This window comes from Rhodamnia argentea, chromosome 11 (genome assembly GCF_020921035.1).
Source record: "Rhodamnia argentea isolate NSW1041297 chromosome 11, ASM2092103v1, whole genome shotgun sequence".
In the NCBI taxonomy this organism is placed as follows: Eukaryota; Viridiplantae; Streptophyta; class Magnoliopsida; order Myrtales; family Myrtaceae; genus Rhodamnia; species Rhodamnia argentea.
Genome location: NC_063160.1, coordinates 6250039 through 6321377, shown reverse-complemented (window position 1 = coordinate 6321377; position 71339 = coordinate 6250039). Strand labels below are relative to the sequence as shown.

Below are 71339 nucleotides of genomic sequence, written 5' to 3'. Positions count from 1 at the left end.
TCATTTTAGTCGATCACATCCATCGTTATGTCATATCTTGATGTCAAAGGACTTGAAAGCAATGGTTGGAAGCTAGTTTAGCTTTAGTGAGTCACATTGATCCAAAGATCTGTAACCTCAATATCGGATCTTTGCCATCTAGTATCGTAATATATTTTAATGAGTCGAGTGGCCGTTCATATCTTTAAGATTGAACTTTCTGTTTTTAAGACTTCGATTGTTTCACGAAAAATAACTTTTAAATTTTTTTTTAGTATTTAATTAATAAAAAATAAACTAATCAAGAAAAATATTTTTAATCAACGGAGAAAATACTTTTTAAAGCAGAGAAAATATTTCCTTTCCAAAAGAGGAAATCATTTTCCCACGTTATAAAGACCATTCTCTATATCTCCTTTCTTCTCTCTCTATCTCCATGCTTCTAGCTTGGATCGCACCGTGGTCTTCGTCTTCTCTCCCTGCCGCCTCTGCATCCGTGGTTCCAACTGCTTCACCTCTCTCTTCCCCGTGTTGCTCTCTGCCGCCCCCACGAAGCTCCCTCCGGCGTTCGATTGCTGCCTCTTTGGATATGACTCCCTCACCTCGCCTTCTCTTCATCTTCGCGGCAGTCTCCAGCGAGGTACATCTTGCCTGACGCCGACGAGCGCGGCCTCTCTCAATGCCGGCGAGACTCGAGCTTGTGAAACCTTCGGTCCTTGCGAGGAAATCACAATTCTCCTTGACTCGTTCACGAACTGCAGGATCCTTGGCAGCGTGTTTGCACGTTCCCCGGCGCTGCATGCCGTGATGGCGTGGTCATGGGAGGGCGGCAAGTCTGAAGGCGGGGCGGCGATGCCGGCCTAGCGGGTGCCGCGGCGGAGCTAGGCCACATTGGGACGAAGTGTAGAAGTGCGAGGTCGGGGACGAAGGATAAAAAAAGAAGAGCAAAAAAGACATAAAAAATAAAAAAAATTAAAAATCTGGATTTATTCTTTTGCGAATTTTTTAAGAAAATCAAATTTTAACCCAAAAAAGAGAAGAAAATCAAATCATATTTTTCATATCAGATGGAGAAAAATATTTTGTAATTCATTTTCAGATTTTAATCTAATACATAAAAATATTATTTAATTATTTTTGCAGCGATGCAAACATTTATTTCTAGAAAAATATTTTAAATCAGTCTTTTTTTTTGGCAAAACACACGAGGAATAATGAGTGGTTTAATATTTAATTATCCTATCACTACACCTCACGCATAGTTTCATTTTTTTTTATCTAGTACTAAGCGTGTAAATATTTAATCGAAAATAAATCTAAAAATTTTAATCAGATTTGTTCTTTATTTTCTTTAAAAATAATGAGAGTTTTCCTCTTTTTTTTTTCCACCTTTTTTGGGAGAACGTAGGCCGGAGCCCCATTCATAATAAGAGAGAGAGAGAGAGAGAGAGAGAGAGAGAGAGATTGATGATCGATTAAGGACGGGCGAAGAAGATTGTGGACACTGAAAATGGCGAAGTCGCTGCAACGCTTCTCGAGCCAAGCTCTCGCGCTCCGCTCGTCGCTGTTGGCGGCGTCGCGGCCTTTCTCCGCCTCCGCCGACGCCGACGCACTGGTGGAAATCAAACCAGGCGAGGTTGGCATGGTCTCCGGCATACCCGACGATCATCTTCGCAGGCGGGTACGTGCTTCTTTCCCTAAAATTAAATCCTTGTTTTAGTGCTTTTCGCCCTCACTGCAAGCGTGTAGGTTGTGTTCGTAGCAACACGATCGAATCTGGTTCTTCGGGATTGTCTCGATTTTATGTACCTGTGAGTTGCTGCTTTGCGGGCGTCTCCACTTCGGATTTTGAGAACCAGAGTCGCAATTAGGGTTTGGTTCGCGGCGTTTCTCGCTGTGCTTCGGTTTTGGCAATATTTTTTTATTTTATTTTTTCCGGTAGAGGTAGATAGCTACTGCGAAGATGGGGTATTTGTGGCATTGAAATTCAAGTTTACCGATCACAGCGCATTGGATGTTAATACAGTTAGCAGTGACACGGTGAAGCCACTTAGTTGTTTCTTTTACGTTTTTCCTGTGTTCTGCAGTTATCACTTTCATGTTCTTGTTCATCTAGGTAGTCAACTTGCGCGATTTTGAACGTCCTACAGCTATCAGAAAGATTTCGCAAAGTCTAAAGAACTCTTTTCAGCATTTCAAATTTGCAATGAAGAAATTTTGTTAGCTACTATACCGTGCTTTAATTTTGCATCAGTACAGTTGTTAAATCATATTTAATAGTGGAATTGGAGCTCTTCTTTCATTCAGGATCATTTTAATATTCTTTACTAGAGCTATCTTTTTTCCTTGCGACTGATATTGAGGGATGTGTATCGTAATACTGGCTTTTTAGCTGGTTTAGTTTGCTTCTCCACATTTAATCTAAGTATGCGAGGCCTTGCTCCTTGTGAGTGATTACTTAATTTAACGAACTGTTCGCCTTATGCATTGGAAAGAGTGATATCTTCAGGAGATAACTATTTGCATTAGATTGATACCTCACAAAATCTACTCTGTCCCATCTTTCCACAAAAGCCATCACATTGGAGTTATAGCTGTCCCTGTTCTTAATATTCCACTTCTTTTGCAGGTGGTAATATATTCACCTGCAAGGACAGCAACTCAACAAGGATCAGGAAAATTGGGAAAGTGGAAAATTAACTTTTTGTCAACACAAAAGTATGTATTCACGATCTATGTTGGTCTCCATTAATAAGCTATTTTCCAATCTTTGGATTAGTGGATCTAAATATATAGTTTTAGCTGAATGCAGCACAGCGCATCTTTCCTCTATTCAACATATTGTGTGTCGGCTTGTTGCCCCCATCTACATGTGAAGATGTTTAGTTACTTTAATAGATCATGAGCAAGCATGCGGTGATTCCAGTAACCTTTTTTTTTGGAATTATGAGCATATGTTCCTTTCTCCCCCCATATAATGTCCTCGAGACACTCGTCTTTGTGCACAAAGAATGAATGCATGTATCTCTTATAAATTAGGTACCTAGAAGTTCATCACATCTGATAAATCTGCATCTTCATAAAAATTTTAGGTTAGATTGTTGATCGGTTGCTGTTTTACAATCTACTTGCATTTTCACAATTCTCTTCTCATGTAATCATGGCAAGTATTGGTTTCCCATTCTGAAATTACAGCTTTTATTTATTGTTCTCAAAGTTAATAATGATGATAACTAGACTCTCACCAATAAATTAGGGTGACCTTATAATGTTTATGTATCTATATTTGGAGATGGATTTGGAACCGCTTTAAGTTGCCTGGAAGATCTTATACCCCAACTATTCTTTATACTTGTGTAGTGTTGTGTGTTTTCTCATTGAGTTTGCTAGTTATATGATTTCTTGTGTGATTGCATTTATTCAAAACATCCTTTTCAACCCTATGAACCCTTCTTGTGTTGCGACCCTTATGCTAGTCAACTACTGAATAGTCATGTTTTGAGTGTGCTATCTCTGTTTCTAATTGAAATATTCTGCAGGTGGGAAAATCCATTGATGGGTTGGACATCCACCGGAGACCCATATGCTAATGTTGGTGATGCTGGACTGGGTTTTGATAGTGAAGAAGCTGCAAGGTCATTTGCTGAGAGACATGGTTGGCAGTACGCGGTATGTGTTGAACGCTGAATTTGTCTTTGAATTCTCTTATATCCACTTTCTGCAGATGCTTTCAGTTGCATTTTTGCTTGGTCCTCTGGTAATCCCTTTGGAGAGTTGAGTGTGCATTTTTGTCCTTATGCTAATATATACATATAGAGTGGAATGGATTGGGTTTCTGCATGTTGATGTGCACACCTTCTGTGGCTAAACAAGTCTTCCTACATATGTCTAAGCACTTAAATGAGGATAACAGTTTGCTTTTTATGCATTCCTCGTCATTTAGGATTTCAGGTCATGCACATTCTTGTTGGTTTAGTGAGAACTGGAGGGCAGCTGCATGATTACCCCATCATTACCTGGAAGTCATTGGCTGCAGTGTCTAAACAGATAAATCCCTGTAGTAGATGCTTTTTAGGCCTTGGAATTGCATGACCCTTCTGCATTCTGGACGTCTTCTCTTCCTATTGATGGAAGCCTGAATGAGGAGGAAAGTAGTTTGAGACTTTCTGTTTCCTTCTCACTTATCTGAGTACAACCTTGTATATATTTTCCCACTTTCGTGTTTGTTGGTTTGTTGTTACCATTTCAAGCTCATGATAATTGTGGCCCAAATACTTGCTGTTACTGTTGCGTGAACTTTTCTGGTTTATTGTTGACGCCAAAGCATCTATGATTAATGCTCATGATGCTGTGCCAAAGATTTTCGAGATATTAACATTTGGGTATTTTGAAGGGACTTATACTTGTAGGCAATGGACTTCAATGAGCTCGAAATTCCAAGTCATTGTTGAGCTGCGTATGATTTGTATTTATCTGAAATCATAAGGGCCTTTTTGTTTCTGTATATTTTGGGGCATTTTGTGGGATTTGGAAGAGTGGTTGAAAATCTTGTACCTTTTCCAAACTTGGCCTCGCCAACTTTTTCCCAAAATGAAATATTTATGAATATTTGTCTCATATGAGTCGGGAAGACGACGTTCCAATTTTTAGTTGGAGTAGCTTGTTTCTAAGTAGTTATTTCTTTTGTGGTTCTTTTCTTCTTACTTTCAGATTGCAAGAGATTTATTCATGGACGTTTCAAACATATTTGTCTATATAGTGAGGATGTACATCATGTGAGTTGTGTTAGAGAATTACCATGTTAAAAAATTGATGTGGTGTGTAGCAGATCATCTATCTTTGTTGGTCCTTAATCTGTTTCTGTGTTTGGTGAATACTTTAAGGAATGAATCTGGTGACCAATGCGGTTTCCAGGTGGTGGGCGCTGTGGTGTGTAGCAATGTGGGCCCATTGCCAAGACTTCATGGTTTGGACTAGGGATGAAGTTGGGCGTTGAATATTCAATTTGAGATTTGTTGGTGTAGAAAGATACATAAATTAAGGGGGAGTAGACATAACACTAAGCTCACATGTGAGGGGGAGATTGCTAGGATGCACGTGTGAATTGTGTTAGCGATGTTTCATATCGGAAAATCGATGTGGTGTGGAGCACTTAATATATATTAGTGGGCCCATAACTAATTGACTTAAGCTTTTGAGTGAAGATAAGTCCAACTGGATATATTGACGGGCTTAAACTTGGGCTCCCTCTTGGCGATTTTCCAGGGTGAGGATATCGGGTTTCTGCTGTGCTCTTCAACATATATGTGTGTGGGGGCCAAATGCGCTTGCACTTGTGTTCCAAAATGAAAATTCAGAATGGCAAGCTGGGTGAATATCAAATTGCCACATGAAAGTTATATTGCTGTACTTATTGCAAGTATACAGACAGATGAGATGAAAAGGCTCTCTTTTGTGACCTTTTCGTATTATTAGGGCTGCATGAGTTGGTTGGGTCAAAGGGTAGTGTTCTTTCTATTGATAGGATTGCGTATAGAATATCATCCCACGTAGGAGTCACTTGGATGCTCGACCTCTCAGTTTGTATTGGCAAATATCAAACAAGCTAGAATGGGGCAAAATTAATTTTCTGTCTATTTCTTTCTTTGCTTGTTCCTGCCGAATACCTAGATGGACATCGACACCATATTCAGCTCAGTGTGCTTCAGCTTATTGATGTACTAATTTTGCAAATTATCAAGAGTACATGCAATAGCAACTCGTTTGTTTCCTTGAAGTTTCTGTCGTGATCCATGATCTCAGTTGTATCTCCAAAAAGCCACAATTGAACGTGCTTATTTTATTTCTGCAGGTTAAGAAGCCTCAAACCCCTTTATTGAAGGTATGGGTTCTTCTCATGGGTGCTGTATTTTTTGCTTGGCCTTGTCATAACATGTCATTCTACGGTATTTGCATGTGTGAGTGCCAATATAGAATATGTTGATTTGGTGGGAAAGATGTAGCGTTGGCTGTACATATCATTTGTTTCCTCCTTATCTTGACAAAGATTGATGTTATGTTGTCATGTTGCTTGGTAGTATTTTTTAGGCTATTGATTGTACTAGTGGTCTCAATAGCCTTTGGGGATCTGATACTCCATTACATTAGGGCAAGACTTATTGTGGATAGTCTTTTATTAAAGCTTATATACTTTTAGAATAAAACTTCGGCCAGTGTTGGATTTTACTTCCCTTTTTCTTTCTTTCTCATTTGTTCTCGTCAACTTGCATCATCGTTACCTTGGGGAGTCTTTATGACTTGTTTCCTTGCCTTTCCTCATGGTCAATCTTCTACCCCTTAATTTATCTTTTGATTACTGGGATTTTTCCGGCCAATTTGCTTTAAAGGCGCTATGCTACTACTAGTACAATGGTGGCCAATAACAATGATCATGATGATCATAGCTCACATTTCTTTGTACTATTATCATAATAGATTTTCATACTTACGAAAATCAAAAGCACAACTGCAGCAGCATCAACGGCAACAACTCTACAGTCATATCTTCTTTGTAGATGTCTTTAGTTGTCAACAAAAAGATATGGCTATACTGCACTATCTAAGAAGAGAACTGGCAGCAAATAGTCTTATGGCAAATTGCAGAACCAATAGCAATGTGATGGCTTCTTTTATTACAGTTCTGTCTCTTCCCTTATGGTACATTGCTCATTTTCTAGGGTGTCATCCGGCTAAGCGCATGAGACATGGGCTTGGTTCCCATGAAAAGCGTTTGGATCAATTTTTCAATCCTCATTTAGCCTTTTTAGTGTTTTGCAAAGGTGTGGATGACAACTACGTTAGGTCTCTGATGGTAGTTTGCACTGAAGAAGAGATTGGATCTTGTGTGTTCCATTCATGAGGGATTATGAGTATAAATCTTTATCCATGTTATAGAGCAATGGAAGAAGCCATTTTCCACTGGCCTAGGAAATTTCCATTGCTGGTTTTTAATAGTTTCTTTTCCTGGTTTCTGCAGCCAAAGGCATATGCTGACAACTTCAAGTGGAAGGGCCCTCCGCAAAACTGAGGAACATTGATCGTTTGGCTTGCCCTTATTTTGGTTCATTTCGAAGAGAGGTTCCATCACAAGCTGTTATCTTCTTTGTCTTGGACGTAGTCCAGACTCCAAACCTCGTTATTCTTTGTTGTGTGTCAAACGGATTGCTGCTTCATGATAGCTTTGTGGTTATAATAATTGGCTAGAGAATGGTTCTTTTTTGCCTCTAACCTTTCCAATGATGAGTGCATGTATTGTTCACGACTTTAATCGAGGTGGCACTCTATGTTTCAGTTCATAAAGCTGTAGAAAAGCTGCAAAATTCATGTAATAAGTGAAACCATTCTCGATGTATGTCCGTGCGACTGCTATAGACATATATGACACTCGATGCTTGAAGAGCATGAAGTGACGGTTGGTGCTTGGAGATTGCAGAGGCCACCATGAAAAGAAGTTTTCTTTGCATAACTGACGCAACTTCAGAAGCTACAGTATTTGTCTGTTTGATGAAGGAATTGGCTTTGCTGTGAATCTGAAGTGGAACGAAATCCCAAATTGCAGAGGAAGGCACATTTCATTCCTTTGGGAGACCACAGCGTTATGGGTTTGTGGTTGACTTTTGTTCTTGTTTGAATAACGTGAACAGTTCTGATTTGTTCTGATCGAAGTTTTTTTTTTGCCTCCTTCATTCTTGAACTTCGCTTTGCATCTTATAACAAATTTGCATGAGCGGAACGACTGATTTAAACTTAATTTAAAAGGGGCACCCATGAAAACTTCATGCTCAAACCACTCACAGAGCTTGATTCAAAACCCATTCCTAGTGCGACCACCATTCCCAGAGCTAGCACGAAATCGCCATCACCTCCTTGCTCCCCTCCCTCTTTAATGTCTCGATTGAGGTCTGTGACAGATGTCCAGATTGATGTTGCTTGTCTTCAATTATGGCAAGGTTCTAATCATCACTGAGCTCTGACCGAATGTCTACATTGCTTAATGGCCTCCTCATTTTTGGGGACGAAGAGGTCTGTAGAAAGGGAATAGAGAGAGTTGATAGATATCTGGTGGTTGAGGGAGGCCGTCCGAGTCTTCGCCATTGCCAGAGACTAGGACGAGACTTGAGAAAAAGAATTGCTCATGCTGATTTAAAAAGAGATGATTTCTGCGAAGACAAAGAACGTCGATCACAACTGATGATGTCTAGACCTAAGCAAAGTATTGATGCTTTGTCACTAGAAGATAAATTTAGTTGTATTGACTATCAAATTTCTTTTGTTAGTCTTGTACAACATTTCAAATTGGCATTACTTAGAATTTTTGACCAAGTAATTCATTTTTAGTGAATCATGGGGAGATTTGCCCCGTGGCCACTCTTTTCATTTGTAAAGAGGGAGGTGGAAGGTTCGAATCCCTACCTTCGGGAGAGTGGGACGGGGACGCGTGAGAAAGAGCTAGGCACATGACATAACGCATACAATGTGACTCCTATAGTAGAATATGATAGGATAGAATTAGACCAAAAAAAAAAAATTCATTTTTGGTAAAAAAAAAAACATTAGCTGAATATGTTGCCCTTGATCATGCTCCGTATACTACTAGTAAAAATTTTAATTTGAAATATTTGATAAATACTGCGTTAGTTCCGCAAGCACTAACTATTTCGAAAAATACTATTAAACGCAAACTTTTGCATCTTTATAAAAAAAAATCTTTGGCAAAATTTTTTGCGGAATTTAATGGACGTGTGCATTTAGGTAGCGATATTTGGAGTGATCCTTGGCAAATTCATTCTTATATGGGTGTCACATGTTATTGGATAGGTGACGACCGAACCATTCAAAAAAGACTTATTGCATTTCGAGTTTTTGATGAAAAACATTTGGCTCATAATATTTATAGAATAATTAGGCAAGTTTTAGAAGAATAAAATTTGATAAATAAAGTATTTTCAATTGGTTTTGATAATGCCGCTGCAAATACCGCTTCCATTCACGAATTAGAAAATATTTGTAAACCCTCTTTTGGTAGACAATTTTTTTTTACATTAAATGTGCTTGTCATATTTTAAATTTATGTGTACAAGATGGTTTACAAACTCTTGAGACTTCTCTCGCCCCAATAAAGTGTGCAATTAAATTTTTATGGAGTCGTGTCCATTTTATGAAAGCATGAGAAAAATTTTGTAAATAACATGGGAAGAAGGACAAAAAGGTTTTCAAAAGATATTCCGACTCGTTGGAATTCTACCTACGAGTTGCTTCGTCAAACTTTTGATTACAAAAATTTATTATGTATGTTTATTTCGCAAAATATTCTCGAAATTACTTTCCTTTCGCAACATTGGGACGTTTGCAAAAAAAATTTAGAATTTTTGAAAATTTTTAATGATGCTACTAATACTTTATCTAGTATTTATTATCCTGCTACGCATTTATTTTTAATATAGTGTGTTAATATTAGTGGCGTTTTTAGTGAATATGAAAAAGATACTGAATTATCTCGGACTATTTTAGTAATGTGAGAAAAATGGTTGCATTATTATTGCAAAATTCCTCGTCTATCTAGTTGGTATTATTTTTAATCTACGTATTAAATTAGGTGGTTTACTAGAGTATCCGAATGTGTATTATTATGATTGTTTACATTTGGAAGATGCAATAGATATTTCAAATATACAATGAGAGGTTAAAGAATCTATAGCAGTCTTATATGGAGAATTTTGTAGTAGATGTGGTTTAAGTGATTATGGATCTTTATAATTTATTGCCTCACGAAGCGAAGTTGGTGGTTCACTTAGTAGAGGGTACAATACGTTCAAGAGTAGACAAAAAAATAAATAAATAAAAATTGGCAACATATAGTATTTCTGAATTAGAAAAATATTTAACTACTCAATTTGAGTTTCGTGATACCGAACACAATATAGATTTTCAAATCCTAGAGTGGTGAAAGAGTCACTCAATTGATTACTCAGTTCTCACCCTTATCGCTCGCTAGATATTAACAACTCTTTATTTAACGGTTGCGGTTGAACAAGCATTTAGCGCTGGAGGATTATTTTTGGACTCTCGCCGTTCAAGATTAAGTCCGGAGTCTGTGAAAGCTCATGCTTGTGTCGACGATTGAATGAAAGCTAGATTTCGACACCAAAAGCTGGATCGAGAACACGAATTCTTTAGTAAGGATTGTGGAGATACCACCGCCACAGGTACCACAACGGGTGGCAACGATTGACGATGAGGTAAGTTGAGGTTATCAAAGGTAAAAGAACTATATGAACTTTGATTTTTCTATCCCCAAGAAGATATGTAGGCGCTTAATGATAATTCATTAAGTTCAAACCCATTCCTCCTCTCTTTTTTTTCTCCCGAATTTTATTACAATGTACAATTTGATTATAATTTATAATTTATTATGTTTATTTCATAATTTATTATTTTAAAAATTAAATTTAAAAAAAGGAACCAAAATCGGCCCCTTCAAGGGCCGGTTCCGATTCCACCTTTTTAAGGAACTGGAACTGCCGGTTCTTGAACCGGAACCAACGATTCCAAATAACCGGCCACGTCTACAATACACCATTACCTCCTATAGCAAGGGACACTTGCTACGAATATTCCGTTTAAACCATACCCACTCCTTTCGTTAGTAGATGTATAAGCCCGTCACCGCAACTCAACTGGTGTGCCGAAAGTTAGGAAGTCTCTCCATCCGAGATGGCAAATGTGAGAAAAATATCAAAAAAGTAATTTATTGTATGAATGTCAACTCAGTCATAAACTTATCAATTTGATCAATTTAACCATAAATCTTTTGACCATTATCAATGTTGTACTTCCAGCCAATTTTGGTGATGTGGATGCTAGATATCCTACATGACACGATTAGCGTTAACGTGTATAGTCTTTGTAATTTTTTTAAACTGTAAAATATATCCACGTCAAGGTCGATAATGTCACATTGGATAACCGGCATTAACGTTGATAATTTTTCATTTTGTTTAAGTTTCCTTTTTAAAAAGAAGAAAGGAGAGAGAAAAATAGAAAAAAAATACAAATTATCCACATTAGTACTAGCCGTGCCATGTTAGATAGCCCGCGCTAACGTGAACAATATTTTTAATTTCTTTAAAAAAAGAAAATATGAAAAAAAATTAGAATTCTTTTTAAAATGAAAAAAGTTATCCACGTCAACACCGGTCATATCGCATTTGATGGCCGACATCCAAGTCAGTGATTTCCGATTAAAATTGATCGGATTGGCCACATTGACAAATCGGTTCAAAAGCAAATTGGACAAATTAAAAAGTTTAGGAAATAAATTTTCGGCTTTTTTTTTATAATTATCCCAAGCAAATGTTCAAGATACAAACTAACGAGAGGTTCGCTGATACCATAGCTCGAATTCTCTAATCTCATGAAGTTCAGTGTGACCTCTGGGCTACAACGCTCAATGGTGACGTAGTCACACAGTAAAACTTAGAACCGACAATAACAAGGTTAAACAATCTTATGCATAATTCCACAAAAAACTATAAAAGCTCGCTCTAAGTCCATCTAATTGATAATCGATTTGTATTTACCTTTAGCGTGTAAACCGGAATTCACTAGCGTCCTGTGTTGTGTCAGCCATATGTTTGCTAAGTCCTGGAACATATTTACAAAGCAAAAATCACCTATCAATTCTTCACTATCGTTTTTCCTTTTTTACCCTTTCCAGTGATTTAAATGGCTACTACAATGCAAATGAACTCCGACCACAAACAAAAACAAAAAACAAAAAAACACTGGTGGACGTATTGCTTTCACTATAGCGCTGAATGCAGGGTTAATCGCTAGTAGTGATCACTGGACCCGAATTCGAAGTAAAACATTAATTGATTATATATAATTAATAGGCAACTAAGTTGTGCAATTGTTAATTGCATCTCCTGCCTAAGGCGCTTCATTACAAGTGGGAAAAAAATAGCAACAGGCGGGGAAGGACTCTGGTTTGGCATCACAGCCAAAACAATTTGGCAATGGGGGAAACACAGCGATTTGAAAAGCTACATACCTATTGCTACAGCAAACCTCCAGCAGAGACGATATTCAGTTGAGAACTCTAATTCCGCTTGTGTTGGGCGCCAGCTTCTTTGTGTAATACTTGGAGTTGCGGGACTGATTGATCCTTTTCCTTCTCTTCTCCGGTATCAGATCAATGGAGCACTGCGAGAAGCCACGCCTCACAAACCTACGCATTGAAGGGAGCAAGAAGTAGCTGTGTTAAAACGAGTACTCAAAATGCATAGTGGCTGGGACGTGCGGTTGACTTATGTACCCAAGTGGTTCCACTGCAAGACGCGAACATATTCGTGTATATGAGAACCAGGATTAGAAAATGTACCAATCTGCAGTGCGTGTTGTGAGCAAGAAAAGCATCTCCAACCCTAGAGAGGATGCTTTCTTTTCAATATAATCTGCAAATGACGAACCATATTCAGTTGTATAGCAATCACCAATTAAATGCAGCAACAAAAGGTATCACCACTGGACCAGTAGCACTTTCTTTTTATGCAATTGACTCATTAAGAACAGAGTTGAACACTATCAGCGATGTCTACAGGCCAAAGAAAGGGCAATAGCGCTGTCTAAAGTCTATTTTTGCAGGACCCGGATGTTAACACCAAGATGCATGAATCTATCATTGAATGCCATATATGCAAGACTTCAATAGTATAATTAGAGAAGGATTCCAGAGTCTCAAACTCCAACAAGTGGAATAGTGAGAAGGTTTCTGGCATATTTAAGATAAAAAGCCCGTAACTGACAAATTTCCTCCCACGTATCAATTTATACTTGAGGATGAGTAACGATTGAAATATAGCAACTCAAGTTACGTAATAACTTCTGTATCTCTTTTTGCTTACAAGTTCCACAAATTCCTGGGAAGAAACAAGGGTAGTATTGATCTTGGTATTCAGTCTAGTTTAGTCCACCCTAATGTTTGGAACTTTGGCTTCAGATTGCATTTATCCCCATGTTCTGCACCTGCTTTGCTGATTGTACTAATTAACAACTCAAGAATTGCTCCATATATCATTGCCAACTCAAAATTATTCTTTCTGTAGATAAATTAATAACTATATACTAAATTTACAAGGAGAAAGATCCCAAATGAACACTCTTATTAGTAAGGCAAGTAACTGTCAGTTCCAACCGATAGATTGCATGCTTAGTTCAAAATTCTAAAGTTATTAACACCCAGGGACTTGCAGATATGCAACTAAAATCAACTTACAGACCACAATCAAAGATATGGGACAACAAAATAATGCTGGAGCCATAAGCCAGACTCGACTAGATTACCGAGTAATTTATCTCCCTGTCCTTGTCCACGGCAGTCAGGAGAAACTGCAATTGCGGCAACCTCCCCACACTTATCCTCAAAGAAAGGGAAAAGAGCAGCGCAGGCTATGATCTGACCTTCTCTCTCGACCACAATGAATAAGTCCAATGCTTCAAGTAGCTATCCAAAATGTAAAGGCCAGAAGGATATACTGTCAACTTCAGATTGAAAAGTTAATGACTGAAGCATGTAGCAATAAATCTCAATAGGCAGCATGGAGGAAAATTTGCAAGAACTAGTGACCACAAGCCCAAAAAGGCAGGAGGCATAACCTCTTGTTCTGTCCTCCTGACCAATATGCCAGATTCTTCTAGAGGTTTTATTATCTGTCTAATTCCAGAAAGGTCCGTCTCCCTCGCCATTCTGGTCCCCTCGTACAGATCACTAGGAAATAGATTAACAAAAAATTAACAAACTAGGCAGCGTCAAGTATAAATCAGTTCCCTTATCAATGATAGAAGAAAATGTTTCAATTTTCTATCTCAGTAGAATTAAGGAAGCACTCAGCTCTATCATCCCAAAAGTATCTGCTAAAAGGCTAACCAATGACACATTCTCTTGTACCAAGATAGTACATGAGGAAAGAAGAATGTGCGACACTGGAGGAACGAATAATATCTGACAGTACAAGACCTAAACATCAACAAAAGAACTTTTTAATGATCAAACAGATACCAATTGAGTAATTTTATTATGCAATGCACGTGAGAAAAGTCATGTCAATAACTCAGCAACACGGATGACCACGTGCCCATGTAGCACTAACTTATTGACGGCACAACCAAAGCCTTTCCTATAAGGGTGAGATCAAGGATTGTAACTTTCACCTCAAGTAGGTGGTAGAATAAAAGGTTTGACACTGAAAAAAATACATATGCAGGGATGAAGAGTAAGAGCATAGTGTCATCATATGGACCATGTTTAAGAATGATAAGCAGAAGTAAGACACTGCTTAAACCTGTTGGAAAGAATACATGCATCGACCATTCGGACGGTCATCTCACACCTACCTTCTACTGTTTTGCTTCTAGACATGGCACTTTGTATACTCCAAAAACTGTGTTTTTTATACTCCAAAGCCTTTACATTAGCAAAGAAAAAGAGTTCAATAAAAGCTAGGATGGATGGGGGAGCGCGAGAGTGGGGAAGAGACACACTCTACCTTTCTTGTCATCAGTGATAGAGCACCTTTAACATAACAAGGAGACAAGCTAAGTTTTATTTCAGGCAGGTTCAACTTTTAAATTACAAAAACACCAATCACATAGAACTGTTGTAAAGAAATTCATGTTTTTTTAGAACAGCAGTAATAATATCCAGTTTCCTCAATGGTACTTGAAGATTAGGGATCCAACAGATCCCATTGGTTCTTTCGAAGGCTAGGAAGCAAATGAGGAGAAAGAAGATTGGCAGAATTAATTCAGTGTAGAACTGTATGGTTTCACCACTCTGCTCTTTTTAATACAACAGTGGAAGTTTCCATCATTGACTATTGCACTCAAATTTTCTAGCCATTGCATAACCAAAATTTCACGTCATTTGAAAAGTTGAATGGTTAATCATTCTACAAAGCAACCTTACCCATCTCTTGATCAGAGTTTTAAATAACTATGACATATCAAGATTTCACAAAGCCAATGTATTTGTGGTAAAATTCTCTCCTCACAAAGCTATTGTTAAATTGATAAGCAGCTAAATTCTGGAGCTTACAGGACCAAAGAACTATCAGAGGAGAGAATCCATACCTAGCCACCATAGTACCAATTCCATCTCTCTGAAAGAGTTCCAGCAACAAAGCCCCACCTAAGGTGCCATCTACCAAATGGACCCTCTGAACTCCACGCTGATTGAAAAGCAGGAAAAAGAATCAATAGCAATAATCAGGAACCTACTGATACAGTGCTCATATTTTTACAAACAGTTGCATGAGCTTGCAGGAAGAAGCAGTTCCAGGATCTGACAGTTCGAAGATTAATTGCTGAGACAAGTGCTGAAAGTGCCCTGGTCTATAATATCCAATGAATTCCACTGAACTATGCTAACGGAAATGGATAATATATGTGGAAGCAGCAACTGATGGTTAAGTTGCGATATGACCTCTCTCTTTTCCTTCTACTGAACAGAAATTTCTAACGATAGCATAATACATTCTACAATTGATCTTGAGTGACGTCCAATAAGGAAGATTCAATATGTTAAGAATGCAACAACTACTATTATCTTGAAAGTCAGTGCACAAGATCAAAACATCTTGCAGCCAACAAAAGCTTTGACTGTACTCTAAAACAATGATCTGTATAATATCACATTGAACCATTCATCTAAAGATCAATTGCTTGATGAAGTCTCTGAAAGATTCAACATTGTTATGTTGGTCTTCACAAGATTCTCCTAGCAGAACTGAATACGAACCAAATGTACTGTAAAACCCCTAGACAAAAAGTCACGATGACAGACACTATTGGTCTGTTAGTCATCACAATTTCCAAGTTCAAAGATTCCTGCATTACTACTCCCTTTTTTGTAGAACTAGCGTACAGCCCCTTCAGCCAATATACAGTAGGTGAAAGTGTGTCCTATATTAGGCCCCAAGGCTGCGAACCCTAGTTGACAACTCAACTGAGCTGGCACCAAAAGTGAGCAAAACCTGCCAACAGAAGCTGCAGGGGGACATGTCCCAAACATCATAGTATTGTGCAGTTGGCACCTATTTAATAGAATTGTGCCAATGATGTAGGATGGGACATGTCCAAACATGATTTTCAAGTTCCAACAGTAAATAGGTTAAGTACTTAATAGAAATAGTAAGAAGTTACCCTGCAAACCAAGGCAGCAACAATCAACTCTGACAGGTAACCGTTTGAACGACTTTGACGTTCCAAACCTCCAATAGCAAAACCTTGTTCACTTTCCCAAAGTCCATTTCCGTTGTCAAAACCGACACCATTTTGAAAGGTAGCATTCCCTTTCTCCAGGAAACCCTTTCCATTATGTGAAGGTGTGAAACTACTTCCATTATACGGCGGAGCAGCTCCATTACAGTTATTGTCTCCAAGGCAGGTGCCAAATGCATCACCTTGACTAACTGCTTCCACATAGTTAGCTGCTGTTTCACTTTGCTTGACTTGTTTTCTTATCATCGTGTCTGCTTCATCAAGGGTTAAAAATCTGATAAGGTGTCCATTTTCATCAAGGATTGGACCATCTATAATGCAAATAAGTTTCTCTGCACCAATAGCTGGAGCACAAGCTGTAGCGACTTCATAAGTGCTGCATCGATTCAACAGGAATCCGTCAAACGACATTCGCCAATAAAACTATTAGAGATATGGACTACATATTCAGCAACTTATCCATCAGTCCCCTTGTATGTGATCTAAAGCAACATTTATGAGATATTACAATGAATGTTCAGTCAGTATATGCATAAAAGATTCAGCAGATACACTTAGAATCTGTAGAAAGCTCCCTTTTTATCTTTGCTACACCATGAAACAGGAAGAAGGTAAGGACATGCAAAAGAACTCAACTTTCCTTTATTAGTTGCCAATCAGTTCAAAAATTTCTGCACGTTTTCTATCAACCAGTTGACTAAATGCTTGACTCTATGAAATTAGCATTTCCATTCTCCAAAATCATCCCAGTGATAAAGGTTTAATTAGTTTATCAACTGTACAGAAGAAGAAACACATGGGTGTTGAAGACAACCAAGGCTGTGAACAAAAGAAAAAACTAAACAGAGCAAATGGAATAGAAAGTTATGTCCACAACTGTTCATCTTAAACATCACCTTGGTTTTGACGACAACTGAAAAGCAGAAGATATGGTATGGCAAGATGATTCATAAGCAAAACCAAGCTTTTAAAATTGGATAGGCATCAAAATCAACAATCCGTACTTGCAATTCAGAACTTCTCCAGAGCTGGAATAGCCCAGGTTGCTTAATATAACTATACATCCACCATCAAGCCTCTCGCGAATGCGAGAAACATCCACTTTCTTTACTTCACCCGTTGCCTCATAATCAACACCTTCAACAACTCCTCTTCGCTATAAAAAGAATAATCAACATTACTATAGCTACCAAAGAAGACCAATGACAGGAGAAATGCGAACTGTTTGTTCAACTAATTCGAGAGGTCGACGACCAAGAGAATAAGCAAGTAAACCCTTACCTTGGCTGCAAGAAAGTTGCCACTTGCGACACTTACACCAACTTCATGCAAACGGCTACTATCCCCATGACGGCGTATACCACAAATTGGGGGTCCAGGAGATAGTTTAGCCTCTATCATGAAACGAGTCCCTCCAGCTGCTTCCATAGCTGCTTCCAGAGCTTCAGCGTCTGTTATTCTGTATCTTCCAACATATTTAGGCGCATGTCCTACAAAGATATGCTTGGATTCAGCAATTCCAGGTCCATTGCTGAAAGTTGATTTCATAGAAACAAAAAGGGGCCACATAAACAAGACTTAGTCACTTTTGAAATTAAGATACAGATCACTGCAACAGACATAAAAACAAATGTCCAGTTGCAGCTCAAGCAAAAGTTAGCAGAACAAATTCTTTCTTTGAGTTTTTTTTCGATAAATAAAAGTAAGTCAACTACAAGGCAACTCTGAACCTCCCCCCCCCCAAAAAAAAAAAAAAGGCTACAGGGCACCAGGGTGTGCAAACCGTTCACAAAAAAGAGCTCAATTTGAAGACAAAGCATCCATACTATCAACCAATGAGTTTACATCCACATGCATGTTTCCACCATAGCAAAAGTGTAGAACTTTGAGCCAATTTTTGGTACAAAGGATATCCTTTAAAGTTGATATTCCTGCACATGCATTTCAATACAGGATGGCTGCAGGAACCACCTTAAAGAGAAAGAAAAAAAAATAACCTCAGGGAGTCACTAATAACTTCACAAGCATGCGATGCACAATCACGGGGAAAAAACATTACAGTTACCATCCCAGATATTGACAGAATAAGTTTTGGTTGACAGGGAAGTTTTTGCTGACCTCTCTCCTCCAGGAGCTCATCAATCTGCGCTTGCGTCCCTGGAACAAGAACAAACCTAATCCCCAAGCCATGAAGGAGCGCAATATCCTGCACAAGGAATCGTATATAGATGAAAAACAAAAACCAACAATCAAGCACCCAAACCCCTCCAAAAAGAAATGATAAGGACGTATATGCAATGTGTATCCAAATTCAGCAGGTAGAATCGTGCAACGCCGTTCTATTGTGAAACTCCAAGAAAAATTAATCCATTGAAGCCTGAAGAACACGAATTCATTCACTTGGAGCAGTCCACAACAAAGCGGATCCGCGCTTTTCTTCTTCCTTAACCTCTCATTCTCAACATTACCACGTAGCCAAAACCACAAAGAAGCAAGGGAAAAACCAGCGCGTGCCTTGAGAACGGGATCCAAGTGCTGACTAGCGACGATTTCGGCGGAGATGACGACGACGAAAGTGCCGCCCCTGTGAGCTCTGAAGTACGGCCACGCCTCCCGAAACCAGCGCACGAACTGCTCGTTCTTGTCCGGGCCGCCGTAGCTCTCCCCGACGTCCCCGCTCTCTTCCGGGTCGGCGAAGGCATTGCGCCCGGACCCGAGCACCCTCGCCGCCTTAACCCCGAGCCCTCCGCCCGCCGCCGGAGGCGGAGGACTCGAGAGCCATGACTTGGCCGCGAAATTGACGGAGCCGCGCGAGGAAGGGGAGAACTTACCGCGATTGGAATGCGAAGGGAGAAGCTCGCTCCGCGGAGGGATTACGTGGCAAGAAGAGGAAGAGGCCATCATGGGTAGGAGGAATTGAAGCTGCGAGGCGATCTTCAGGCACGTCGGAGACGAAGGCGGACGAGAGAGAATTGAGCGGGTGTACGAGAGCCGAGGGACTTCTGCGGAGTACGTGGCGGCGCGAAAGGGATCAAGAGGAGAAGTCAAAGCAAACTACCCACGTTGATTGACCAATGGAAAAATACAATAAAAAAACGTCAAAGTAAGTCCATTGCACCCCAAATATTTTCCTTTTTATCACCAAAAACTTCAAACTTACGCGGTCGATTCAAAAATATATTCCTTTACAGTTTCATCCAAAACGGCTGTTAAAAATCCGATGTCACGCTTCGGGTAAACAACATCACACCTAAAGCAGCCTAAACTTTACTTAGTTCGACACCGATATCTCAATTAACTCGAAAGTATATTATGTAACAATTCTGCTCAAGATGTCCATTTAAAAATCGACATGGTGGCTTGCGTGGACAAAGTCGGACAAATGAAGCTGATGTGGCTTTAGTCTAGTCCAATGAGACGTCGTTTCATGGATAACTTCGACAGCTCTAGAAATTACTAAAGAGACAACTCATCATCGTGGAGGTTTGGGTTATGAAAAAAATATGAACTTTAACGAGTTGTTATCCTGAAATATGAGTTTCCATGGATTGTGATATAAATCGAATTATATCATTATAGAAATTCTAAATATATGAATGATATCGCTTTGGACTAAACTAAAGTCTCGTTAAATCCACATTAGCTCTATTTGCTTGTTGGTATCCACCCAAGCTGCCATGTCGGTTTTCTAAACTGTCACATTGGATGGAGCTCTGATAGAATCTATTTTTGGATCACCGGCACAAAAATATGTGGATATTTGAGACTAGACATGTCAAACTGTCATATAATAGTCCGATCCAAATAGATCAATTTAATTCGTTATAGGTCAATTTTCATGCAATGCAAATCTAGTTACCATACCAACCTGACTTATACATATCACATACCCGACCCTACTCATATTCATAAAATATTGTCATATTTACCCAATCTAGGAAGAATCATACCCAAATTGAGGTGAGAGTACGGAGCGCGTGAGCATGAGATTAAGTGAAGGCGATAGAAAATGAAAAGAGAGTCGTAGACAAGTTGGATATAAGTAAGTGTAAGCCCATTTATGAGAAATTTACTGCCCATTTCTAACTCATTTAATACTCATATTTGTGGCGTAAAAAAAAAAAAAAAGGTTACATTGGCTTTTTGGGTATGTTTCATGAAATATTTGGCTAACCTAGTCGATTGGGTGAGTCGTAAATCGGAGCCTAAAGGGTGACCCAAGCATAAAACTTTTGCATCTAATAGAGTGGGAAATCTAATCTTTGCAGGTATCATCTTCAATCTCATCCACTTTGTATACATTAATAATGCCAAATGCGATCACAAAATTAATGTGCTAACGGATGTGAGAATTTCTTATTGAGTAGTGATGACTGATAACTAAGTAGGATACTTTACCAGAGGCTCACCCCCAATGACATACATCAGTTGGTGTGTCAATTACAGAGACCAACCTCACTAGATCGAACATTAGTTGCTTTTTTGTACTTTTATCCCAATAACCTTCACCAATGAAAAAAATATTCTAACTAGTGGTAGTTTAAAGCGCGAATAATGCCGTTGAATTGATATACCGAGTGACACGGTGGACAACAAATAGCATAAAATAAGTGAGCCGTATTCAACATGCGACAAAAGTTTGTAACAAATCACTTGGGAAACATACTAGAAATCATCCCGAGTTTCATCCAAATACCTCTTTTCATCCTCTATCTTCAATATATTTATCGCTTTTGCGGTTAAACACACGACATTCTATCACAAATAAAATATCTCTTTTCATCGACTAGGCCCTTTTTGTTGCTTGTCTCTAGGCCCGTCAAACCGATAGGTTGGTTCATAAAAAAAAAAAGTCTTAAACTCAAATTGATCCATTTTTATACAACATAATCTTAATGATCCATATTCGATCTGGACCCAACCCATACCCCGATCCAACGTGGGCTCCAAATTTTAGCAATTTCCCCCCTTAAATGGTTAAGTTGAGGGTCGGGTCTTGTTGTTATGTTGTTCTTTGTTCATATCGAAGACCATGCTTCGGTGTGCACAACTATCAAAACGAAAAAAGACTTCACCAATCAATTTAGAATCGGCTCAACCCAGAAACCAGATTGGTAGAATCGTTCCCCAGTAGAACATTCGCATCCAACCCTAAAACTGGGGATTGAACTAATTCTCCCCGCTATTGGTCGGTCCAGGTTGGTTTTGGTCTGTGTTGAACCAGCTGCCATGTCGCCACCATCCCACCTTGGTGTCGGTGCCAATTTAGCATATTTAAATAATAAATATGAATATAGAAAATTAAGAAAATTCGAAAGTATTTTGCCCCTTAAAAAACCTCAAAAGCTTATTATATAGAGAAGCAAAAAATTAAACGAAAAACAATAAGAACAATGTTGCAGACGTGAACATTAGCAAATTTCAAACGTCGTGCTTTGGCTTGAAACCTTAAAGCCGAGAAAATATTCGATTGTTGTCAAATTCCACGTCATCGGCCCATGTGGCACATAAGAGCACATGTGGGCCACTAGAAAACCGACACATGGCAATGCGGAGAGAGAGTCAAAAAAATATTTAAATGGCTCAGAATTTGAAAAGAGGAGAGAGAGGGGGATGACATTTAATGTTTACTTATCACAGGCTACGTTGCAGAGCAGGGAAGAGTGTAGAGGAGAGGAAAATCTGAGTCGGTTAATTTTTTTTTTTTCTCTCTTTCCTCATTGCCACGTGTCAAATTTTTAGTGATCCACATATGCTCTTATGTGCCACATGGGCCGATGATGTGGAATTTGACGACCATTGAATATTTCCTCGTTGAAGTTATAATGATTTACAGTGTAGATTTTGAATCGCTAGCCACGTCGCTAGTGGACCCCCCCATAAAAAAAAAACGTCTTATCTAGTTATTGAAGTGAAAGTTTTCGACAAAAAAAAAAGGGGAAAGTTAAAAAATGGCCACTATTACTATAGCTTTTGAACTTTTTTTTATCACATTAACGAATCCATTTTTTCCTTTTATCTTTTTTTAATTCTTATGATAAGAGTATTCTAGTAACTATGTTAACAAATTTAGACTATTAAAAAAGCAATGTGATTTGTATTGGATATTACGATTGTCATATCTATTTTCCAAATGTAATAATGCCCATTTTCTTTTCTATACTAATGAATGTCAGAGCAAGATGCTCTTGGTAATCTCCTTGATTAAATGGATTGAAAATGGGTTCTTTCTAAATCCATTAGAACCCATCATTGATTGGGCTTTGATTTGTTAGCTCCATTCTTACCTAACATTCCAAATCTTAAGAAACTCTATCGAAGCAATTAAATATGAGTTAAAATATGAGTCCATTACTCATTTTGCCACCGCTACTTGTCACTACTCCCCATCGCCGTGCCCACCGAGACCCTCCCCATCCCCCCTCTCTTTCCACCATGGCTCATGTCCCGCTACCCTTTATTTCTCTATCTATCCCCCTCTCATAGGCGACCTCGGTCGAGGCCGTGCCCCATCGCGGTGCCAACCTCGAATCGAGATCCGCTAGCTTTCAACCCGTGGACAACCTTGATTGAGAGTTGGTTCGTGGTGGCCCATGACCTCTAGCGCATGGATCGAGGTTGCCCGGCCTTCAATCGAGTTCTTGCCCCGGATCGGCGGCTGCCCACGGTGGTGGTCCGTGGGTGACTAGGGTTTATGGGTGGGTTGAATTTAGGGTTTGTCTGGTGTAATTGGGAGATTAGTGAATCGATTCGGACACAAAGATGTGTTTCTGAGGATGGCGGAGCAGAGTGTGTGGAGGGTATTAATGTACGTTCCCGATGAGGTAAATTAGTTTCAGTACACCTACGATGTCTCTAAAATACAGATGCAGGTGTTACTAAAGTTAAGAAATTGGCACTTATGTCCCTAAACTCACCAAAATATCACCTGCGCACATGGTGAAGCTTTCATTCGGATTAGGGAGAGTGAAAATTCAAAAAAAGAGATGTTCCTATCATCGAGTGACTCAGAAACATTCTTCTTGTGGAACGTAAAATGCACTTTTGCCGTTGAAAAATCTAAAATAATATACAAAGTGCAATAGGTAGGGCTCAGCATAATGGACCGCCTAAATTGGAAACCGCTAGGATCAGCCGGTGGTTCCCGATTCCATAAAATTGAAACCGATTATGGTTAGTTCGATTCCTAGTTGCGGGGGGACCGGACCAAATAAAATGTATACGTATATCTATGTTTTATTAGAATTTTTCTAAATGTAAACGTAAATTATTAAGATGTTTAGTTTGACTTACAAGCTTAGCGATAACGTAATGTAATTAACGATAGGTGGTACGATAAATATGTGATTAATGAAAAAAGTTTAATGACAAATCACGAAAAAAAAAAATTGCAACTGTTCCAATAATTGGACAGTTCGGGAACTGGACAGAACCGTTCGTGAACTGGACAGAACCGTTCGGTACAATCCCAAGACCGTCCAGTTTGATTCCCGATTTCGAGGTGGGACCGGATTGAAAGGAAATCGATGGCCCCTAGTAATAGTACATTTCCACAAAAGAATGATTCTTTATTGATGACTATTACTTGTAAATTACAAGTTACATCTATGTAATACCTTCCACTTACTTATTGACAGAGACTTTTCACTAATAAAATAAGTTATTGTAGGCATTGTTTATTTTAGATAATATTCTTCCTAAAGTTCTGAAAATTCACTAAAGTCCAAACCAACAGTTTGTCGCCATATTGACCCCAAAGGCATATACTTGACCCCAACAAGGAATTACAATCTCTTGCGAGAACATTATGCAAAGAAAAAAGTTTAATGGTAGAGCATCGGAGTCATTTTGGTCTTAATTTCTAAGATGATAATCGTGCAGACTCTGATCATCATTTAGAATAATCGTTCTACTTAGCCATTCGGAGTAGTCTTCGAAGATCTTTGATCGCCTTTGAAGAGAGAGAGAGATGGAGAGAGAGAACTGACCTTGAGGATGGAGTCCAGGCTAGGACTGGCGACGATCTCGCAGGAGATGACGACAATGAAGGTCCCCCCTCTGTGGGCGTGAATGTAGGGCTGAGCCTCCCGGATGTCGTCCACGAACCTCCTCTCTTCATCTGTAATTCTATGTCCGTACCCATCGCCGCCGCTCTCATCCCACCGGCACCCACGAGGGGCCGCTGCCGCCGCCGCCGCCGCCCCTTTCTGGTCGCTCCTCCTCCTCCTGCCCGCTCTTAGCCCAACCCCACTATTGATCTTCAACAATCTCGCTCTCCCTCCTGATAAATCGCCACCTGAGCAGTGATGGGTCTGTTGACAGCTCCGTCTCTGGTCGGCCGGACAGTGCTCTTGGTTGCGCATACAAACCCACGGTCTCGAATTGGAACTGGCCATGGTCTATCTACTGAGAGAGAGAGAGAGAGAGAGAGAGAGAGAGAGAGAGAGAGAGTGTCAAGTGATTCTAGAGAGAGAAAATGAAGCGCGCCCGCCCAAGGATGGGAGACAGCTTTGCAACGCGGCTACTCGAGGGAGTACCTGTGTCGAGTAAGAGAGAGACGGCGAGACGTTAAGACAGAGGCCGGATGACGATGACGATGACGGAGGGAAAGCTCCGTTAAATAACAAATGGAGGACCCTTGTGTTTGCATTTGGACAGACGGAGTTAGGGGAGTTTGGACCTTCATTTAGTAAACTAAACGTGAAAGAAACACTTTTCAAAGAGATATTATAAAAAAAATTATAACGTCGAAGGGCACTCTTTAACATTTCCCTCACCAAAAAAATCTAATACAAATAAATTTACCCTGTTGATGATCCAAGGGCGGAATCCATACGGCTAATAGTTAAGGTGATATTGATCCAAATGGCTCATAGATCATGCAAGAACTTTCTGAAAGTTACTTCAAACTCATGGGGATACCAAAAAACCAAAAATCCCTTCTCGAACGGAATAAAATTTGTTGGCAACCTTGTAAAACAGATGTCGATGAGTTTTGTTTGATGTTTGACCCCCCAACAAAAAAAAAAAAAAAAGGAGAAAGAGTTTTGGTTAATGAGAATTGATGCCATTGACTGAACACGAACACGAACCGTGGCTTTTGAATATGATACAAGCTCGGGCAAGGATGGTCGAAACAAATTATCAAAGGTGTTGGCCGACAGTCGAAATCAAGCGGTCATCGTCAATCAATTAATGCAATAGAACTCCTGAGGAGGAATTGCTACACCATCAAATATGGAGTTGAAATTTGATGCTCATGTGCTATAAAAGGAGGGCATCTGAAGAGTACTGGGCACGCACAAATATTTATTTCCACTCATTTCCTAGCAATTTATTTCCGGTCATCGCAGTTCTTTATTTATGCTTGGCAATTGAACACCGGCCCTTGCTCTTTCGGAAAATTTGTGGTGTCATCAATTGAGTCATTTCGTCAAATTTCGAACCTTAGTGTTGGGTTTTTATTCATTTCTTGATGCATAATCGTCTGTCAATTCAACGTGCAAGGGCTACGATACTTGACCGGGATCGATGATGAGCGCGATAATTTGAGCTGTCGAGTCGGCAATTCGAAGGGAGCAATTTTATGGCAAAGTAGTGAAATAAGTCACCGGGGACGTCGAATGCAAAGTAGCGGGTGGGTCCTGGACTTCCCCTAGACATTTTTCTACTTACATCCTGGATTCTAGTCTCTCACGTAATGAAGAGTCTTGTTTTGTCTCTTGCATGGCAGAGCAACTTGCCCGCGCGAACTCTCCCGCATTTCCGAGGAAGATTCACGCCGGGTTTGACTTCTGCTGCATTTTAGCAATTCCTTCAGCACATGATGGATTTGCCGGGAAAAGGAGAAAATGTGGGAAAATTATATAAATAAGAAATCTTAAATTTATTGTACTTTTACCAATTCAGTCCTAAATTTTTTAATTTTGTCAATTCAGTTCTAAACCCTTTGCATTTGTGCCAATTCAGTTCTAAAACTTTTATATTTGTGCCAATTCAGTCAATTCGGCCAATTTTGACAAGCGACTAGTTGGAGAAAGAAGAAAGGAAAAAAAAGGAAAGAGAAAGAAAAGTAAAAAATAACAAATAATAAATCGAAAAAATATTATTAGAAACTATGCACGTCATCATCGGTGTCCACGACAGTCTTGGTCGGCCCCCATGTTATCGTCACCGGGTCAAAATTAGCCGAATTGACCGAATTGACACAAATGTAAAAGGTTTATGACTGAATATGCACATAAAAAAAGGTTTAAGACTGAATTGATACAAATACAAAAGGTTTAGGATTGAATTGATAAAAGTGCAAGAGATTTAGAACTTTTTAACAATTTTCCCAATAAAATGATATAAACAATCCTTATATAATTGAATGTGTAATTGTTCTCCGAACTTTTACTTTGCCCGATGTGATCCATAAACTTTAGCTCAATGTGTGATTTGATCTCTGAACTTTTAATTTGTTCAATGTGATCCATAAACTTTTGATACATATTCAATTTAGTTACTATATTATATGAAAATGTATTCAATATTGTCCCCGATCTTGAATTTATGGAAGGACAAATTAAATATTTTCATATAGTTCAAAGACTACTTTGAACATGTACAAAAAGCCCATGACTATATTGAACAAATTAAAAGTTCGGGGATCGCTTTTCACATTAGGCTAAAGTTCATGAATAATGTTAAACAAATTTAAAGTTCAAGTACTACGTTTTACATTGGACCAAAGTTCATGGACCATTTGTGTCACTATCCCTCACTAAAAATGGCAAATAAGATGGCCTATCCATATGTATAGGTGCATGAGGTGACATTCAATTTGAGTGGGCAACGTGGCAAGCTGGATAGCCAAGTGCATGGTCAAATAACACGTCATGTGGCTCAAATTTATCTTTGAACCCATAAATTCATTTGCTTAGAATTATGTTGTGTAAGGGGTAAATCAATCTATACCTTCGTAGACCAATGTATCTAGTTGAAATTTAATTGAACTATTATAAATGGGGTGGTGATGATTGATGTTTTTAAACAGCAACAGCATGCAAACAACTTTGTTCACAAAAGATCCTCAAATGCTTTGAAAATGCCATGAGGGTTTGGAAATGGTTGAAGTGATTGATATTTAATATATTCAAGTTAATTACGTACTTACAAAATACCGTCTCAATGCGACTCATATTCCCCAAAAAATGGATCCCTTATGGGACCCTAATATTCTTGCAGAATCCTAAGTATGCCATACAAATATTAATTAGCAAATTTTGCAGTCTCCAATGCTCCGACTTTTCTTATGTTATGCACGAATTAATCCTTTCAAAAAAATGCTTTTTTTATTTCTTTTTTCCTTTTAGCATGTTTGACACGATCCTAATTTAAAGGTTCCAATTCAAATTGTTATTGCCGGAGATACATATTCTAAATACGAAGAGAAAGCCCACCACATCGCCAAATCAGATTATGCGTGGCTTTTCTAAATTACATGCGGGTTCTTTATGGTATATCTTGTCGTGATCCGAGAGCAGGCCAAAGTGGCGGGTTGGTGAATAGTGTTCTTTTTGCCCTTTCCTGGTCACTTGAAAGTAATATTCTTTGAGTTCATAATGTGATCCCTAGGGCATGTTAGGATGTGCTTTACACGATTGAATCTTCATCGTTTTCCAGGAAAAGTTCATTGGGAGACGATGTTGACTCCTCGACGAAATGTAAGGTCGAGAGGTCACCGTCCGAGCCAAGTATCACTTGGCTTTTAATATTATTTTCTAGAAAAGAACATTTTTCATATTGTACAACGCTTATGTGAAAACTTTTCTCTCTATTTTGTTTTTAAACTCACTGTCGTGCTTTCATCTTGCAAGATAACACTGTCACATCACGGCTTCACCAGTCTTGAGCATGAAGGGAAGCAAGTCTTTAATGTACAGGATCAACTTGCCAAATCTGCTCCAAGCTAGACACATTCCACCTCCTGCACTTGCACAACAACAATCCGGCAGTGATTCGAAACTTTTAGACATCTAAAATTTTGACAACCCATTTAAGCATTCATTACATAAAATTAGGAGTAAAGACAAAAATAAAATTTAAATAGTATCTTGCATGTTAGGAGCATTTTTATGAAACCCACGTAAATTGCATTGCATTGGACTGGACAAGACAATCGATGGAGTGATGAGCACAATATGGCGCCATCTTCTTATCTGCTGAGCATGCTATCTCATCTTATCCAAAATAGTTGAATAATGGGCGCACAAAGAAAGAAAAGGAACCACCCACCTGGGTGGCGCAGCTGGCTTGCGCACTCTTCCTCTCGCAAAAGGTCAAGTGTTCAAATCCCAGGGGCGTCGCAGGGTGACTTACCCGGTGGCACGTGTGTGGTGGCTAGCACGTGTTGCCCCCAGGGTTTACCCCCCGGCTGCCGGCCGTGCGGGGGTTCCCCGGGTCATCAAAAAAAAAAAAAAAAAAAAAGATCCTTACCTAAAAAGAAAGAAAGAAAAGGAAGAGGTGATTGATAGGAACGCAGTTGTTAAGGGATAATAAAAGACCAGGGCATGGGCTAATATCACCGCTCGGCCGAACCCCTCCCTTCGCGCATGAACACCTCGGACCGTGCCCCGCTGTCCGATGCTCTGGCCCGACCATCATCTCCGTAGCAACCCTCTATCGAGCCTGCTACACCTTTGACCGCGAATGATCCCGGCTGCTACCCGAGACCATGCTGAGCTCTAAACCGTAACGACCAGCCATTATGCTAGCACGATAACGCTTGGCTTGACGTTGTGCAACTACGCGAGTCTCTGCATTGCTCGCGCTCCCCCGTCTGTTGTTGGTACTCACCATGACTACCAACAGCGGCCTCGCCGAGCCTCCGGCATGCCAAGCGGTGGACATAAGCTCTTTAAGTTGTCTCTTCGCGACTTCGAGGTGTCTTTTTAAGGAGTCCAAGGCAGCCTTTCTATCACTTGTCGTCCCAAAATATTTTGCTGAGGTGCGGTTGACACCCGATTTTTAGCCGATCGATCATCAAAAGCTAAAAACTCAAGATTAAGGTTCCGATCATGACAAAACCCGATTCTTGGCGAGAAAGTATCATTTAGCATAAGAAATAGCTTTAGCACTTAATTTGCATTTTGTTTCGAATTCAAATTTCAAAATGTTGGCTATAGAGTTGACTTATTTAGGTCAAAATTTGACCGAAAAGTAAACCCTACGTCAAAAATTTTCTTTTTGCACAAAAAGCTTGTAAATAGTATCAATTTTAGTTTTTCACTTAAAACTTGTGGAAAAATCGAATATTGACCTGTTAATTGGCTCTTTGACCAAAAGTCAAACCGACGGTCAACTTTTTTCCAAAAAAATCAATAAAATAAAAAAATCTCAAAATCAACTCCTTTTTACTTCAATTTAACTTTAGCATTTAGAATTTTGCAAAAATTAGTTAGGAATTGACTTTCCCAAATTTGAAATATCACTTCCTAGTTGACCAAAAATCAAAGTAGTTCATTTTTCATCATTTTTAGAGGTAGTTGTCTTCATGGAATTTGATCTTGAGATCATACATCATCTAATTGTCACATCTATTTTGAAATTCATTGGCGAAATCTTAAAGCCCCAATTTTGAGCTTTGAACAATCGATCGATTGAGTCTTCATAACTAATGAGCAATCACTTTGATCCTACACAATTGAGTGGATGGAACACAAATGTAATAACAATTTTGATAAATTCACTCATATGCATGTTCAATTGAAATGAATTGTAATCCACACTTCAATTCGATGAAGGTTTAGTATAATTAGCTCAATTCAACTTGACCCACATTAGCCTATTATCCAATTTTATAAACAGAGTTTCACTTTTGACATTTGAGTAAGTTCAAAATTTCATCATGAAGCCAATTTGACAGGAATTGGTGAAATTCAAGCATTAATTGGTCATTGGTCCAAACTAGGCTATTCCAGATTATCTCAATTGCATTTATTCAGGTCCAATTGCATGCAGAACATTTTTAATTAATCATAATTGGACAAAATAGGAAAATAGGACGAAAATGAACTAGGATTGAACATTGGTCCAATTGAATTCACCCAGTTTGAACCGGGCTTGAAGCAACGATCGAGGAATATGTTTTCCAACTAAAATTCAACGCCGACAACCAATTTTCAGCCATATTCAGCTCCGGTCGGCACCCCAAGTGCAGAAAATTACTAAAATGCCATTGCTCAATTGAGAAGTAACCAATATCAACCCTTAGATCAAATTAATGTTGAGATTCAAAGCCAAATGAGGTATATATTAGTTTTCTCTCCAAATTCATGTGAGCACACCTTTCAAATCTGTTCTCTCCCTCTAGTTGTTCCTCTCTCATTTTTTTTCGATTTCTCACTCTTGAAATCTCTCTCTCTCGCTTGTTCCTTGAATTGCGAAGGTTGCCACACCAACCGACCGCTTTGTGGTAACTGTTCTCGCACACCACCACCGCTTCGATTTTCCTCACGAAGCTAGCTAGCCAATCACAATTTCAAGACCTAATAGAAGTCCAAAGATTGGCCGACGATCGTCCGATTTTCTTACTATAGTGGATTACTGGCCTTTGCATTTTGTCGGCGATTCGATGTCCAGCCGACCTCCAATGGCAATCTTCCACTTGCAACGACAATCCTTACCTCGTCCTTGAATTCTCTATGGCCGGAGTTCACCAAATTAGCCGCCGAATCCTTTACCTCTTTTCGATTTCCTTTGTTTAACATGTTTAGTTCTAAAAATCAATTCTATCATCTTTTTCTATTTTTCTTCATTCAGAGTTTGCAATCTATTCTTGGCCATTTCACGGGGTGAAGAGGTGGCCAAAGTAGCTCATCCGAGCTCCAAGTTCAATAATCGAAAGGTAGGTTCATTCTATACTTAGTTTTAAGAATTATTTGCTGATTTGATGAAGATGATGTGTAATGGCCATTATCCATGTGGAGTTTCGTGGCTGTAGCTGCCAATTAGGTGCTGTGATAATCATGTTTTGATGATTGATTAAGTGATCTAAGGTTTGTGGCATGTTAGTTGCATATTAGGACAAATATGTGATTTTCGGAGTTCCCGAGCGATTGATTTTCAATAACTGATATGAGCTAGAAAATGTTTGAATTTGGAAAAAAATCGAAAATTACATAATTGAACTTCACGTCTTAAGTTTCGATTTGGTATATTACGCGTCAAAATTAGATGTTGCCGGTTCAAAGTGACCTCGCAATATGAAGTCAGAATCTGAAAATGAGGTTGAGTTTCTAATTTTGTCAATTTATGCATCTTTTTCTTCTCGGATTTTTAATATTTTTTGTGTCATGTATTTCGAAAATGTTGTGAAATAGGAACTTTAAGTAAGGTTAAGAAATATTCAGTGATATAATTTTCATAAAAAAGGAGTTAATTTACTCGAAAAAACCTCATGCTCAAAGATGCGAAAAGTTTTCGCGTTTGATTTTGGAAAGTAATCATGACTTCTTGATTTTCCATGATTTTCTCAGAATATTATTTCAAGAAACTTCCTCAACGAAAGTTGTTTGTAACATCATGATCCATCATATATAAAATTTTCATTGAAATTTAAATCTGTATAATTAGTTTGATTGATCCATCAACAAACGCAATTTCTCAAGAATCTTGTTTCTATTCTAACATTTATGAGATGTTCGATTGTTCATGATTTTTGTGTACATCATTTTGTAGAAATTCATTCACGGAACTTGTAAGTAACATTTGCATCGTTGACGCACCTCGATTTTGTGAAAATAAAAACCAATTTTATTGGCAAAGATCTAATCAATATGCCAATTAAATTCCACACTCATATCTGGAATTTTATTCCAAAAAACTGACCAAATTTGTTTTGCAATTCTCAAAATTTTGATTTCCTTTTTTGCAAACCTTTAAAACTTGAAATTATTCATTAATGTCTCATTTAGTAACCTAGAGAAATTTAGGTCTTAATTGCAACCTTTAGGGGTGTCAAAGTGGCCAGAGAATTGAACAAGGTCAGATTACCCTTCAAAATATTTTTCTATTGAGTCATCGGTAGAAATTAAGTTGTACAAAAACAAGTCAAGGGCTTTTTTGCAAAACTTAAAAACATGAAAGTTGTTACGGACACGTTTTTCTAATGGACTATAAATTCTCATGTAGTTTTAATGTGTTTTGTTGATTTTCCCGCCTTTCTTAAGTATCGATTTTGAACTGGGTCCATTGTTGAATAGTTGAGTGAACTTTGCAAACCGGTTGTAATTGGTTCAAGTGATCTAAATGAACATTAAACTACACATCCTAAGATTTCTATTGATGCATTGGTTTCAATTGGTCTTTTTTTGCTTTGTGAATCAAATCAAAACATAAAGTAAAACTGAATAAGTGATCTTCTAGGGGCTCACTTCCCATTGATCGATTGTTTGTGAATCAATGTTAATTAGCCTAATTGCATATGTTTTTGAAGTCTCATGCATGTAATTTCTAGATGTATGCTAGGTCGACGCATGTTGCGATGAGCAGTCATGTGGGATGACTAGATCTAAACTTAGGAGGTTAACCGGTATTATTCATCATTTTGCTCCTGCTAATGGTGTTGAGTTATCGTTAATCATCCTTTGAATCGGTTAGCACATGTATGTTAATCACAATCCATGAAATTCAAAGGCCATTGTTTGATTGATTTGTGTGGACAAACGTTGTTCGATTTTGAATGCTTGTTTGAATGTTTGAATGAAGGAGTGAATGTTTGGAAACCCGACTCGACGAATGTCAGCTCAATGTGAGGCGAAGGCTGACCAAGCGGCGGAAAGGTTGATGTCCATTCCGATGTCAATTTGTTATAGCCCAGGTTAAATCACTAGGCTATTTAATTAAAACATTTGATGTTAACTAATAAATAAATTTAGTTAGAAAGAACTCAAAATCAAATACAATCAATGTAGTTCTTTAGTTGATTTTCACCTTTAATGAATAAGAAGTGTGAAGACAAACGCCAACCACTAAAATCACTTGTCATGAATTAACTATTCAGTTTGCATCCATTGAGTTGGAAAGTGATTGACCCAATCTCGAATAAGTGATGAACTTAAGGTTCTTGTGACTTCGATTTTGATGGTCCACATTTCTGATAAGATAGGAAGTCTCCAGTGTGAAGCTTTCGGGGGCCATGCATATTCTTTGCTCGACTTTGTATTGAGTTTTTCCTTTCATTATACTCGACGAGCTGCGGGTCTTTTTTTATCGCATATAGAATAATTTGTAGTGACATTACCTTGCGTGTTTACTTACCGCATTATCATTTCAATGCATTCGCTTGGTAATTTCTTTTCTAGAATAAGATAGGTTTAGTGTAGAATTGTATGAAAATAGAATACAAAAACAATGGCTCCACCAAACCTTAAGATCAAATGGAATTAAACTTGTATGAACATTTTTAGGCAAAAAGACAATCAATTTAGGTATTGAAAGGGCGTTAATAGCAATATTAACGTAATTAAGTCCGCTTACTTAGAACCGTGGTTGCGTAGGCTATTCCTCCCTCATTTTTATAAACGGACCCCTTAAAAAAAGGTTAGTAGCGACTCTAAACAAATACAAATGTAAAACTTTGAAAATGAAATGTCCCAAACCACCGCTATAAAGTATGTGGCTCTGAAAACGCCCTTGCTCATGAGAAGTTGAGCCCTTCAAATCGTCTTAACAATCTTTGAGGTTGTTTTCTCAATTTAACTGATTTTCACACTCATGGGAAAATACCTTAACGAGATGAATCCCATCAGAAAAAATCTTTGGAGGTTCGCGATAGGTGTCCAATTTGAATCATGGTAACGCTTGTCCCGACGAATGATTTCTCGTGACACCACCATCTCTGTTTCTATCCAGCAACCACGCGTGTCCTTGCATCGCTTGCACTCCCCCGCTTGTTGCTGATACTCATTGTGACTACCAATAGCAGCCCCGCTGAGCCTTCAAAATTCCTAGCGGTGGACATAAGCTCTTTTAGGCGTCTATTCGTGACTTCGAGGCGTCTTTTCAAGGAGTCCAAGGTGGCTTATCATCACTTGTCGTCCGAAAACATTTTGCTGAGGTATCCAGTTTGAGAGACTAGTCATTGATAAAAAAAAACATGCATAGAGCAAGGTGGGTCAAAAAGGAAGAGTCCAAATGTAAGGGAGCACATCCGGGGAGACCCTCAAGTTTTTGATGCGGTTGATGCTCGTGTCACTCACCACATACTGCCGTTTCCATTAGGGGTGTCAATAGTTCAGTTCGGTTCAGTTTTTTAAAAAATCTAACCGAACTGAACTACTTGGGTGGAAAGCTTAAACCGAACCGAATCCGCCACGAACCGAATATGAATTGAACCAAATATCCGGTTCGGTTCGGTTCGGTTTTCGATTTTTCCTTTGTGATTTTTAGTTTTAATTTTCTTTTTCTTTCATAACTGATGCTCCATAACTCGTGGCCTATCACCATTGTCCCCAAAACTCGTAGCCCCCGCAAGCTTGGCTTAGCGCAGAGAGAACCACTCCACCACTTGGTGGCTAGCGAGGGCGGCCGCGAGCCCTTGCCTCGCTATTATTGGCTGTCAAAAGGCCGGATCTAAAGAAGCGAAGGCCCGCGATGCCCTTGCCTTCATCTACGAAGGCGCCCGCGAGCCCTTGGTTTGCTAGAACTTGCTGTCGAGAGGACAAATCTGGCGAGGCGAGGGCCCGCGACGCCCTTGCCTTCATCCGCAAGGGCTCTCGCGACCCCTCTTCCGGAGAAGAGGACGGCGATGCGAGGGAGGTTGGGCTCGGACTTGAGGGCAGAGATGAGGGAGGACAAGTCTTGGTTGGAGATCTTGCTAACATCTAATTGGTCATAGAGGATATTATAGGAGTACGACGACGGTTTGAGGCGCTTCATCCGATCTTACGCTTGTCCATCGATGTGGGTTTCTTCCGTTTCTTCTCTTTGGTATTTCAGTGGCGTCTCTGCCATTGATTTGTTTCTAGGTTTTCCTCAAAGAGAGAGAGAGAGAGAGAGAGAGAGAGAGAGAGAGAGAGAGAGAGAGAGAGAGAGAGAGAGAGAGAGAGAGAGAGAGAGAGAGAGGATGAGGGCACGAGGGATGCTGAGGGTGCGCATGACAACACTTCTGGCGAGGGTGCGCATGACAACACTTCGCTTCAAGTAATCAACTTTTGGTTAGAAGTTGATTTCTCTACTTCTACTCAAAAACAAAAGTTGATTTTTCTATTTCTGTTCCAAAAGTTGATTTCGGTCGAAAAATTTCTAAAACTTCATTTTTAAACTTTTTAAATTTCTCAAAAATAATTTTTATTGTTGAAAATATTATTTACTTTTAAAAATAAAAATATTATTTATTTTTTACTCCGGTGGCCGGAGATGGCGACTCGGCGGCGGTGGTCATAGTGGCGATTGGCGGCGGGGGGTGGGTGGCTGTGGTTGGCGGTGAGAGGCAATGGTGGGCGGTAGTGGCCGGTGGTGGTTGACGATGGGTGGCAGTGGCATTGGTCGGCGACGGGCGGCGATCGTCGATTGGGGACTGTGGTCATGAGTGGTGGTGGGTGACGATCGATGGTGGTTAGCGGCCAAGGGGCAGTAGGTGGGTGGCGGCGGTAGGCTGCGGTCATTGGAGGTTTGCGGTGGGCGGCGACAGGTGATAGTCGGTGGTTGACGGTGGTCGCGGGTGGCGATGAGTGGTGGAGGACGATAGTCAATGGTGGGTGACAGTGGAGGCAAGCGGGTTTAAAAAGAGGATGATGGCGTAATGAAAAGAGGATAGGCGAGAAGTATTTTTTGATTTGAGAAGTAACTTTTTTTAACTTCTCAAATTGGAGAAAAAATAACTTCAGAAGTGAAAATTCACTTTAGAAGTTGAAATTTCTTTCATAAGTAAATATTTTTATTAAACAAATTTCTGCTGCAGAGGTGCTTCTAGAGCAGAATTGTACTTACAAAAGTGTTATCATGCGCGCCTTGAGCTTGAGGATGAGGAGAGAGAGTGGAGGGTTTGATTCGGTTCATAACCAAATGGTGCCATGGAAAAGGAAGAGAGAGAATAAACCAACAAAGTGAAATAGAGAGAGGTGAGGAAGACGGAGCAGCACTGACAATGCGAAGACAGAGGAAGAGAGAACAAAGCAGAAAAACGGAGGAGAGAGAGGATAGCACAAAACAGTAGCGAACAGTGAGTGCGGAGAGAGAGTGCACGTGAAGAGGAAAAAGAGACAAATTGAAATATGTTATCAAAACCGAACCAAAATGTTAGAGTATCCAAATTCTTTTTTTATTAACCGATCCGAAAACTGAACTAAACTGAAAATGCACGAAATTTCACTTTGATTCAGTTTAGTTCCAGTTCAATTTAATTTTTCAATTTTGTTTTGACACCCCTAGTTTCCATCACTGAGTCATGTCGTGAGCACCGTCGGCCATCCACCGCGAGACACCACCCTCAGAAGCCGTTCCGATCCATGTCGGTTGCAGCCCTTTTCGAAACAAATAGTGCGAATATTTGAATTAAGTGAGAAAATCTTATTCGAGATAATTCGAATATTTGATTTCCTATTTGGTGATTATCGTTGTCTAATGCATATTTCGAGAATCTCAGGATAACTCAAATTAGGAAAATTTCCTAATTTAAACAATGTGCCTATGTCGGCTAATCCAATTTGCAAACTCTGAAGTACGATTCCCGACGCGCGGAAAGTTGGCCAATCCCGTTCATTAATCCTTTGGACACGATTCGTCGATTTCTACCATATTTGAATGGAGCGGAATTTTCAGTGCATACTTTCGTGGATTTAGATTCATTCCTGTAATTTTCGAACAAAGTATTTCATTAATTGGTTTCATGCGTGATCTAATAGTGTTTCAATCACTATACTCTGGGAAACAACCTCGGCCCTCGTTGCATAGTCTCGACACATTATACTTATCTATATCTTCTTGGATGTAATTAAACACTCATGTCTCATCTAAAAAAGAAGGCTACCCACGATTATACCAATTGAGTCCTAAATCTTTTGATACTTCGCCAATTCAGTCCGTTCGCCAATTTTAACTAGGAATTGGTTACGAGGACGCCGGACATTCTACATGGCCCGAACAGTGCTAACATGGACAATTGTAATAATTTTAAAAAAATTGAATTATTTTTATTTTCTTCTTTTTTTTAAGCCCGACGAGGGCCGCCGGCCAACCCTCACCGGTCACGGGCGAGGGCCGATCAACCCTCTTTGGCCACCGGGCGAGGACTTTGTGGCCCTCCCCAAGGACCCGACTAGCATCGCCGGCCCTCGCTTGTGCTTGGCAAGGGTTGGCCGGTGATCTCGCTGGACTTGATAAAGAAGAAAGAAAAAGAAAAATAATAAGACATTGTAAACTAGAAGCTCTTTTATTTAAAATTTGTCCACATCAACGCCGGCCATCCTACATGATATCAAGTGTGTCCAAGTCAGCATTTTTGATCAAATTTGACCGAATGGACTTAATTGTCAAAGCATCAAAAGGTTGAGGACTACTGAAGTGAACAAAGTGTAATAGTTTTAGCATTTTGTGAACAATTTCTTCTATGATGTCCTTTTGTTGGGTCTTTCATGTAAGGAACCTTAATTTTATGGTATTGCAGTTGTTTTTCCGACCAAAAAAAACAAAAAAAATAGAAGATGTTTTCCAAGTCCGGTTAAGAAGTGGACCACGATTCTGTCACTAATTTGTCGAGAGATGAGGAATCAAACGGCCACGAGCTCGAAATATGATATTCCCACCATCATGATCAGTCAAATTCCTTGGCGTGTGATTCTCTTGTTGTTAGGATAGTCTCCAATAGGCTTCTAGTCTTCCTTTGAACGTAGAATATGAACTTAGGGTTCCTATATTTGAAGGAAAACTATTTCTCAAAAATTATTTTTCGATTATCCGGTATTTGAATGATGGAAATATAATCAATTTAAGAAAAACATTTTTCACAAACTGCAAAGCTTATATTCGAGGAAAACGACCTCCCCCTTCTCGTAATAAGAAAATCACTTTCCCAAAACCACTGAATAAATGAAAATTAACCGTTTTTTCTTGCAAATATTTCTTTTATTATGAAGTTTTCAGTGAAATAAATGCACCATTATTGATTAAAACATTATCTTTCGAATTAACGAATCAGGCACATGAGAGAGAGACTACAAACTGCCACGTGTGCTTTGAGGTTTCAAATAAAGAGAGAGACCATTTTGATCAGATTGTTTGCAAAGTATATACATCCATAAATTGGTTCCAAGTGCGAATTAACCTTGTTGTGAGAGAATTAGACATGTGAAAGCGCAGATATAGACCCCCTCATAGTTAGTAAATATAAATCAACTGAGCTCATCAGAGAAGGCACACGTCTCATAATCAGTGGAAGAGGGAAGTAGGATAACAATAGTCTCCAGATATGCACATCAACAGAGATCATTCAATAAAATAACAAAGACATCACAGCCCAAATCATCCTGACAGATCATGAGACTAACTCCTCCTTCCAATCTGCAGAGATGGAAATCGGAACGATCTCCCTAAATCCGTCCCCTGCCCAACTTCGGAGCCCCGCCTCAGAAAACTGCGTCCAGCAGACAACAGCAGCAAAGCGCCGCTAAGCTGCAAAAAAAAGTCGAGATGGAACGAGCACATTCATGAGTTCAGCAGCAGAGTAGGGAAATACACGCACCCCCAACAGGCAGCCATTTGAATTCGAGCCACACGCTACTGGAAACCGGCCGGCTCAATAGAGAGAGAGAGAGAGAGAGAGAGGCGAATGGCTTACCATCCTTCAAGAAAGCTAGTGTCCTTCCGGGGGCGCTGCTCCTCGTAGTAGGGCTGGCCATATCCTTGCTGCTGAGGATATCCCTGCGGAGGATACCCCTGCGCCGGATAACCCTGCGCGGGATACCCCGGAGGAGGATACCCTTCAACTTTTGGGTACCCTGCAACCAATCAGAAACATATATATTACCGTAAGTTCCCAGGAGAGTACAGTTGATGAATTCGAGAAATAGCAGAAAAGCAAGAAACCTACAGTTAGCCATTGCTCAAGAGAAGAAGGTTACCTTGAGGGGGAGGGGCGCCAACCGGCGGATGATTCTGGTTGTAGTACGTGCTCATCTCTCTCTCTCTCTCTTCTTGCAGACGTTTCAGCGCGGGCGGAGAAGAAGGTGAGAGAGACGATGGAGAGAGAGGTGGGTTTATATAGAGAGGAAGATCGGACGTGAGGAGTGCGGTTCGAGGAAACACCCCGAGAATTTTCTCTCTTCTTGGAGACAAGGTGGGGAAAAACCGACTCTAACATGGCGATCGACGAACGCGGTCTTTTAGGCTTCATCAGATTGACATGGCGAAGCAAAGCTAACGTGCAACGACCGCGAACGTTCGCTCTCGTTTTTGAATGGTCGTTCTGAAACGGCGATCTTCGACTTTCTCCTCCCATTTTGAAAGGAGCGACCCGGATATTCACACGATAAAAAGACACAAACTTTTGTGGATAAACAGATTGCTCATATATAATTTATTGTACATGCATATGAAATCCTTGCGTGACTCGATGTATCTCACTATTTTATCGGGTGAGCCTCATGTGGGACCCACATAAATCCCACGAATACACTCACGCGTAGAGGAATAAATAAAATATTGTGCGTTCGGACTCTTAACAATAAAAGAGAATTTATTATGTAACGGTCTATTTTCTTACACAAAAAACAAAAAACAATCAATTAAACATTAGTGCAGGATCCACTCTTTTAACAAGTTGTAGCTCACAACATACTATTATTTTCGGAGTCACCCAAATACTGTTATGCTAACGAAGTCTAACATAATAATTTTAAATTTCCTGTTACTTTAGAGTCATGGTTCTTTTATGAAAACCGAGAAAAGTGTTCAAAAAGTTATGAAACTATTGCATTTTGGTCAATTCAGTCTTAAACCTTTCAATTTTGCTGATTGAGTTCCAAACCTTTACAAGTTTTGTCGATTGAGTTCATCTAATTAATTTTACCCGGGAATCACTTACATGAACACTAGTAATGCCACAAGGACGGCCGGCGCCGACATGGATAATTCTTTATATTTTCATACTTTTTGTATGTTTTCTTTTATTTTTTCTCTATCTTTATTTCTTTTTTTTCTAGGGTTGCCGGCTGACAATCCCCGATCACAGGCGACGGCCGGCCTCCCTCGTCATTTGCTGGGTGAGGGCTGCAAATGTTGTATTTGAACTATTGGTAAATGTGCAATCTAGTAACTTAGACTACATGACAATGTTCAATGTCGTCCTTCTCTCATGAAGTTGTGGCACAAAATTAATGTTCCTATCCAACCACAAAAAATGATGTCACTAAATTGATGTTCCTAAAGTTTTGACACTAAACATTTTAAGTTGAGTGGCACACAAATTATAGGTCAAATAATGTTGTCGTGCATATTTATTTCTCTCAAACTATCGATAATGAATTGGTTCCAAAAGTAACCTAGCATTGCCATCCATTTTCACAAGGTTTGAAATATTCAAGTTTTGTTTTCAAGAAAATGCCACAGATGTTTTCCGAACTTTTGTCTAATAGGCAATGTCATTCATCGACTTTTAATTTGTATAATGTAATACCCGAACTATTAGTAAATGTTCACCGTAGTCATTCTGTTTACTCCAATGGCAAATCAAACACTATTTGATGACATGGATTATCACATGTTGAGTTGTACTCATAAAAGTGATGCATCAATATGTCCATCTTTTTATTCATCAACTTAAGAAAAAAAGAAGAATTATGGCATTAACATGTCCATCCTTATTTGATGATGTGGATCATCATATCCCGATCCGATATGGATATTTTACTTGAATAATCTACGTATAACTTCATTTTATGGTCAACCATTCAAAGTTAGTCGATTAGAAGCCACGTAAGGAGATTTTGTATACGTGAATTAACGGAAGGACGGCACTGAACATTTTCATATAGTGTCTAAGTTACTAGATTGCGCATTTACCAATAGTTTATGGGTTATATAGAACAAGTTAAAATTCTAAAAAAGACATAGCATGTTGCCCTAAAGTTCGAAGATCATTTGTGTCTTGATTCTAAATGGAGATCCAGGTAAGAGAAGAGTAAATGCGAGGCTAGAGACAAGAGATGAAAAATTTTGCCGGCTCCTTTTTTTTTTTTTACGAAAGCAAATAGATTTGTGATTTTAAATAAAATTATTTGGGAAAGAGAGTGTTTCCGTGTGTTTCTATGTTCGGTGTTTGATCCATGATTTTGCTCAGGAGTCTACCAAAGCAAAGAAAATTGGTGGCAGACGTATAACATTTGTCCTATGATATTTACTCGTAGTTCCGTAACATCTTTATCTTAGATTTGTAATTTCCTAAAGTTTACCGTCAAAACTTTAGAATGATCAATTCAATATCAAAACTTATGAAGGATCACTTTATTTCCAAAATTTCTCGTACTCGTCCATTTAAGTGACTTTGGCAAACCGTTTTTATTGAAATAATAGCACATCACCATGATTCGAATCCCTCCTCACCCACAACCAGCCCAAAAGGGGAAGGTCGTCTAAGTCGCACAAGTTTTTAAAAGTCTTACTATCATAGTGTACATACAATGGGCTTTTTAACACTGATAAAGGGTTTTTTTTAACATTTGTTTTTAACATAGTGTTTTTACGGAGGCTGATGAACATCCAATTTTGTATTATGTTTCTACTAATTCAATCACAGAGAAACGCACCTCGCGAAACGTGACCGTGTCCCCCTCTCAGAACATTTGTCTTCTTTTCCCCGAACGGACCACGCCTGAGCCGCCTCCGTGGAAATTCACGTGCACCTTCCATCAGTCCAGCAATTTCAACACCAATTCTCCACTCGTTTTCATGGTTACCTCCTTTTCCTCCATTTCAAACATCCAGAATGTGCGAAGACCGAGTCGTCTTTTGACCCGCCTACAACTTGCGCGTCCCGCCGGCCTCCACGAACGGCTGTTCTGCTCCGCCTCGCGCGAAGCCAACCATTTTCGCCTGGTCACCATGCGCCGCCACATCAGCAGAGTCATCGCCCCAATCAGATTGCTACATCGCTCAAGTTGACCGCAGCCACCGGAAGAGAGATATCGAATTGAACATAGCATAGGGCTTACCCGGCACGGGCCAAGCCCCTCATCGGACACATTCTCTGGGATCGGAACAGATAAAGGCCAGGAATCCAGCTCATAAGGGATCATCTCCGCTCCAATAAGGCTGCGTCTCATTTACAGAGTCAATCTTCCATATATGTTGGTACCATATCGGACCGAATCCCGTAAAATCATGGTGTATCCTTTTTTCTTTTTTCTTTTTTCTGGTAAAACGGATTCCAAAATCTACGCACATGGAAGATATGTCCAGAATCTCTTGAATCGCTAATCGATTGCGTCACGCGAGGGAATGTACCTTGATTTTCACAGATCACTCAGCACGGGCTAAGCTCCTCATCGAACACGTTCTCTGGAGCCGGAACAGATAAAGGGAAGGAATCCAGCTCACGAGGGATCATCTCCACTCCAATTGGCTGCCTCATGTGCAGAATCACTTTCCCATGTATGTTGGTACCATTTTGGACGGAATCACGTAAAATCTTAGGCTCCGTTTGTTCCACGGAAAATATTTTTCCGGAAAACATTTTCCCCAATTTCCGGTGCTTGAGGGGCGGAAAATGAGCGGTCAACGGAAAATATTTTCCGGTCAACAAAAAAAACCTTCTAAAACTAAGGAAAATGATTTCCTCATTTTGAGAAGAGGAAAACATTTTCCACACTTTTCATTCCTCCTCTCTTTCAACTATTTTTTCTTTTTAATTATTTTTTTGCTTTCTTTTCGTTTTTTATTTATTTTTTCAAAATTCAAAAATTTTATTTTTTATTTTTCTGATAAAATCTATTTTTTTAATTACTTTATTTTTTTTTCTTATTTTGTCTTTTTTCCTTTTTTTTTTTTTTTAGTATTCCTTCTTCTCCCTCAGTTGGTTGCCGGCCACGGCCGCGACCAGTGGCTCCGGCCTCGAGCAAGGAAAGCTATAGCGAGGAGCAAAGTCGTGACGTTCGTCCCGAACTTCTCATGCTCCACGCAAAGCTTGACGGCGGACTCGCCACGCAGGATGACGTCGGCCTTCCGGTCTTGAGGTTCATTGCCCCGACGTAGTTGACGTCGGCGAGTGGGTTGATGAGGCCTTCGAAGGTTGATTCCGAGTCGCCGCCAAGGGTGGCCTCCCGGAGGCGCTGCGAGACCTCCGCAGCGTAGTCGACGGGGACCACCTTCATTTGTTTCCACAAAAATCAGAGGCGCATCTCTCTCCCTCTGTTCTTGCGCTTTTGCTAACGGCCGGGCGAAGCTCCATTCTCTCTATTTTCACAAGTTTGCCCCGATGGTGAACATTCGCCAAGAAAACGATTCATAGCAGTCACCCATGAGCTCCCTTACTAAGTAGTGACAACAACCAAGCGACTCGTCTTGCGGATTCCGATCACGGGAGACTTTTGAGGCCACGGAAATTCATTGGAGACTTCACGGCCACAATAGAGAGCACGGTTGCGAGTCTCCTACCTTGCAAGGTGGCAATTTCCATGGGCGCAATAAGTTGACATATGGAATTGATTTTGATTTGAGATTGCCGAAGCATCCCTAGAACTCACCATGAACAGTGAGGCTTCTTCGCTTGAGACACCGCCGTTCTCACCATCGCCGACCCTATCCGCAAGTAGGATCGAATCGATTTGATATTGTTTCAAATTCGGAAAGGTAATCTTGAACCAATTCACTTTAATTTTCCTTTATTTTTTAATTTCAAAATATAAAAAAAAATCATAAAAGGAAAATCCAAAAAATTTCACCTTGGAACTTCAAGTCAGAATTCATCGAACTTGCCAAATTGAACTTTTTTCATGAAATTGGTACCGGAAGGGCATTAATTAAAAAATTAATATAATCAAGTCTCCGAACTTAAAATAAAACGAATTTTCCTTACCAAACGGCGGAAAATATTTTCCGAAACTTTTTCAAGTTTTTGCCAAACATCGGAAAAGGAAATCATTTTCTTGGAAAATGACTTCCTGAAAAACATTTTCCGGAAAGGTCATATTTTATGTGAAACAAACGGAGCATTAGTGTATCTTTGTTTTCTTGTTGCTTTTTCTCTAGTATAATCTCGATTGTGATTGAGGTTCAACTGCACGATCTATGTGACGCCTTGAAATTTTGACATCTGTAAAAAAAATTATAAATTTCGGTGTGAACAATAAATTTGAATTTTGAGGATTTAAGAGACGATAATTGGTTGCTCGAAGGCGTCGGTCAAAAAAAAAAAATCAAGTGAAAATAGTCAAACATTGACTCGTAATGTGGAGACCCTTTACGCTTAAACCTAGCCCCGAACTCTAAATATGAAAATATCAAATTTGTCATCAGTCGATTGAGCTAAATGACTTACCAGTACCCATTTATCAAATTACTGAAATGCCCTAGATATTTTCACTACATGACGAAATTTTTAAAAAGTTTGATTTGACTTGGTGGGGCCCACTAAAAAACCCCACCAGTAACCCTACGTGACCCCTCCAACCCCCCACACACACACACGTTATTTTCCCCTCCCCAAGTCTTCTCTCTCTCTCTCTCTCTTCTGACCACGTTGACTGCGAAGACCCCACTCTTCTTATTTTCTTCGTTTTCTTCATTCTACATCTGCTTCTTCTTCTTTTGGTTCGGCAACCCCCCACCCGACAACACCACCACCCAGCCACTCGCCTCCTCCGGACCTCGTCCAGCCGGTTCCATCGCCAGCCCGTTACGTCGCCGGCCGCCCGGGAACCCCAGGTCCCGAGAAACCAAACCATCCAAGGCAAGCCACCCCGACACCTTACTCTGCCGCGCCATGTCCCGGTCGGCTCCGATCCGACTCCCACAACCGCCATCTCCCTTATTCCGTAGCTCGATGCCGGCCCTCCGCCCATAAAACCCCGATCCAACTCGAAGCCCCACCATAAACTCGACCCGACCCAAAATCCAATGACCCGAACCAAGACTCGGCCCGTACCGCCAACCCGACCCTACCCGAAACTAGAACCGAACCTTACCCTTCATGTACCGCCGAGATTGAGACTTGAACTCACGTGACCGCCATTTCACGGACCTCGACCGTCACCTTCGCCAGCACACCCGACTCGACATCGACTGCTAGAGTTTGTGAGTCGACCCCTAAACTCTTATTAGGGCGTTAACTGCGTTTAACGATTAGAACAACTGAAATTGTTTGCGATTAGAATAATTAACGGGTGCCGGATATATTTATTTAAACCATGATCAGATTATTTGCTTGAAGTTGGGTCAATTAAATATCATGGTGACAATTAATAGAAGCTCGGATTAATTAAATGAGACAAATTAATGAATTAAAGTGGGACTAATTAATTAAAATAAAGTTAATTAATTATGGTCGAGACAATAATCGTAGTCGGATTAAGTGACCGAAGCTGAGTTGACTTATTATTGTGGTGCCAAATGTCCAGAATCGGATAAGAGAACTCAGATAAGTTGAATGATTGAGATCCGGTTAATTAATTAAGGTGAACTTAATTAATTGTAATGAGATTAATTAGTTACAGTTATTTTAATTGGCCTGAGTGATATTAATTAATTATTATTCGGTGATTATTGTGTAATTATCGGGTGATTAATATTGCTGATTATTTGATGACGATTGAGTGTCATGATTGATGTGAATTTGATGATTGATAATCCCGTTTATAGATGCAAAGTCCGATTGGTAAACTATAACCATGTGACCACGTATGGACTGTTATAAATATATTAATTATAGGTGGATGCTTCACCTTTCACCATTTCATCTTCCAATGTATGTTACAAATACGTTGATATGGATTGATGTTGCACCTTTCACATTCCATGAGCTGTTTTTCCTCTCCCAATGTAATGTACCCTCTAGCCTATAAATAGAGGCTTTTGTAAACATGTTGAGGCAATGAAAAAGAGTTAACATTTGCTCCCCACTTCTCTCTTATCTCTTCTCTCATATTTCAAGTTGGTGTTATGTTTCCGAGTTGATTCCAAAGATCGCCGTTTACTTTTACAACACGTTATCGGCACGAACCGGTTAGAATCTTGGATATCACTCGAGGTAACACATATTTACCTCTTCATTATCTAACATCTCTACATTTTCTTTTAAGTATGTCAAACATTAAAAAGAGAGAGTTTGCAACGTTAGATATTACCGGAAGTAATTATCTAACATGGGTTTTTGATGTCAAGATACACTTAACATCATTAGATCTTAGTCGATCTATTCTCCCAGAATCTAATTATACCCCGGCCCGAAAGGCTAAGGCTCTTATCTTCATTCGCCACCATTTACATGAAGATTTAAAGGCCGAGTATTTGACTGAGGAGGACCCTGCAATTCTATGGCAATCCCCGAAGGATCGCTTTGATCATCAACAAGAAGTGGTCCTTCCTCATGCCAAGTTTCAATGGATCAATTTACGCTTTCGGGATTTTAAGTCCGTAGCAGAATATAATTCTGCTATTCATCGAATTGTATCACAATTAAGACTACGTGGCCAGCAGATCATAGAGATTGAAATGTTGGAAAAAACATTATCTACCTTCCATGCCAATAACCTTGTACTCCAGCAGCAGTATAGGGCAAAGAATTATTCAAAGCATTCGAAATTAATTTCTGCACTACTTGTAGCGGAAAAGCACAACCAGTTATTGATGCAAAATCATAACTCTCGTCTTATCGGATCTGCACCCGTGCCCGAAGCACATGTTGCACGTCATAAAAACAAGAGTCACCGGCATTGGAAGGGCAAAGGGCGTAACTTGAAAAATCAGCCTTATAAGAGCTGAGATAGAGGTTCACAAGGACCTAAACGTAGTCCACAAAGAAAAGAAGGTCCGGAAGTACCTAACCAGGTTGGTGTCAATGTTTGTCATAGATGTGGTTCTACAGGCCATTGGTCTCGCACTTGTCGCACCCCAAAGCACCTGGTTGACCTCTATCAAAGGGAACAAGATGAGAGAAAAAGGGAAGCCAATGTTGCAACCAAGCCCTTTATGGAGGATAAAGAATCATCTCTTGACAATACATCTTTTGATATTGATCATTTTTTGGATTTAGATTAAGCAATATATATAAGTTTATGTTTATTCACATGTATTCTCTTAGTTTTTGAACAATATTCACGTTTAATATTATAATTTCATTTCTTATTCTTTTATGTTAGTCATCAATGATGCTGAGTAATTATCTCGAGGAGAACAATGGTATTCTTTGTCTTGTAGACAGTGGTACTACACATACTATCCTCCAGCAGAGGAAGTTCTTTGAGGCATTAAAAAAATGCGAAGGGAATATTACCACTATTTCAGGCGATAGTAATATAATTACAGGCTCCGGAAGAGCTCGTGTAATATTACCAATGGGCACAGAAATTTTTATTAATGATGCTTTATTTTGCCCACGGTCTAAAATGAACCTACTTAGCTTTAAAGATATTCGTTCCAATGGGTTTCACGTTGAAACCGAGACCGAAGGTGGTAAAGAATACTTGTATCTAACTTAGATGAGTGGATACAGAAAACAAATTATGGAAAAGTTACCATCATTCTCCTCCGGGTTATATTATACTTACATAAATGTGAGTAATAAACATGTTGCGATGAACCCGAAGTTCACAAACCCAGAAGGTTTTCAATCATGGCATGACCGTTTGGGTCACCCGGGGTCGAATATGATGCGCCGAATATTAACACATTCAATTGGACATTCATTAACAAATCGTGGGCTCCCTTCACCCATTGATTATGTATGCGATGCGTGCGCTGAGGGTAAATTAATTGTACGGCCGTCTCTTACTAAAGTAAGGGTGGAATCTCCTATATTTTTACATAGAATTCAAGGAGATATCTCTGGGCCTATCCACCCCGCATGTGGACCTTTTAGATACTTCATGGTCCCGATTGATGCTTCAACGCGATGGACATACGTTGACCTGTTGTCAACACGTAATATGGCCTTCGCAAAATTACTCACTCAGCTAATTAAATTATGTGCACAATTCCCTGATTACCCAATCCGGAAGATCCGATTAGATAATGCTGGTGAATTTACGTCTAAAGCCTTTGATGACTATTGCATGGCTATTGGGATAAACGTGGAGCATCCTGTGCCACATACACGTAACGGCTTAGCGGAATCTTTAATCAAACGCTTAAGAATGATTGCTAGACCGTTGCTGTTGAGAGCTAAATTACCCTTTAGTTTATGGGGACATGCGATATTGCACGCTGCATCATTGATTAGAATTCGACCCACTGCATATCATGAATACTCCCCGATTCAACTTGTACGTGGATGTGAACCCGATGTTTCCCATCTGCGAATATTTGGTTGTGCCGTATATGTTCCTATACCACCTCCACAGCGTTCCAAAATGGGGCCTCAACGTCGACTTGGTATTTATGTGGGATATGAATCTCCATCTATTATAAAATACTTGGAGCCTCGGACGGGCGACTTGTTTACTGCCCGGTTCGCCGATTGTATATTTGATGAGGCACATTTCCCGGCATTAGGGGGAGAAAGCCTGAAGCTTAAAGAATGCCGTGAAATTTCCTGGAAGGAAGATCAATTGAATTATCTTGATCCGCGTACAAGCATGACTGAACTTGAAGTTCAGAAGATTATTAACTTGCAACATTTAGCAAGTAAACTGCCGGATGCATTTACCGATCATAAAGAGGTGACTAAGTCCCATATTCCTACAGAAAACGCACCACCTAGAGTGGAGATCCCCTTGGGACCAAAAATGTCCGATGAGCCTAGTCAACGCCGGAAGCGTGGACGACCCACGAGGGCTAAAGACATAAATCCGCGGAAAAGAAAAAACATTCAGTCACCCAATGCGCCTCCCGCAGAGGAAAGCAATCCCGGTGAAATTAGTGCAAATGCCCCAAATAACAATTCCGGGAATACAGAACGACCAAATCCTATTGATTTGGGAAACGATGAGGATTTGGTTGATGTTAATATAGAGGTTGCAGTAAATTATATGAACACGGGAGTGAGATATGATAGAATTACAACTGTCGTCGACGACTCATTTGCCTCCTCAGCAGCGCCGATCGTCTCAAAAGATAATCTGGATCCATAACCAAAATCCATTCTTGAATGCCAGAAGCGTTCAGATTGGAATACATGGAAGGAGGCAATTAAGGCGTAACTAGACTCGCTTAATAAACGTTGTGTTTTTGGACTCGTTGTCCGAACACCCAAAGATGTTATCCCCGTTGGATATAAATGGGTGTTTGTAAGAAAATACAATGAAAAGAATGAGGTGGTAAGATATAAAGCGAGACTAGTTGCCCAAGGGTTTTCGCAGAGACCCGGTATAGACTTTGATGTCACTTATTCTCCCATAATGGATAATATTACGTTCCGTTATTTGATCAGCATGGCAGTAAGTATGAATCTAGATATGCACTTAATGGATGTTGTGATTGCATATTTATATGGGTCACTTGACACCGATATATATATGAAAGTCCCCGAAGGATTTTCAATTCCCCGGATGGGAAAGAATGAAAATCGCAACATGTACAGTATCAAATTGCAAAGATTATTGTATGGTCTTAAACAATCGGGTTGTATGTGGTACAATCGGTTAAGTGATTACCTCCTGAAGCAGGGATATGTAAATAATGTAATATATCCGTGTGTGTTCATAAAAAGGTCATCAAATGGCTTTGCCATCATATCCGTATATGTGGATGACCTAAATATAATTGGAACCCCAAAAGAGCTCGAAGAAGCTCGCTCTTGCCTAAAGAAGGAATTTGAAATGAAAGACTTGGGTCAAACCAAGTATTGTCTTGGCCTGCAGATCGAGCACCTCCCGGAAGGAGTTTTATTGCACCAGTCTAATTATACAAAAAGGATATTGGAGACATTTTACATGGATAAATCTCATCCTCTTAGCACACCAATGTTGGTACGTTCACTTAAAGTGGACAAGGACCCATTTAGGCCTAAAGAGGAAAACGAGGATAGGTTGGGACCTGAAGTTCCTTACCTTAGCGCCATAGGAGCACTGTTATATCTTGCAAATTGCACCGGACACGATATTGCATTTGCAGTAAATGTTCTAGCTAGACACAGTGCCAATCCAACCCGAAGACATTGGAATGGCGTTAAACATATCCTACGTTACCTTCAAGGAACTGTTGATCTTGGTTTACTTTATCAAAGAAACAAAGATTTAACATTGGTGGGATATTCGGGATCTTTGGATATATGTCTGATCCTCATAATGCCAAGTCACGGATCGATTATGTTTTTCTCTGTGGAGGTACGGCGGTTTCATGGAAGTCGGTAAAACAAAGTGTAGTTGCTACTTCCTCAAATCATTATGAGATTATTGCATTATTTGAAACCGCCAAAGAATGTGTTTGGTTAAGAACTTTGATACACCACATTCAAGATTCATGTGGCTTATCCTCGGTTCATGATGCCCCCACTATACTTTTTGAGGATAATGCGGCTTGTATTACACAAGTGCGTGATGGATTTGTCAAAAGTGATAGAACTAAACATATTTCACCTAAGTTATTTTATCCACATGAGCTTCAAGAAAAAGGTGAAATAGATATTCATCAAATTCGCTCTAGTGACAATCTTGCAGATTTGTTCACTAAATCCCTACCTACTTCCACATTTGAAAAACTTGTATATGGAATAGGGATGCGTCGACTTAGGCGACTACTTCAATCAGGGGGAGCGAATTAACCATCCTCGAAGGATGGAATCCGGAAGGTTTATGGTCGTACTCTTTTTCCCTTTGTAAGTTTTTTTCCCATATGGTTTTTACTTGCCAAAGGTTTTTAATGAGGCAGCCTACGTGCAATGACTATTACAATGAGGGGGAGTATTATACACACTGTACTCTTTTTCCCTTCGCCGAGTTTTTTGTCCCACTGGGTTTTTCTTGGCAAGGTTTTTAATGAGGCAGTTTAAACAGTGTATAATAAAAATGGTGAACATCCAAGGGGGAGTGTTATAAATATATTAATTATAGGTGGATGCTTCACCTTTCACCATTTCATTTTCCAATGTATGTTACAAATACATTGATATGGATTGATGTACATTGATATGGATTGATGTTGCACCTTTCACATTCCATGAGCGATTTTTCCTCTCCCAATGTAATGTACCCTCTAGCCTATAAATAGAGGTTTTTGTAAACTTGTTGAGGCAATGAAAAAGAGTTAACATTTGCTCCCCACTTCTCTCTTATCTCTTCTCTCATATTTCAAGTTGGCGTTATGTTTCTGAGTTGATTCCAAAGATCGCCGTTTACTTTTACAACATGGACTAAATTTTAAGCATGAAAATGGCATTGAGCCAAGTTTTGAGCACGACCGTGCATGTATTGGATTAAGTACAAAGATATAAATTGGTTAATTGCCTGTCGTACTTGTATGGTCACATAATGGATACCGGCCCCTCGGGTACTTGAGGACGAAGCCGACACCCTCGGGGTACGAGGGTTCGAGTGTCGTAAGTTCGTGCCGAGAGTATTTAGAACCATACGATTTATCGGATGCCGATCGCAGCTTGTGACCGACTAACGCTCCCTACGGGAATGCCTGACTGTTAGTCCATGCCGAGGGTACTTGGAACCACATGGCTTGTCGGTTGCCATTATCCAAAAAATGGAACGGTGCCTGGTTCTACCAGAAGAGTATGGTTTTGTTAAGACCAAAAACGGTCGTTAATAATTGGAACATGTTTGATGCATTGTGTGTGCAAATTGTGATGAATATTCTAGTTATGTGCCTTGGTTGTATGCAATTGATTGCATATTATACATGAACTCTTAAATGTATGGACCAAGGCGGGGTAAGCTTGTATGTGTTTGATAGTTAACTGTTGGTTTGGAATCTGACCTCGTGATAGGTAAATCGTTGTGAGGATCGCATCCTATTGATTTTCTATCGACATTGTCTTGCATGTATAGGTTGTCTTGAGCAAGGAAATGTCTTGCTCGAACTTAGGCGTTAAGTCACCGAGATTTATATCTCACCCCATTGTTGTTAACCATCTTTCGGGCCCTTAACTCGGGAGAGCCGGAAGTGGGCGTGGATTCTTTTTGAGTAGCACGGAGTAGTGTTAACCCCTAGCCTTGATATGATATTATTGAGAGTTATAGGAAGTGGCCTCAAGGTAGGGCTTGTATATACGTACCTCACAAGGTTGACAATAAATAATTAAAAATGATTGTGGCTAATGTTTTGAGGTGACTGTTTGTTTGTCATCCTGCTTTTCTATCATTGTAGATTTTATAATTGTCTGGGAGTTGCACGTTACGCATGCGCTTAATTATAAGATAAAAATAATGGGTCGATGACGTACTTGGGACATCGTTCTTTTTAACCTGAGGCGATTTTATAGGGTTGTTACGGGCCTAGAGATCGAGGCGTGACAACCCAGCCCAAGGTGGTATCAGAGCAAGGTCGGTATTAACCATCTAGTCATGGCTTGGAGTAATAAGAGCGTTGGGTTTTTGGGATAGTTGGTAGAATTGAAATCCAGTGCATGTGTTTGTTATCCAAAGGTTTAAGGCTGTATGCTCGAGTTCTCATTACATGTTGCTTTGGAGTGAGCGGGGCTCCGTAAGATGCCTACAGAATGAGCAACCGTAATGTGAGGGTTCATAGGGGAGAAGCTTAAGAAGATCCTAGAGTTGATGGACTCTTGCGAGCAATGGAAGCACTAGGAAATATAATTGGGCAACAAGTAAGGAACTAAGTTGTTGCTGTCGCCGCTTTGCATGAAAACCCGTTGGCTGGAAACAGCAATGGTAGATGGTCAATGTTTAAGTTGGTAAAGCAGTTTTTAGAGTGCGAGCCGCCGAAGTTTTCAGGATAAGGTGATCTAAAGGCTGCAACCTTATGGATCAAGGAGTTGGAGAAGATCTTTGCCTTGCTGAGATGCTCTGAGAAGGATAAGGTGACGCTAGTACGTGGTGGGAAGCCATATGAAGAAAAATATTTTCCGAAGGTACGGTCCCGATGTGGGACGCCTTCGTTGAAGCCTCTTATGGAAAGTACTTTTTGGATTGTGCGAGAGAGCGAAAGATGGTTGAGTTCTTGCGCCCTTGACAGAATCAGAAGTCAGTAGATCAATTTGAGGTAAAGTTCACCGAGCTGTCAAAGTATGCGCCAAGAATGATCGAAGACCCTATAATTAGGGCAAGGAGATTTTGAGATGGTTTGAAACCCAAGATTAAGGATCAACTGGTGCTGCTGAATCTTAAGAATTATAATAAGTTGTTTGAATGGCCCAGCTTGTGGAGAAGAACATAGCTGAAAGGGTAGTTGCGTCTGGATCGAGGATCGTGTCCTCTGTAAGGGATAGACACCGGTTTGGAAAAAAGTCTAATGATAGGAGGAAAGCACTCTATTCTGCCTAACCGAAAGAATGCGGTGAAGAAGCCAGAGTTCCACCCCAATAGTGTGTGCCGACTCTATAAGCGGAAGCATGGAATAGCCCCGTGTCCTTTTTGGATGGGAGCTTGCTTTGGATGTGGTCAGTATGGCTACCAAATAAAAGATTGTCCGTGAAGACAAAGGGAAGCGCAAGCGCAGCCACCGCAAGGAGGACAACCATGCGGGAACGCTCCGCAAGATAACCTGGATCGACCCCGCTAAAGGATAGTGGACTGTCCGCCATAGAATATCCCGGTTATAAGTTAGTTATAGATAGTCAAATTGGAAAAAGGCCTATAGATATGTTTGACTTGTGAATATGGATTTGTAATGAGACGACTACTATTTGTGGATCATATAAGTTTAAACTTGTGTTGTATTTTGATGGCTTTAGTTATCGACTTCCATTAATGGTCCCGAATAGTGACATGACCGAGGTACACAAAGAAGCTAATGAAAACCAGGAAGTTTTAAGCATAAATTTGGGCGGGTGAATGTGCTTAAGGTTTAGTGATTTGCTTATGGATGAAGGGCCAGTTGGATTATATGATCATGATTTTAGATTGTTAACAACCAAATTTGACTATAGCGATCGATAGGTGGATTAGATGAGAAGTTCGAAAGATGAAGATTTAGATTTGAATCATTAAAGTTTGGTAGTTAGCTTGTTTGAAATGATTGTAGATATGGAATTGTAGTGATTGATAATTGTGAAGTATATGTCTGAATTTGTGTGTCACTTTGATGGTTGAAGTTACTGATTTTATCGATGATCCTAATTGAAAAAACAAAAAAAGGGTCGCAAGAAAGTGAATGACGAACTTTTGAACTAAAGGTCAATGTGATTGAATGCATAGGAATTTTGTTTGGACATTGATCAGATAAGAAGTTATAAATTGACATAGGCAATTAATCTACGTGATGTGACGGTCGCTTAGGGAATTAGAAAGTTCGAACTGATAAAGATTGATGCGAAGCGAATGGTGTGAGAAAAGTGGTGAGGACGATTAGGCACTGCACATGCTTATGATATTAAAGTTGGTTCTCAAAGTGAAAAATATATTTTGTAAGTGCGTAACGTTGTATCTTGAGCATCGGATGAAAGATTATGTATGGATTGAGATATCGCAAATAAGTGATGCATTTCTATCTTGTGGTACTGTTAAAAGTCTATTTGTACCTTTGAGTGTGAATCGGAGAGATAGCCCTCTCTGCTGTGTGACTAGGGTAGCCTTAAAATGACTTGAGGCCCGTGTGAATTAGTTAATCAATCGGAGACCCAACAACGTCGTGGTAGAGTGCATACTATTTGAGGACTGTAATAAATGGAAACACAAGCGGGTAGGAGGAACGAGGAATTGTGGAAACGAACAAGAGAGGTTCGTAGTGGCAAGTTATGAGTGAATGATATAGTGAGGTTGTCAGATGAATCTAGGAGTTACTAAGGTCGGTGATGACCTAGTATAAAGTTAAGATTGCGAGATGTGGCAAATAAAGAAGACAAGTGGTCAGAGTACGCAGCAAAAGCTTGGTGAGGCCATCAAGTTAAGTGAGATAATGACCATAAGAATCTTGTTTTTGGTAAGAAGAAAATCTTATAGGAAGCCCGTTACAGTAAGCACAATATTCATCTGCACAATACGAAGATGGATCGAAATTTAAGGCAACACTTTTAATGTGCCAGCAGGTTAAGATGCAGTATTGTAAGCCTGGTAGATTGCTGCAGCCACTAGAAATTCTAGAGTGGAAGTGGGAATATATCACAATGGACTTTGTGATGGTTCTATCAAGGAGTTAAAAAAGCAGTGATTCGATTTGGGTTGTGGCAGATAGATTGACAAAGTTGGTGAATTTTGTCATCGTATAGAATGATTTCACCTTAGACGGGTATGCTAACTTACATGTGCTACTTATAGTGCTTTTGCATGGAGTGCTAGTGACGATCACTTCGGATCGTGATCCCAAGTTCACTGCCACCTTTTGGAAAGTCTGCAGACTTCGTTGGAAACAAAGCTGCGGTTCAATACAGCCCATCATCCGTAGACAGATGGCCGGTCTGAAAGGACAACTCGGACACTTGTGGTTGTGTTACGAGTCCGTGTTTTGGATTTCAAAGGCGGTTAGGAGGAACAGTTTCGTTTGGTTGAATTTGCCCACAACAACAACCTTTAGCAGAGTATCAAGATGATGCCTTTTAAAGCTTTGTACGGTAGACCACACGGGACGCTAGTGTGTTGAAATGAGGTTGGAGAAAGAAAAATCATTGGTCTTGAGTTGGTACAACAATCGATAGATGTTGTAAAGATCATTAGACAAAGACTCAAAGACTACTCAAAGCCGCCGGAAAAGTTATGTCAATTAAAGGCACATACCTTTGGAGTGTTAGATGGGAGATCAAGAGTTTCTGAAAATGTCCTATGCGAGGGACATCTCGGTTGGGCAAAAAGAGAAAGCTAAGCCATAATATGTCGGACCGTTCGAGATTTTGGAGCAAATTAAAAATCTGGCGCATCGTCTTGGGTTGCCGCTGAAACTTTCTCGGGTGCAAGACATTTTTCACATGTCGATGTTAAGAAAATATGAACCTAATCCAACTCATGTGTTAAGTTTTGAGGAGATCGAATTGGATGAACGAATATCGTACACGGAACGTCCGATGAAGATTGTGGATAAGAAAGAGCAAGTGCTTTGGAGCAAGACTATCTCTTTGGTCAAGATGATTTGGTAACATCATGAAATTGAGGGTGCAACACAAGAAAGTGAGGAAGTTATGAAGAGTCTCGTATCCTTCTTTTTTTTTTTGTTCAAGGAGTTGTAACAGTGGTTCAATTTCGAGAATGAAATTTCCTAATGAGGGAAGAGTTGTGACGCTTTGGAATTTTGACGTACTGTAAAAAAATTATAAATTTATGTTGTCACATAAATTTTGATTGATCTTTCTGCATAAAAAATTAGAACTAATTTTAGTTCTAAATAAAAATAACAAAATCATCTTTCATGTTTATTTTTAGCATCCATTGCTTTACATTTTGCATTTGATTGGATCGTCGGTGGATGGACTTATTTCGAGATTTTGAGCTTAATTGAATCATTTGAATTATTTGGATTGAGCCCACAAGAGAACCAAATTCGGGCAAAGTCCATAACTATAAGTAGGGAGCAGAAAATTGGTAATAAAAGTGCCAAGTAGGAAAATTGATTTATTAAAAGAAAACTTGGGCAATAATTCGGTAATTTGTAATCCTAAATCTATCTCTATAAATAAGCATGTCTAGGGTTCACAAAGAAGAGGCCATTCAATTTCAATACACGGCCATCAGTTCAGAGAAATAATATAGGGAGAATTTTCCACATACGAGAGAGAACGAGAGAGGCCAAAGAAGTGAAGGTCCAAGCGGTGGAGCAAGCGGTGTTGACTTCCAAGCTTCCTCATGATCAAACGAGCGGGCAACGTGAGCTGGTCGACGACGGGGCTGCCCTCTTTTCATTAATCGGCATCAAAGACGAGCCCGATGACCTCAAGCAACTTCTATCAGAGTAGCTCCCTTTGCCTACGATCTCGACAGTCCCACCATGTCAGCGGCACCAACAATGATCAGCCCTGCCACGACCCGCGTGGATGACCAGCCTTGCAACGCCTCTGCTTCAATCTTATATTTAGCAACGAATGAAACTTTCTCAGTTTCTCTGCAATATAAATTCTGTTCTTAGTGTTTGCGGGGTTTGTTGGAGTTAGCGAATACTTCCAGGATCCTTGTTTCTCACAAGGAGCATGCCTACGTGAGCTTAGGAAAACTAAAGTATGATCCGACAATATGTGACTCCTGCGCATGAGATGCGGGGGTTCGGGGGCAGCGCCCTCGACACGGGTGTCCCGCTGCCCGGTCGGCGGGCGGGGCGGGTGGGGGTTCTGCTCTCCGGTGAGCGGATGGCTGCCCCGCTCGCCGGTGAGTGGGCGGAGGGTCGGGGCAGCGCCCTTGAAACCTCAACGGATTTGGACTTTTGTTTAAGTTAGCTCATTTGTTGAGTGATTAAAAGAGTTTCAGATAAATTAGGTTTTGGGCCCATTTATGGCATATATATATTTGCTCGTTTTTTGGCTGATCATTTGTAACGAGTTTGTGCGGCTGTAAACCAAAAATCATAGTGAAATCTCTTTGCGGGACGAAACCCTATTTTAGGGTGAATCTGGATAAATTGTGCGTCGTGCGATCGTTTTGGATCGGTTTGCGATACAATCCTTCAGGATTGTCTAAGAAATTTGACGTTTTCTCGGCAGTGTCCCCGGGCGGACTGCAGTACCTACGGGCTCTTCCCTCGCTCGTGTCATCTTCGCTTTCTTTGAATTTGTCGGCAGGTGCCTAGGTGATTAACAAATTTCAAAGCAGTCTCACAAGAGAATATTCGTAACAAAAAGAAAGGACGTGGTGGCTGTGATTTGGTCCTAATTAAGAAAGGGACAAGAAAAGGGGGAAGTCGATTCTTCACGGTATCATATATTTGCTCTTCCCATTGTTCTTTCCTTTTCATTTTTTATTGTTCTTTTAGGATTTGTTTGTGGCTTTCACTTGCAGAAAACGCCAAGGGAGTCGCAAATGCCCAAGATCACAGTAACGACAAAGGAGAAAGATTATCAGGCGTTCTTTGGCTCCTTCTATTCACTCAAGATTGAGTTCCCCTCATACGTCAACAAGTAGCCGTGTCACAACATCTCAGCCGCAAGAGCCGCCACACCACGAGCAACCCCTAACTCGTGAATTTCGTAGACGTTCACCACCGCAAGTCCAATCCGTGATCCGAGAGCTATCCTCGGAGTTCGTTCATCTTCGGCTTAAGGTAAAAATCTCATCTTGCAAAATTCGAACACCTGAAAAATTGCCCAATTTGAAAGATTGCACGTCAAAAGTTGAATCTTGGATATGCTTGAAAATTTTGAAATATATTCACTTGCCAGATTGAGGGGATTGCATATTGGAACTTTGATTTTTTGTGAAATCTTGTGATTATTTGAAAATCTATCCAAGATACTCGAGATATCGAAATCTTTTCAAAATGTAATCGATTAGGAATTTCCTGATCTGCAACCGCACAAATGGGAATAATGATCGAATTATTTGTCCGAAGTTGGGTCGATTAAATATCGTGGTGACAATTAATCGGAGCTCGGATTAATTAAACAAAACGAGTTAATGAATTAAAGTGGGACAAATTAATTAAAATAAAGTTACTTAATTATGGTTGGGACAATAATCGTAGTTGGATTAAGTGATTGAAGCTGAGTTGACTTGTTATTGTGGTGCCAAATGTTTGTAACCGGATAAGTGAACTAAGGCGAGTTGACTGGTTAAGATCACCTTAATTAATTAAGGTGAACTTAGTTAATTGTAATAAGGTTAATTAGTTACTGTTATTTTAATTGGCCTGAGTCATATTAATTAATTAATTTTTAATTAATTATTATTTGGTGATTATTGTGTAATTATTGGGTGATTACTATTGGCTCATTATCCGATGACGGTTGAGTGTCATTATTGATGTGAATTTGATGATTGATCATCCTGTTTATAAATGCAAAGTCTAGTTGATAAACTATAACCATGTGACCACGTGTGGACTAAATTTTACGCATTAAAATGACATTGAGCCAAGTTTTGAGCACGACCGTGCGTGCATTGGATTAAGTGCAAAGATATAAATTGGTTGATTGCTTGTCGTACTTGTGTGATCACATAATGGATACCGTCCCCTCGGGTACGTGAGGATGAAGCCAACACCATCGGGGTATGAGGGTTCGAGCCCGGTAAGTTCGTGCGGAGGGTACTTGAAAACACACGATTTGTCAAATGTCGGTCGCAGCTTTTGATGGACTGATGCTCCCTATATGAATGTCTTACTGTTAGTCCATACCGATAGTACTTGGAACCACATGGCTTGTTGATTGCCATTGCCGAAGAAATGGAACGGTGCCTGGTTCTACCAAAAGAGCATGGTTGGGCTAAGACCGAGAACGATCATTAATAATTGGAACATGTTTGATGCATCGTATGTGCAAATTGTGATGAGTGTTCCGGTTATATGCCTTGGTTGTATGCAATTGATTGCATGTTATACATGAACTGTTAAATGTGTGGACTAAGGCGGGGTAAGCTTGTATGTGTTTGATGATTTCTTGTTGGTTTGAAATTTGACCCCGTGATAAGTAAAGCGTTGCGAGGATTGCATGCTATTGATTTACCATCGACATTGTCTTGCATGTATAGGTTGCCTTGAGCAAGTCGGTGTCCTGCTCGAATTTATACGTTAACTCACCGAGATTTATATCTCATCCCGTTGTTGTTAACCATCTTTCGGGCCCTTAGCTATGGAGAGCTGGAAGTGGGCGTCGATTCTTTTTTAGTAGCATGTAGTAGTATTAACCCTTAACCCTAATCTGGTATTTTTTAGGGTTATAAGAAGTGGCCTTGAGATATGGCTTGTATATACATATTTCTCAGAGTTAACAATAAATAAATAAAAATGATCGTGGCTGATGTTGATTGACGTGGTTGTTTGTTTGTCATTCTGCTTTTCTATCGCTGTAGATTTTATAATTGTTTAGGAGTTGCACGTTCCACATGCGCTTAATAATAAGATAAAAATAATAGGTCGATGACGTGCCTGGGATATTGTTCTTTTTTACCCGAGGCGATTTGGTAGGGTTATTGTGGATCCGGGAATTGGGGAGTGACAATCTACCATAGGCTAAGTTTCTCGACATAATTCTTGTTGGGTTTACTGCTTTCCTCAACGTAATGCACTCTGGTAACGGATCCAGAATTCAACTTAGCATGAATTTTCTATTCTTGCAAAATATGCAGATGGCTTTGAATCTCTTCCACAGCGTAATTTGTCAGCGGACAATAGGACTTTATTCCTATTCTCGCTCCAACTTGGAGGGAGTTTGGCAATGATTGATGGACTTCGATTTTTTCACGAGCTTACATTTTTTTTTTTTATAACCGAGGTGTTCGGGCCAGCTTACACGCACCTCAACTATTCCTCGGGGGAGACTAGCAAAGCAACCTACCGCTATGGCCCCCTATTTAAATCACATGTGCTCAATTGAGAAATCGAACCCGGGATCGGTGCGCCTAACCACACAATCCCATGTGTGCCCTAACCAATCGAGCCACCCATGGATGGGTTACACTTTCAAGTCCTTCATTTTCGAAAAAATTACCAAACAAATTCTAAACTCGATGTAATTGTGCCAATTCAATTATAAATTTTTTTTTGTCAATTGAGTCCTAAACATTTTGTATTTATGCCAATTCAATCTATCTGAGCAATTTTATTTGAAAATCATTGACATGGATACTAACCGTCCTCCGTGGTGCTAACGTGAACAAATTTCACAATATTTTAATAGTTTTATATTTTTTTTGCCTTTGTTTTTCTCTTTTCTTTTCTATTTTCTTCTCCTTCTCTTTACTTTTTCGAGGGAGGGGGGGTTGGTTTGCCAAGGTCTCCAGCCACAAGCGAGGGCCGATGAGGACGTTACTGCCCCTTGCCCAAATCTGGCGAGGGCCGCAACACCCTTGTCTAGTCCCAACCGGGGTTGCTAGCCCTTTGCCCCCCCAAAAAAAAAGAGAAGGAAAGGAAAATAGGAAAAAAAAAGATTACAAAAATTCACAAAAATATTAAAATATCATTAGAAAAAGTCCACGTCGGCACTAGTCGTGCTATGTTAGACATCCGAGTTGATGTTAGCGATTTTTAGTCAAAATTGATCGGATAGACTAAATTTGCACAAATAAAAAAGATTTATGACTCAATTGATAAGAAAAAAGAGATAGAATTGATCAAATTGTAATAAGTCTATGACTTTTTTAGTAATCTTCTCTTCATTTTCTGAACTAAAATACGTGAATCTTTCGGTTATAGATGGAATATTGACGGACGTTATTTCCGTCACAAAGGCCTACTTTTGTGCATGTGATTTGGCAACTTTTAAAAGTCGTGTTGAAATTGTTACGGTGATGCAATGTTGTGCGCTCCTTTAATGACTTTGAAACATCGTGCTAAACTTTAAATCCTTCCTTTATTTGGGTATTTGGCTGAGAACATAAAATGGAGAAGAGTAAGGAAAAGAATGGGTTGAGAAAGTGACACCATACACGTGTACACACAGTTGGCCGAGCACATGGATGACGCGACACGAATATTTCATGCTAGTTTTGCAAAGAGCATCGGACCGACTCTTGGTTGGCTCTCGATCGAGCCGAAATCGTGTTTTGGAAGGATCAAAGGGAAGAAGCGTCCATGCAGCAACACCAAACTCAAAAGAGACAAAAAGTATTTAGGGAAATATGATATTTCAAGAACCGGGTAAATGATAGAAATGATTCATAAAACTTTAATTCGATATGTAACGTGTTCTCTGAATTTTAAATTGATTTGATGTTGTCACTGAATTTTAGCTCAATATGCAATGTCGTTCCTGAATTTTTTATGTATTTATTGTGGTCCACGAGCTTTTGATACTTATTTAATTTAATTCATGTACTGTATAGAAAATGTTGAAAATATTGTTCAAAAGGTCATAAACCTAATACACTTTTGCCCATTCAATCATAAACCTTTTAATTTTGCTAAGTTAGTCCTAAATCTTTTCATATTTTGCCAATTGAGTTTATCCTATTAATTTTTACTGAAAATCACTAACGCGGATGCCGGTCGTCCTACTTGGCACGGCTAACATTGATGTGGATTAATTTTAGTCATATTTTAATTATTTTCTTTTTTAAAAATTTTTTTATTATATTTTCCTTTCCTTTCCTTTCCTTTCTTTTCTTTTCCTTTAGTGGCTGGCGAGGGTCGCCGGTCCCTCTCTGGCCGCGAGCAAGGGTCACTGGGCCTTCCTTGGCTACGAGCGAGGGCTCGAACATGCCAAGATCCGGGCAAGGCCATCCCAATTGTGGGCGAGGGTCACCAAGCCCTCGCCGACCCCGTAAGAAAAAATAAAACAAAGAAAAGAAGAGAAAATAAAAAATAGAAAATTAATAAAATAATAAAATATTATTAAAATTTGTTCACATCAACGTCAGCCGTATCACGTATGACGGTTAGCATCTATGTGAGCGATTTCCAGGCACAATTAGCACGATAGACACAATAGACAAAACGTGAAAAAGTTTAGAACTCAATTGGCAGAACAAAAAAGTTTACGAATGAATCGACAAAGGTACAATACATTTAAGAGTTTTTAGATAATTTTAACTAAAAAGTTCAATCTTGTCCCTAAACCTAAATTAGTGGAAGAACAACATGGAACATTTTCATACGATCCAGGGACTAAATCGAACATGTATAAAAAATTTAGAGATCACATTAAATAAATTAAAAATTCGTGAAAGATATTGTATTTTCGATAAAAGTTTATAGATCATTTGTGTCATCATCCATAAAATAAAATAAAAATGATGAGGCTTGAATAGATTCGATTCAAAATAAAGCGCCAACGCCAACGCCAACGCCATCTCCTTTTTTTTTTTTTTTTAACATAAGTAATTTAATTTCTTTGAAAGATAGCTCGTGGAATATTGTCGTTTAATTTGGCTATTCAAGCCGTTATAAATTTGTGGTACATTGTCATCATGCACCGACCTACCCGCTCGGCGTATTATGGCGGTTAGGCCGTTCCGTGGGCATCCCCGGCCTGGACCACGAATCCCACGATCTATTGCTTGGACATTAACGCAACTTATCGAACATGTCGAATAGAATAATGGGCACCACACGTGATCAACTTACCCACGTCTACCTACTCCCCTTGCACGAATCAGCTGAACTCTCATTTTTAATTGGAAGAACAACAAAAATGGTACACGAAATTTAGTATAACGTGTAACGTGGTTCGTGAACTTTTAACTTATTCAATATAGTCCATCTACTTTGGCCCAATATGAAATGTGATCAATGAATTTCAGTTTTTCATACAGTTCAAAGATTAAGTTGAACATGTATCAAAAATTCAGAGATCACATTGAACAAAATAAAAGTTGATCGTGCGCGGTAATTCAAGGACTACATTGAATAATTAAAAGCTCAAGGACCAGCAATGCACATTGGGCCAAAATTCAGAGGCTATTTTTGTCATTTTTCCTTTTCAATTTGGATATTTTGTTTGATGCTTTGGGAGTCAATGAGATCTAGAGGGTCATTATTATTGACTAGTTAGGTGAGTCTCCAGATGTTGGTTTTTCAAGTCAACCATTGAAATCTTTTCTCATCTCATTCGTTTCTCCTCAACCATGATATCACCCTGGAACTTTCGACAAATAGATCGAAAGATTCATGTAACGATCTCAATAAATCATTCCAAGTGGAGACCACCAGTCCCAAAAAGAATCACTTAACGGGACGCTTTTAAAAAACTTTTGCTACTAAAAAGTGACTTTTCATAATGTTTTAGCATTAAATCGATCATTCATAGGGTTACAACGACGAAATTTTCGAAAGTATGAATTTCGACAAAACCGACATCATGAGCTAAATTTTCTAAAGCAAAGGGAAAAGTGTCAACAAAATCCTAAGCCTATTGCATTGATGCAAATTCAGTCCTAAACATTTTATTGGTGTCAATTCGGTTCTAAGTTTTTTGTATTGGTGCCAATTCAATTCTAAACATCAACACTTTCCCCCGAAAGCAAATATTCTGACTTTGCCACAAGTTTTTTGCCCTTTTTTTCAGAAGCAAAATTATGGAGCAAACATTCTCTCTCGATGATGATTTCATTTCAAATAGAAAAAGTTAATTTGCTTTTCTTTAATTAAAAAAAACTAGAAAATAAGCAAAATTTTCTCGCCTTCCATCCTTATTTTTAAAATTGCGTATTCTCTAACTTTGCTCTGCTTTGAGAATAAATAAAAAAGTTTGGAGCCTTATGACAATAAACCGCAAATGCTATGCATGTGTGGGGAGCTTTCTCCACTCGTGAAAAATCGACGCATTCCATGGTGTTGGTTGGAACATATTTTTGGTGCCAAAACTTTAAGAACGATTAACATAATACGAACACTTTTTATAGTCATTCGTTTAATTATTGAAATCACATCCCCTTCGAATCTTCGATATTCTGTCAAATTAAGTTGTCGAAGTCATCTAAGTAATCGTTTTTAAAGAGCTGCGGCACCCGAATACTGTCCAGAAAGATTTAGCACCACAATAGATTTGTGGTAACGATAATGTCCTTTTAACTGACTAGACTATTAAGCAAATTTATTTTGTTTAATGTCCACCCAATTTTTTTTTTTTTTTTTTCAGGTTGAGCTAACTAAAGTTTACTAGGTAAGAGATGCAATAGCGAGAAGCACATTAACACAAGTTGGGGGGACCACGCAACTCCAAAATGGGGCGTCCGATATTTTTAGCCTTCAGGCAGACGAGGGTCCCACCAAAGGCAAAATATCTTCCTGACAATCAATTGCTTTGTAAGATTAACCACGTCCTATGATCCAAATTTCGTTTCCTCGGAGAAAACCCGAGCCGTGCAGAACCCGGAACCCGTGAAAAATCCACCAAACCATCCAGTAATAATTCCTTCGGCATCTCCGCATCTTCTGATTCTCTCTCTCCTCCTCAGTTTTTCAGGGCCCCGTCACCTTCAAAGTCTGTTCCCCCCGGCTTGCGGTACATACGCGCAAGTTGCAGCTATCATTCCACCAAGAAAAGTTTGCATATTTGTTGCCGCCACCATTGGCACGAGGCTCGGTGGGGTTGGACTTTTCGAGTCGCTTCGGTTTCGGCGATCTTCCGGAGCTCCGACTTTCTCCGCCTCCAAGGGGCCTTCAAATAGTGGGGATCGATTTTCGAAGGAATCCTCGTCTGGGTCTCGTGTCTCAGCTGGTGGGTCTCCTATGTTTCAGGTACCCATGTTTTGCCTTTCTCTGTTTTTCCTTTTGTTCAATTGTAATTTCTTCTTCTGGGTCGGTTCTTGATGGTTCTGGCAATTCTTTTGAGTGATCCTCTGGTATTTCACCTGGAAAAAGCTGATAGACATTTGCTCTGTCATCATGTTCTTTGGCTGAAACATAATTTATGCAAATGAAGCATTTCGAGGTGTCTTGCGTGCGATTGGAAAGAGAAATGGGCTCTGACCGTGTGCCTGCTGTCTTAAGTCGTGTGATCTGAGATCACCGACTCTTCTTTGTTCCAACCAACAGAGATTATTAAGAATTCGTGTTTGTTCTCGATCAGAGGATGGCAAGAAAGAGGGTCAACAAATCGGAATCGTCTTCTGAAACAATGGAGAGCCATCGTCAGCAACTGTCCACGAGTGAAGGAAAAGGGAAGAGGTTGTGGAAGAAGGTGAAGTATCAGCTTGTTGAATACCACTCTTTACCCGCGTATTTGAGGGACAATGAGTACATTGTCGGACATTACCGAGCTGAGTGGCCTTTGAAGCAAACTTTTCTTAGCATCTTCACCATTCATAACGAGACGCTGAACGTTTGGACGTAAGTTTTCTTCATTTGCAGCTACCAGTTTACAGAATTTCGAACTTTACTAGCTCCTTTTTTCAAATAGTTTGCGGGCTTTTTGTTGGGTTGTTTGATTGCTTCACACTTGGTTACGGTTGGAAGATTGGTTCAGCAGGCTGCTTGTTTTAATCAAATCAAAGACACCTTGCAATCTGATGGGAACTTTTTCAGTTCTCCACATGTACAGCCAAAGAACTACGCATTAGCTCCTATGATTTTTTGGTCAAATATACTGGACTGCAAATTGTCGTTCATATTCAACCAAAAAAAAAAAATTGTAGTTCATAAGTTTTATTCTCTGCAGCTGCATTGTTGCTTCCTTTGATTTTCACTATTGAAATAAAATGGTGCAGGAGCACTACTATGGCCGATTTGTCCAATTATACATTGAAGTTTCAACTTTATTTCTTAGCTCAAATGAGTATGAGATTTTTAAAATGGTTTGGTTCTTCTAAGAAGAAACGAAATATGCCGACTCAATCTTTCAGGAATTTGTCATCTTAAGATTAAGATCTCGAGGTTCTTATCTGGTGAAGTAAGGATCTAGTAGAATACTCTACTTGGTTGTAAAGCCAATCCAAGGATCTGGCTAGCTTTTCCAACTTTTGGAGTTATAAGCACACAAGTGCATGCCCGAAGCTTTAAATTTGCAAATTGTCATTGTAAGAATTACTAGGACTTAGTGCCTTGTCTTAGTGCTTGCTAATCCTTGGAATCAAGAGTCCCTTTGTCTTACATAGCATATTTATGGTGCCTTCAATTGGGTTACTTTGACCAGATGATTCCTGAAAAATGCCTGTGCTCTTCTAAATCCAAATATCGTGGTTGTTGACTTGTCTATGCAGTTTCAATGCCTTAATTTTAATCATCTCAGACATGAAGTTCCCCTTTTCTTTCTCTCTTCTTTGTTGTTTGGACGATGTATGGCTAGATGTTGGTCAAATGCGTCGAATAATTTTGTACTTCTCTGGTTAAATGGTCCAGACTAGCCGTGGAACGTAGTTTGAATATGTGATTGGTTCCTGCTGTATTCAGATCCTTCACCATAATTTTCCTCAGGCTCTTTGAAATGATTGCATCTATAGAAGTATTTCTCTGGTAGCTCATAGGAAAGCACCAAAATGTTTACCGTTGTACTAATAGAAGCTCTAATCCACAAAATTTATGTACTTCTATTAGTCAAGATCATATATTGCCTTGTCCTTGAAGTCATTTAGTAGCAGCTAGTTCTGATTGATGTCTGATGCATCAAATCCAGTTGTCATGTGTTTGTCCAAAATGTCAAAGGAATTTTCCTTATGATTATTGTATGGGTGACTAGACGATGGTGAAACTTTGATTTCAGCGGCTTGAAGTTCTAAATGTCCTGCACAAATAAAACAGTCTCTCTGATTCTTTTTGCTCTTGCTTGACAGTAAGGGGAGATCTCATTTTGGCTCTTGCTTTTGAAAAAGTATGTGAATATAGATCTCATAATCAGAAATAATTAAGAAAGTAGCTCAGCAGCTTATTGGAAAATAAGATGTGCTCTGTTTTGTCAGTTATGTTTCCCATTTCAAATATATGAAACTAACTATTCTGTCTGAAAGGCGTCATCTTTATGATATGTAGTTGGCCATGTCTCCCCAAGAACTGCAACTTTGTTTCATTCTCCATAATGATATTGAATAGCATTTTTCTGGTTGACAACTATATTTGATCTCTAAGCATCTCTTGTCATATTTTGCAGCCATCTGATTGGATTCTTCATATTTCTTTCCCTCACCATATATACTGCTTCTAAGGTTCCAAATGTTGTGGATATCCACTCTTTACATCTCCCTGATGTACTGAGAAAGGCCGATCTACACAAAATTCACGCAGAACTGAGGACATCCCTCCCTTCCTTGCCTCATATGCCTGATCTGCACAAGCTCAGGGAAGAGTTAAGGACATCCATGCCTTCCATGGATTTGTTGCCATCATTATCTAGCTGGCATGTGGTGGAACTTCTGTATAATTGTTTGCCTGAGCGGTTCTCCCATAATCACACTGATGTTTGTGTTCTGGTAGTGCTCTTTCCTTTATAAAGTCTCCTTGTTGTTAAGTTACTTATTTTATGTGATTCCACCGAAACTTTAATTGCATGGTGTGTACTTATGTCTATGTGTATGTCTCTTTGTGTGTGTGTGTGTGTCTGTGGAGGTTCATTAAATCTTCAGATAGTCTGGAAGGAAAATCAATGGTGTAATAGTGTACTCTGCATAAATTGCTTTGTTCTGATGTCTCTCTCATGCTCTTTCTTGGTGCCAAGAATTTCTGTTATAGAATTGTTTGTTTCAATAATGTCTGTTTCTTTCTTAGGCATCAGATAAAAGAAGTTACTTAGGGTCGTCTATGGTCTTTGTATGTTTTTCCAATGCAAAAATTTCATCAATCCAGAAGATTTTCTTAGAAGGTGTAATTTTGAAAAGAATCTCATTCCCATGCATCTCCAGCCTTGATTGTTGTAATGTATCATGCTAAGTAGTTGATGCCCTAGTTTACATGTAGGCTTGCAGGAATTAGATGTACTGTGGCTCTTCCATCTTCTAAAAGAGAGTTTTGTGTCGACATACATTTTGAAGCAAAGTAACCGGGCATGGCTAGGATGTTGATATTCCAAGATGGAAAAGAAATTTGTGGCCCAGCCAAGTTTCTTCTGTTCTGTGCAATCTGTGCCTATGTTATGTGTCTATGAAATACGTCTAGAATTTGTAGACGTAAACTTCTATGGAAATTGGTTTGTGGTTACAAAGCTGCTAGTAGTTAATAGCCTAATTTGGACTTACTATGCATATATCTGCATCTTCAGTCTTCAAAAGTTTTTCATCTAGAAAGGTATATTGGTTGTGGCTCATGATGAGAAATAGTACTTCATTTGTATATCAACGTATACAATCAGTCCATCTTTCTGTAAGTGGGCATCATCTGCGGCACAAGAATGAATTGTTGCATTTGGCAGGCTTCCAATAGTCTTGTAATAATGATCGCAATTTGTCTGCTTCAATCAGCTGAGTTTCGTCGCATATATGCCCATGCATCATGTATCTTTGCAACTGGCATGTACTCCCTGTTTTACTACTTGCAATTGAATGTTCTTATTTGTCCGTTTATGTTCCAGATCGAACTAATCTTTGCTACGCTTCAATTGCTTTCAGCGGAGTATGAAAGAGGATGTGTTGAACATTATAGCTCCACTTGTGACCAGACCCATTACACGGTGGCCCTTTTTCGTGTTTATGGGTGGGGCGATGTTCTGCTTGCTAGCCAGTAGCACATGCCACCTCCTATCGTGCCATTCTGAGCGCTTATCATACATCATGCTCAGGCTTGATTATGCCGGAATCGCAGCTCTTATAGCCACTTCATTTTACCCACCCGTATATTATTCGTTCATGTGCAATCCCTTCTTCTGCAACCTTTACATGGGATTCATAACCCTTTTGGGTATAGCCACCATCTTGTTTTCCCTCTTGCCAGTCTTTCAGAACCCCGAGTTCCGCACAGTACGCGCATCGCTCTTCTTCGGGATGGGATTCTCCGGAGTAGCGCCCATCCTCCACAAGCTCTTCTTGTTCTGGCACCACCCTGAGGCTCTCCACACTACTGGGTACGAGGCTCTGATGGGAGCATTTTATGGTCTCGGAGCACTTGTTTACGCCATGAGGATACCAGAGAGGTGGAACCCCGGAAAATTCGACATTGCAGGACATAGTCATCAACTCTTCCATGTATTGGTGGTGGCAGGCGCATACGCACACTATCGTGCAGGTTTGGTTTATCTTGGATGGCGGGATCTGCAAGGATGTTGAACCCTGGGACATTACTAAAAGAGAGGAACTCTGTATAAATTTGATTTCTGCCTATGATTTATCTGTAAAACTACGCAAAACTAAGGCAACATGTAAACCTGGGAGTTCCATTGTTTCAAGCAAGTAAAACACAACCCCTCTTCTCCCATAACTTTTCTTCCTATGGAGCTCTGCTGCTCTGGTATCGTCCCCGGGTACTGTGGTATCAGACTGAAGACGGATGGGAGTCAGCGGGATAGGCGAGAGTCCGATGAGCGGATCTTTTGAACGGCTGGTGAACAGTCAATTGGTTGAAAACGGAGGAGGAACTAGTGAAGATGTGGAGGCGGGGCGGGACATGAAGGAGGTGGTCGAACAATTCATTTTGGTCTAGGCGGGCAATGGTCGGGGGAAAATACCTTTCGGCTAGGCTCTTCTTTGAAATAATAAAGGCACTTCAGGTCCTTATTTGAAACAATGTCCATTTCAGGTCTTTATTTGAAAAAATGAAGACACTTCAAGCCTTTTATTTGGAATTTTTTTTCATTTTCTTTTTTGTTTGCTTCCTTCATAATTACAGTACCAAAATGTATACTAGGGAATTGAAAACTCTGTGAGAACCCAAGGAAGTGTGATTCAAACAAAAACACAATGTTGGGCCAAAGCTGGTCCCATAGAAGAAAACTGCAGAACTTGGTACAAAAACAAGATATCGAGCGAGATGATGACGACGAAGAAATCACGGGGTTCTGGTTGCAACACATGATATCATTCATTTGACGAGAAGGAAAAAATGAAATCAATGCAGCGATTAAGTGTTAGGGGTGCGCACGAGAATCTACAGTATTTGTGAAACCTAAGGATCGGCATGACCGGATAGGTGTTGAGATGGATATTAGATGATGCGGGATAAGTTCCAGATTCAAAAAGTTCAGACCCGGTCTTGGGGCATTAGGTACTTGATATCGGGTTTGTGATTTTCAAAAATAAGTATGTATATATATACATACTTGATTATTTATAATTATCTTTTTCTTTCTAATTGTTTATCGTTTAAATATAAAATGATGGGAGGAATCGGATGCATCATTAGATGTTGAACATGTACTT

The 71339-nt window shown here is 39.7% G+C and overlaps 4 protein-coding genes across 7 annotated transcripts; 2 read left to right on the top strand and 2 right to left on the bottom strand.

Moving 5' to 3' along the window:
• The first annotated feature begins 1415 nt into the window (after nt 1-1415).
• Nucleotides 1416-7367, top strand: LOC115742152 (NADH dehydrogenase [ubiquinone] iron-sulfur protein 4, mitochondrial). Its single transcript, XM_030676277.2, has 5 exons — nt 1416-1660; nt 2609-2697; nt 3519-3648; nt 5831-5860; nt 6995-7367. Exons 1-5 carry the CDS (start codon nt 1490-1492, stop codon nt 7043-7045), a joined length of 471 nt encoding a protein of 156 aa, XP_030532137.1. The 5' UTR covers nt 1416-1489; the 3' UTR covers nt 7046-7367.
• Nucleotides 7368-11915: 4548 nt separating this feature from the next.
• LOC115742118 (probable amino-acid acetyltransferase NAGS2, chloroplastic) lies at nt 11916-24719 on the bottom strand. 2 transcript variants are annotated; one of them, XM_030676232.2, is made up of 10 exons: nt 24285-24719; nt 18415-18502; nt 17578-17786; nt 17301-17452; nt 16219-16672; nt 15148-15245; nt 13675-13786; nt 13363-13522; nt 12401-12473; nt 11916-12247 (listed from the first exon to the last, which is right to left on the bottom strand). In XM_030676232.2, the coding sequence occupies exons 1-10, from the start codon at nt 24690-24692 to the stop codon at nt 12106-12108; spliced, it is 1896 nt and encodes a 631-aa protein (XP_030532092.1). In that variant the 5' UTR covers nt 24693-24719; the 3' UTR covers nt 11916-12105. The 2 variants fall into 2 exon arrangements, with proteins under 2 accessions (XP_030532092.1, XP_030532093.1); XM_030676233.2 differs by lacking the exon at nt 24285-24719 and adding an exon at nt 18811-19296.
• A 13966-nt stretch (nt 24720-38685) lies between these two features.
• Nucleotides 38686-43687, bottom strand: LOC115742134 (protein CYSTEINE-RICH TRANSMEMBRANE MODULE 13). Of its 2 annotated transcripts, XM_048272410.1 has the most exons (4): nt 43672-43687; nt 39402-39468; nt 39119-39278; nt 38686-38952 (listed from the first exon to the last, which is right to left on the bottom strand). In XM_048272410.1, the coding sequence occupies exons 2-4, from the start codon at nt 39454-39456 to the stop codon at nt 38907-38909; spliced, it is 261 nt and encodes an 86-aa protein (XP_048128367.1). In that variant the 5' UTR covers nt 39457-39468; nt 43672-43687; the 3' UTR covers nt 38686-38906. The 2 variants fall into 2 exon arrangements, with proteins under 2 accessions (XP_048128367.1, XP_030532112.1); XM_030676252.2 differs by lacking the exon at nt 43672-43687 and having other exon boundaries at nt 39402-39554.
• Nucleotides 43688-44987: 1300 nt separating this feature from the next.
• Nucleotides 44988-70384, top strand: LOC115742128 (heptahelical transmembrane protein 4). 2 transcript variants are annotated; one of them, XM_048272482.1, is made up of 6 exons: nt 44988-45002; nt 61260-61266; nt 65512-65782; nt 66134-66393; nt 68147-68465; nt 69597-70384. In XM_048272482.1, the coding sequence occupies exons 4-6, from the start codon at nt 66137-66139 to the stop codon at nt 70248-70250; spliced, it is 1230 nt and encodes a 409-aa protein (XP_048128439.1). In that variant the 5' UTR covers nt 44988-45002; nt 61260-61266; nt 65512-65782; nt 66134-66136; the 3' UTR covers nt 70251-70384. The 2 variants fall into 2 exon arrangements, with proteins under 2 accessions (XP_048128439.1, XP_048128438.1); XM_048272481.1 differs by having other exon boundaries at nt 65512-65802.
• Nucleotides 70385-71339: the final 955 nt, after the last annotated feature.

Bases quoted from the DNA above. Each gene is read 5' to 3' on its own strand.
- LOC115742152 (XM_030676277.2), top strand. From the start codon at position 1,490: ATGGCGAAGTCGCTGCAACGCTTCTCGAGCCAAGCTCTCGCGCTCCGC. The intron at 1,661-2,608 runs GTACGTGCTTCT...CTTCTTTTGCAG, and splicing joins ACGATCATCTTCGCAGGCGG to GTGGTAATATATTCACCTGC. The intron at 5,861-6,994 runs GTATGGGTTCTT...TGGTTTCTGCAG, and splicing joins CTCAAACCCCTTTATTGAAG to CCAAAGGCATATGCTGACAA.
- LOC115742128 (XM_048272481.1), top strand. The intron at 66,394-68,146 runs GTAAGTTTTCTT...CATATTTTGCAG, and splicing joins GAGACGCTGAACGTTTGGAC to CCATCTGATTGGATTCTTCA. The intron at 68,466-69,596 runs GTAGTGCTCTTT...AATTGCTTTCAG, and splicing joins ACACTGATGTTTGTGTTCTG to CGGAGTATGAAAGAGGATGT.
- LOC115742134 (XM_048272410.1), bottom strand. From the start codon at position 39,456: ATGAGCACGTACTACAACCAGAATCATCCGCCGGTTGGCGCCCCTCCC. The intron at 39,279-39,401 runs GTAACCTTCTTC...GATTGGTTGCAG, and splicing joins TGGCGCCCCTCCCCCTCAAG to GGTACCCAAAAGTTGAAGGG. The intron at 38,953-39,118 runs GTAAGCCATTCG...TTTTTTTTGCAG, and splicing joins ACTAGCTTTCTTGAAGGATG to CTTAGCGGCGCTTTGCTGCT.
- LOC115742118 (XM_030676232.2), bottom strand. From the start codon at position 24,692: ATGGCCAGTTCCAATTCGAGACCGTGGGTTTGTATGCGCAACCAAGAG. The intron at 18,503-24,284 runs GTCAGTTCTCTC...TTCCTTGTGCAG, and splicing joins GCCTGGACTCCATCCTCAAG to GATATTGCGCTCCTTCATGG. The intron at 13,523-13,674 runs GTTATGCCTCCT...CATTTTGGATAG, and splicing joins TCAGGAGGACAGAACAAGAG to CTACTTGAAGCATTGGACTT.